The following is a 68,126-nucleotide window of genomic DNA, read 5'->3' on the forward strand; positions in this document are numbered from 1 at the left end:
CTTTCCATTTTTTTAAAAAGATTTATTTATTATCTTCAGACACACCAGAAGAGGGCATCGGATCCCATTCCAGATGGCTGTGAGCCACCATGTGGTTGCTGGGATTTGAACTCAGGACCTCTGGAAGAGCAGTCAGTGCTCTTAACCACTGAGCCAACTCTCCAGCCCCTCTTTCCATCTTTATATGGGTTCTGGGGATCAAACACAGGCATCCAAGTCTACATAGTAAGTGTCATGCCAGCCAAGTCTTTAACATAGGTGTGGCTCTCCCCTGACTCCCTGGAACTTCACACAGAATGTGTTCCCATTGTGAGGACGAATGAAGAGAGAAGACAGGAGAGGAGAGGACGAGAGAACCTAGAAATACCCCGGAGGACACAGAAGGTGGGTTGTTCTGTAAGTATGGAGTCGAGGTGATGCTTACATTATTATCATAGGCATTTATTGAATTATTAATTTAAATGTTTAATAACAAAATAGAAGGGACATTTATTTAAAAGACCTGGCAGGAACTGTGTTGGTAGAGTACTGGCTTGTCAGGACTACATAAAACTGGAATGGTGGTGCACACCTCTAAGCCCAGCACTCTGGAGGTGGAGTACCAAGACCAGAAGTTCGAGGCCATCCTCAGCCACATAGCAAATTTGAAATAGCCTGTGCTACATGAGATTCTGCCCCAAAGCCAAAATTCCTAAATAAGTTGGCAAATTACTAGCCCATCCAAATTGCACATATTTTTTTTTAGTCTTGTCTTCCTAATTTCCTCTCTTCTTCCATCACCAAAGAAAGGAATTACCTTTCTTCCTGTGGGTTGCCAGTCTCTCCCTAGGGCCCTGTGGGTGTTCTTTGAAGTCAGGTTGATTTCATCAGCACGGGTGTGGCTTTGAGGTGAGAGCCAAGGACAGGAGAGGAAGGACATCCTTGGTACTCTCACTGGTCACAGACCAATCATGGCGTCAATAGTCAGACCAGCTTTAGGAAAGTCCACAGGCAGGCTCAGAGCTTCCTGTGTCCATAGAGACACAAACCTGGGACGCCACAACCTCGTCATCACAATACATTGTCTCTATCCTGGACAGAATGCCCAGAGGGCAGAAGTGGAACAGCTTGTCTTAGAAGACCCCAGGGTCCACCTGCCATGTGGATCAACTTTTCCCGGAGTCTTACAAAAACACATTTCATCCAACTTCCTCAGGCTAAATTTGAAGTAAAGAACTCACTTTGTCTGCAGCTGCTACTGTGGTTAGTGTGCCTTCCCTGTACACGAATCATTAAAGTCTCTCAGGCTTAATTTCCTCATCTGAAAAATGGGCATAATACCAGGCTTCCTGAATTCCAAGCCGCCCTCTGCAGTATTTCTGAACTCAGCCTATAGGTTTGAGCACGTATTCATCTTGTTGTTGTTTCTTTTATCCAAGAAGGCTGTGGAAAGACCACTGATATTTTTTAATACTGTTAGTAATAGTCACAGCTTCGGTCATGTGATTAAAATAATTTGCCAATTTAACTACCACAGTTCAATGGTTTTTAATAGACTCCCAGAACTGCACATCCATCACTACAGACATTTTCCTAATAGCCCATTAGCTGTCACTTTTGTCTTCCTTCAATTTGCCTGTCCTGTGTATTTCATACCAACGGAACATCATATGCCTTGCCTGGGATTTCCTCCTTTCACTTAGTGTCGTGTCTTCAAGGCCCATCCGTGCCAGACCTGGCACCAGCGTTTCGTTTCTTCCTTGGCCTGGTTGATATCCAGCTGTATGAATGTGTATCTTTGTATCTATTCGTTCATTCACTGACAGTTGTTCTTACTTTTGTGGTTGTGTAGTTATTTCCTGTGATTTAAGCATTCCCTCCTCAAGACTTAGGAAGTAAATGAAATTTATAAGACTCAGGAAGCAAACAAAACGTGCAGTCTCTGAGAGCTCCAGAAATTTAAAGGATTCACAAAGCCTATCTCCCTGAGGTTATCTAGGCAGAAACAAATGCTGGGAGAGGAGATACTCTGACCAGTGGAGTTGCTCTGACCAGGACAGCCGCACACAAGTCATGTGGAGAGCTCTCATGAGTCATTGTCCACTGTGGTGTGGGTTTCCTGGTAATACAGCTGATTTTGGGTTACCCAGGTCCCCACTGGTAACCCATCACCTTTATTCCTGAAATCAACCACAATGAACCCAAGCTACACTTGGCCGTAATTTTTCCTTTGGTCTGTCACCCATACCCCAATCTGGAATGAGAGGACATTTGTTTATATCTCCTCAGGAAAAGCCACCCGATCCTTTCGTTTCTTATATCAATAAAACTGCTCTGAGCAGTGCCTGGGAGTTGGCATTTTCTTTCTGTTGGCTGTGTAGCCAGAGGTAGAACTACCGGCTCATGTGTTAATTTGGAAGTTGCATTTATAGCACTTTTCAGAATCTCAGGAGTATTTTATAGAGTAGCTGTCTATAGCCAGATCACCCTGAACACCTCCAGTCCCATCTAAAGTAAGAACACCATCTTACAATGCGATCGTTAGCATATGCTGACTCTAATTTCTTCATGTCCTTGTCAATGGCTTTTCTATTAGAGCCATCCTACCAAGAGTGTCTTTCTGTGCCGTAGCTACCACTTCCCCGATGTCAGTAATGGTGACCACCTTTGCCTCTTGGTGATGGTTATATCTTACTTGGGAAGATGCCTTATTCAAATCTTTTGCCATTTAAAGTTGGAATATCACTGTTTATTGTTTAATTGTAAGAGTTCAATTTATAGTCTAGGTTGAAGTGCCTTCGTGACCTGGACTAGCAGGTCATTCTTCAACAACAGGTTCCTGAGAAAGAGAGGACCAGGGAGCAGGAAGATAAGGAGACAAGTTTGAGATCGGGAGGTCTTGCATAAGCCGCATCTTATGCCAAGCTAGCTAATTAAGAAGCAAGCATCTTATACAGTTTTTAGGGGAGAAGTGGGACTGTGTCAGCAGAAAGCTATCATACAAAGGGACAAAGTCAGCAGGAAGCTAATCGAGTCATGTTGCATGAAAGGAACACAGAGTATTCTAAGTGCAGCACAGACAGCACACAGCAGTCTTGGGAGTGATAACCATAGGCCCTTAAGGGTGGGCAGAGTTAGCGTCTCAGGAACCAAAAATCAGAGCTGTGACTCCCCCAAGGCCCTGGCCCCGGGCCATTACTGGCTCTGCCAAGTATATTCCTTGTATTAGAGAAGAAATTGTGTTCCTTTTCTATACACCAGGTCCTCAGGGAAAAAGTCCCAGGGCCCTGGCCCCAGGCTATTACTGGCTCTGCCAAGCTTGTTCCTGGTTTAGAGAAGGAACTATATTCTCCATAGACCAGAGCCTCGGGGAAAGTTTTGCCCTCACCATCTTACTGGATAAATGATTTACAAATATTTTCTCCCGTTACATGGACTGTCTCTTCATTTTCTTAATGGGATCCTTTGACTCACAAATGGTAATTCTGATGGCGTTCAACTCACCTTCATTTTCTATTCATTGATTTTTTCACTGTAATGTTATAATGGAGAAAGAATTTTCTAACGCAGCATCATGACGATTTCCTTTTACTCTAAGACTCCTAGAGCTTTTATTCTGACGTTTAGGTTGGTGACCACTTCAAGTTAGTATTTCTATATAGTGTGAGGTAGGAGCCCAGCATCATTGTTCTCAGTGGCTATGAAATTGTTGCAGGTGAACTCTTGGAACTCTTCTTGACAACTAGTTGACTACATGTGGGATTATTTTTCTATGGACTCTCTATTCTCTTCCCTTCTTTAGGCTTCTCTTCACGTAGAAAGTGCTGCACAATTCAATTGCATCTAAAATCAGAAAATAGAAGTCTTTCAACTTTGGTTTTCTTTCTTGAAATCATTGGGCTTGCTTTTCCATTGGAATTTGGGATCTGTTTCCCAACATCTGCAAAAGAAACTGAGAGATTCAGTAGAGTGTACATTGAATCTATACATCAACTGAGGAAGGGTCATCATCTTAACAACATTAAGTCCTTCAGCACAAGGCACAGTTCCCATTTAATTATATTTTTTTCAGAAATTACTCATAGATTGTATCCTTATTAAGTTTATACTTGTCAATTTGTTCCTATTTTGTGCTGTTGTAAAGAAGATGGTTTTCTTAGTTTTATCTTCAAAGTCCAGTCCTGGTCTACAGAAATGAAATTGCTTTTCATTCATGGCTGGTCTACAAATGAAACTCTGCTACATTTGGACATGGGTAGGGTTTGTTGTTATTTTAACGTTCTTTTGTAGGTTGTTTAGGATTTTCTCTCCCAAGATCATGCTGCATGCATTTTCTTCCTCAATCAAAATTATTAATCCTTCCTCCTCTGACTTACATGCCCCATGAAAGGATACTGTAGAGGATTTTGTCAAATTGTTACAGTAAACTTAGTTACACCATTTCTTAGCTCTCATTGTTCCTCTTAGGGAGAAAATCCATGGACCACTCTATTCACTGCTCACAGGAAGGACACTCCTCCCTTCTCTGCTGCAGAGAGACATGCTTGGAGGGAGAGTAGCTCATTTGGGTTACCAGCACAAGGGAAGCACCTGATGTGCTTTGGCCTTTGCAAGGACTCCTGATCAGAACTTGCCTTGATGAAGGAATTCCTTCGTATGTCCCACATATGCCCTTCAGTGCAAAGAGCAGAGCACTTGAATGTATAACAGCACCCTTTGTGCAAAATGGCTCACAGCTGTCTGAGCTATTCCCGTAAGACAAAAACATGAAGTCCCACCCACTTTATGGAAGAAACTCAACCAAAGGATTGTCTGACTTGAGATCTTAGGACACTGGACACTCCATCAACAATAACAACACCAGAAGAAGAGTAAACATGTTTGGCACAGAACTTGGGCAGTCTACCCACCATGTGGGTTCCAGGAATTGAACTCAGGTTATCAATGCGAACCAGAATTCCTGAAACAACTGATTGATTAGAACTGTAGTGATTTGGAGAAATTGGAGTGTTGTAAATCCAGGGCCTAATTACTCTTTATCTTTAATTTCGAAGCTAGCCTTTGCCCCCTAAATGGCCATTCCATGCTGACCTCTGTTTGACCTAACATCCTGTGGTTAATGGATTTCCATTCACGGAAAAGTTAAGAGCATCATCAGATGGCAGAGGAGACCCATCTTTCTGTACCTTCTGATGTTTCCAACAATCAATTGTTTAAATATCTTGACTTATTCTTTGTTCTGTTACTACAAAACTCCACAATTAAAGCATTATGCTCCACACTGAAACATTATATTGAGGGTAATCTAAATGGTTTCTGGGCCGTGGACACTCATGATGTTTCCTGTAGATATACTGTGTTTCTTATTCCTTTGAGAGAAGAGTTGTTTCTTTTGATGACACAGTGCTTAGGTGCAGTTACTCTTATCTACAGAGCCATCTCCCCTGCCTGCATGTGGCCTCTCTGAGACAACGGTTGACTATTGGACCCTACTGGGGAGAGGTATATAGCATTGTCATTGAATGGTGTACTTTGCCAATATCCCCTTTCATGTTGCATCAGAGAGATCCTGTGTGCAGCAGTCTCCATTGTGACATGAGAAGGCTCTGGGATCAAGCCAGCTGTTCTTAGGAAGTTCTGGAAGAGTGTTGGCATGGCAGCGGCCCTTCTCTTTCAACAGCACATTTGATTAACTTAAACCCTGCCTGCCACACTGGATAGCTGAAACCTGGTATCCCAGTGACCTAAGACGGGTAAGATAATTTCTTGTCTTACCTGAGTATTGGAATCATCCTCTCTTGCTATTCAGTGTCCTTCAAACACTTAGGAATGTAGCCATGGACAGCCCAAGTCCCCCATGTGACAATTTTGCTCAAAGGTAGGTCAAGTGAATATGGTGAGCCTGGGTTATAGGGTTACCATGTTATTTGGTTTTCTAAATGGCTCAAGAGAAATTAAAAACTTCATGTCAAAGAGCTAAGTCCTCAACTGAATGGGTAGGATTATGACAAAATCTTATAAAATTATTATTAGAACTGTATAAATTATTAAACTTATGAAAAAGCCTCACAAAACATTGGAGACTATTCCTAATGTTCAGGTTAAAATGTCTGAGAGTAGAAGGAAGAGAAAAACAATATTCAAGATGATTTCTATTCTAGCACCACCCATCCCCAAAGGGGAAAGAAAGAAGGCCATTAGGTTGTCATGAAACTGGACTCTTGGGTTGCAAGGCCCTGACCAGGCATAGTAACAGAAGTCAGCCTTGAGCCTTTTAACCACTGGAGGATGGTTCAGTGGGGTCTCAAGTAGGAGCTCTGCTGGAGTTGATGGCGTGAAGGAAAAGGATTACCCATCTCTTTTTGGATTTTCCAAAGTCAGTACTATGTATTTGCTTGAGATCAGGGAAGTGGTCCAAGGATATTTCTCCCTAAGGGAAACAATGAGGGAGCTCTAACAAATGGTGTCGTTAAGTTTACTGCAAAGCATTTGACAAAATTCGGCATTCTTTCAATGAATGAATGATTAATCATTTTGATTAAGGAAGAATATGCATGCAGCATGAGTCCCAGGATGTGGACTGGTCTCCTGGGAGTGCCAGCAGAAAAGCTTCCCACTGTAGTAGATCGAGAAGAGTGAACAATTCACCAGGAGAGGAGAGAACCACTGTTGGGGTCTGTTTCTTTACCTGTAACATGAACAACTTTCTCGTTATGTTAGGCTAAGGGTATAGTCCTAACAAGTTTGGTTCAGCCTTGCTCTGCAGTGGAAGTTTTTTTTTTTTTGGGGGGGGGGCGAATAATAGAAGTTGTAGTGTTAAAATAATAGCAAATAGCTTTTAATCCAACGTTCGTTTTTAAAAAACTGTCTTTGAAATGGCAGTCACAGCAGAACCCACTTGTGAGAGAAGTACTTTTAGTGATGCTCGACAGGTTCCCTGAACTCAGCCCAAGGCAGAGGATTATTCTTTTGCCTGAAGAGAGTGGGAACAAAAAGAGACAAGGGGATGATTTGCAAATCTAAATCTCTGTGACCCATCTTCCAGGGAGAGGCACGAGTGTAAGCACAGAAGGGATCTGAAGGAATTCTGGGTTCTTCCCTCTTTGACATTGTGTCTGGGATTAAACCCCATACCCTAATGCATGTTGGGCTGGGGCTCAAGAGTGTGGTAGGATGGGATGGTGTGTGATGGGAGGGGACGGACATTTGACTTGAGTGATGGGTCCTTCAATCCCAAAGGCCTTGATTTTAATTATCAGCATATGTAGGCACACACATGGAGCACAGAAATTCATGAAAGCCATAGTGACTGGGACCTGAGATTTTGGGTGGAAAGTTTTACATTCAAAACATTCAAAACCAGACATGGTGGCAGATATCTTTAATCCCAGGATTTGGGAGGCAGAGGCAAGGGGATTTCTGTGAGTCTGAAGCCAGCCTGATTTACAGAGTAAGTTCCAGGACAACCAGGGCTATGTAGAGAGATCCTGTCTCAAAAAAGAAGAAAAAAAAAAAAAAGAAATAAAGTAGCAAAAAAAGAATACATAGCAGATACAATGAGTATTTTTAAAAATTAAATAGCAATGTTCATATAAGCCTCACACTCTAATCTAATAGACATTCAACACTGTAGGCTTTGCTTTGAATCTTAAGTTTGGGGTGTTTCCTTTCTTCTCTTTCCTTCTTTCTCTCTCTCTCTTTCTTTCTTTCTTTCTTTCATCTTTCTGTCTTTCTTACTTTTTTCCTGTCTGTCTGTCTGTCTTTTCTTTCGTTCTTCTTTCTAATAGGATGTTACCAATGGTGCTGAAGCTTCAGACCCCCACCCTGACATCAGTGTCACCTCCCCGGAGATTGTTCACTTTGACAACACTCAATCTCACAAACAAAAGCTGGGTTTTGGGGTGTGGGGTTCAAGAGAACACTGAGACAGATCTCTGGGGAATAAGTTTACTAGAAAACTTATTAACACCATGGACAGACAGACACAGAGACAGCATGGCATGGTCTCTGGAGAGAGGAATCAGACCACACAGGCAGAAGCAGGCTCTCGTTTTAATGCCTTTCCTGAGGATGGAGGATTTTCACACAAATGTGTAGCCAGGATAAAGGGAGCAGGGAACAAGATGTGTGGTACCAATCCACAAACCCCTTCCATTGATGTTAGCTCATTTCCCAAATGAGAGATCCTGGCCCAGGGTGTTGGCCAACTGGGGACTCATAGACAAGGTCTCAGGAGGCTACCCAGGAGGGTATCTATGTCTGTGAGTGGAAGCTGCTGGAGATATTCTGTCCTAAGCAGAGGCCGGATACTCAAGGCTTCTGGCCCTTGAGGGACTGGTCGCTCAGTTCAAATATCCCTCCTTTCCCATCACACACCACTCCCTCTTATCACTCCATTCTTAAACGAGCGTCCTTAGAATCAGGAAGCTGACATTGCACTGTGTGGTTTTACACCACACACGATTTGCTAGTGTTTTCAAAGCATACCGCCATTGTCGGAGATTTGCCCCCTTGAGACTGAGACTTGGGTCTCGTGAGTCTGCCTCAAAGCTCTCCCTGGGGAAATTTTTTTTTGTATGCCTAAGAGTGGATTTGCCTAAACTTCACTGAAGAGAGAAGATAACAAAAGTGTTCACAGCCATCACACCACCCAAACTTAGTGCCTTAACCCATTGGTAATAAATGGTTGAGCTCCTGAATTTTCAATGTGGGCAGAGCACAACTCTGTCCCCAACAGCATTAGCTGAAGGGGCTCAGAAGCTAGCCTCCCCACAAGTATTCTGTAGTGACTAAGGACCCCTTTCCACCTAAGATAATTCTACACAGGCTACGTGTGTAACAATATAGGACAGGTATATAGATCAAACATTGACTGACAATAAACCACAGAGAGGTTCATTTTAAGACAATTCTTTGAGAGATACGTATGTGCAGCCTTACCACATATTAAATAGGAAAGCAATTTCGCACACCACCGAGATGAATACGCTTGGCTATTTTTATATAAAGAGTGAAATCTTGCTAGTGCAGGATGTAGAGTTCGTCAAAGCGTTTCAGAGTTGACTGATGCTTTGATTTTAGGATTATTGATGCTGCGACCACTGCTTCACATAAATACATAGTGCACACGACATAAGGGTGTGTAGGGACATTTCAGAGTAAAAATGGCATTTGGAAGTCCTGCGCTATCCCAAACCAAGATTCGCTTAATGGTTTTTAATGAACTCATCAGCAATTCGAAGTTCAAGTTTTAAAATCGAGCACTGGACGGGCAGTGGTGGAACACAGTTTTAATACCTGGAAGGCAGAGGCAGGCAGATCTGAGTTTGAGGCCAGCCTGGTCTACAGAGATAGTTCCAGGATAGCCAGAGCTACACAGACAAACCCTAAAAAGAAATAAAAAACAAAACCAAGCACTGTGACACAAGGGAACCTAAAGATATAGTAATTTAATACTTACCTCTTGAAGAAAATGCCGGAACATGTTAAGTGCCTTTGTTTTCTGTAATTAGACCAGTGTGTTTCTATAGAAGAATGAAGCTATTTCTGTACAGTAAGAACAACAACAAACGCTAAAGGACTGCAGCTCATATGACACATCTGGAATATGAGGCCCGTGCTCCAGCTGCGTTCACTGGCACTGCACGGTGGGAGAGCATGCAAGGTGTGGTGAGCACAACGCTCTCTCACACTGTGACTTCAGAACCAAGGCCGCAGTGAGCTCTCTCAGTGCCCCGCAGGTGAGCAGTGTGCATAGCGCTCTGTATTCATTATGCATCCAGACTGATCTGGGGTCGCTATTTGTTCCAAAACCCTTTATTGTTGCCAAAATCGTTTGTGACTTCTATTCAGTTATAGTTTAAGAAGTTGGAGGCCGGGGCACTTAGACCTGTTTTGTTCCCCTGCAACCAATGACTACCTCAAAACACGGCTGCAAATGTCCCGAGAGAGCAGATGGACAGGGAGTTTTTATGATCTGTCTCAGAAGTTATGCACACTAGTGATGTCCCAATCTACCAACTGAGGCTGGCACAAATGTCACCCGGGTGTGGGAGTGGGGGAGACAGAGAGAAAGCATCCTAAGTTCACTTAGGAATTTGCAAAGGGAGGATCTCAGTTACGTAAGGGTAAGATGGTATGCATTTGGGACAGCTGCTTTTAGAAATACAATCCGCCACTCCACTATCCAAAGTATAGGCTGCACAGACAGACAGACAGACAGACAGACAGACAGACAGACAGACACGCACACCTCTCAAGACAAAACAAAACAAAAAATAAAAAGAAAGCTGGGCAGTGGGGCACATTATTTTAATCCCAGCACTCAGGAGGCAGAGGCAGGCAGATCTCTGAGTTCAAGGCCAGCCTGATCCATGGAGCAAGTTCCAAGATAGTCAGGACTACTCTGAGGGACCCTGTCTCTAAACACGAAAACATGTTGTATTACTGTTATTGTCATTGTGAAAAAGCTGTAAAAGGCAAGTATCCTTTCTCCACAGAGAATGAGGATGTTGTCTCTAAGAGGTTACCACAGGGTTCACGTGGGTCTCTGTGTGTGATGAGATGATATTTCTCCCAGATGCAGAGAACACCTTCCTCCCACACAGAACGATGAGGGACAAGCACACGAGAAGATCTTAACATCTTTCTCTCTCATAGAGAAAGGAAAAGCAAACCTGGTCCTACCCAGGACTTTAACTGCAAACTTGTTGGGGGCACAGGTTTGTCCTCTCCAGGCTCCCGAGCTCACGGGTGCTCTCGGATCTTCTCTTCAGAGCAGCATGGTGGCTGAAGGAGCACCTGGACTTGAGAAGGCTGGGTGTTCTCTGAGTGACCTTTGTTGAAATACTTCACTGGGCTTCAGTTTCCTTCCATGAACAACGATGCTAATCACAAGGCTTGCAATATTTGCAAACAGCAAACGTGTTGATTCATGGAGCTCCCTTACACTTGGCAGGTGCTTTAAAACCGTTAGCTGCCCCTCATTACAAAGTAGAATGGATTCGGAAAGCTGGAAGTGATGAGCCAGGTCCAGATCTATTTGTGAACACCCCCAGGAATACCTAACTACCAGGGGCAGATCCTTAAGACTGGACTGTCTCTTCTTTTGCTATTACAGGCATGTACTGATAGCGCTTTTGATCCTATTCTGCAAACAAGACAGGGAGGAAGCTGGGAACGGCTTGAGTAAGGAGAATTGGAAAGATCAAAGATCTCTGGATTCCAATTCTCTTCCCAAATCCCCATCTTTCCTGGGTCTTTCTCAGGCTCTTCACTCTGAAGATGTCTGTGAACGGAGAAGCCATGGAATGGAGGCTTCATCTTCTCCTAATGGAGAATGTTAACTGGCTGATCTTGACCAGTTCCTTGCATCCTCTACCGATATAAGTTAAAGGTCCCTATAGCTCTTTTAGTGCGGGAGTTTAGCATTTGTCTACCTGCGGGGGTGGGGGATGGGGGGACGTTTCCATAGCAATAGAAGTGTGAGGTGTTAAGTCTCCCTTTCTAGTATCCAGAACACAGCCTACTAGGAACCTCCTGAATGTGGGGAGTATTTATGCTGGAGCAGAGCCCCCTGGGGCAATCCCTGGAATCATCAAGTTTGGAACAGGGTGCCACATTGGATGGCTAAAGACTCTGAAGGCAGATGGTTCTTGCTGCTGTGACCGTCCATGTCTGTCTGGGCACCCTCCTCAGGGGCTGTGAGTTATATTCATTTCTTCTCCGGACCCCGGGAAAACACATGAGCTGGCCGTGAGCTCTCCGGGGACTTTTGTTTGCTTTTTGTTATCCTCATTTTTTGAGACCAGAGCTCTCAAACCACCAAGGTACGCACGTTGACAGCTAGACTGCGGCCTCTGACAGTAACTGTCCCTCTGCATAAACCCTCTACACCTTGGGATAGAAACGGCTCCACCAGGGGGCAGTGCAAGAAAATCGATATGAGGACCAGAGGAGACGCTCTCCCTGGCAAGCATCTTAACTAGGCGCCTGGCTGAGCAGCGCGATACCCTCAGCGGGTGGAGCCCCAGCGCTTTGATGTCGCGCGGCCACACGGTGGCGCTGCCGCATCGCCCTCCAGTAGACGACACAGGGCTAGGCATGCCCCAGGCAGAGACAGGCCAGGGTGCAGATCATGCACCTCAACTCTCCCCTTGATGGCCAGTTGACCCAGTGTCCACCTTTATGCCTTACGACACATTCGCCGCCCTGCACTTGAGCCTCTTGGAGGTCGGGAAGCGGAGGCTGAAAGAATTAGGAATCCTGGGTTTAGCTTCAATGGCTAACCCTGTGGCAAGACATTTTCCTGAAGGGAAAAGAAGAAAGCTGTGAGAGAAAAGAGCCATACAACCTGCGAGATCAAAGTTAAACCGTTTTGTACGGAGCATGGACAGAGTCAGTATTGGTCCTAGCAGCAGTGACCAGAGCTGACGGCCAATGTCTGCAACCAGCTCTGTGGACGTCTCACGACAGAACGCTACTCCCAAGCTTTCAGTCGGAAAAGAAACCCCCTAATTCCTTCTTTCCCTCCTTAGAAGTAGGAAAGTGGAAATGCCTTTAACAGTTCCGATCTTAAAGACCAACAAGGGAAATCAATGACTTTGGAGGTGACAGTAGCAAGATGAAAGGAACAGAGATCTCCGAGTCAGTTCTCGGGGCAGGCTCTCTTACCTAAAGATGGTTGTCCGAGCAAAATGGATGGTCTTTAAGCCACTGCGCTTGGAGGTCCAGGGGTTTGGTGGTTTTTCTATTGCCCTAATGAATAAGAGAGATGGATCAATTTGTTTTTTAAAAACTCAAGTCTTTGTTTTGGCTCAAGCAAAGTTTTTGAGGTTTGTCTGTAGTTGGTTGGTTCTGTGGTGAGACAAAATCACGGTAGAAGCACACAGAATAGGAGGCCTGCTATTCTCAAGGTGTCTGGAAGAGCGGGCGGGGGCTATATTCCCAATACCTTCTTCAAGGGCAGGCCCTTAACAGCTTACTTCTTCCCACCAGGTCCCGACCTCCCAGTAGTGCATTGGGTGGGACCCAAGCCTTTAGCACACGGTCCTTTGGCAGACACCAACAGTATATAGCAAGGGAGATGGCCACCTGTTTGGTATGGCACCATACCACAATTGATGTAGGTTCATTGGAGGCAAACGCAACAATATCCTGGTGGCAGAATTACCTACTACTGCATCTGATCAGGTAATAGGATCCTTGGTTAAGTGGGTAAGATAGGGAGTGTCGATTGTCAACTTGAGAGGCTATAGAATCACCTAGGGGGCAGGCCTCCAAACACAACTGCAAGCGATTATCCTGATTAGGTTAACAGAGGGAGGACGGCCTGCCCTAAAGGTGGGTAGCACCACTCCTTGGCTTTAGGTCCTGGGCTGCACATAAAGGAGAAAGCTAGCTGAGCAGAATCACTCATACTCCTCTGCTTCCTGCCTGCTGGTGCACTGTGACCAGTTTCCTCAAGCCCTTGCCACCACAGCTTCCCTGCTGTGATGGGCTGTACCCTGGAACTGTGAGCCAAGACAAGTCTTTTCTCCATTAAGTTACTTGTGTCAGGATATTCTATCACAGTAATGGGGGAGTGACTACCACAGTAGGAGAAGGGAGGTTTCAGGGAAAGAGGAAAAGGACCCGAGTGCTCAACACAAAACAAGGCATTAGGCTCTGAAGTTGCTTTCTGCTAAGTGTGTGTGTGTGTGTGTGTGTGTGTGTGTGTGTGTGTATAAACACATGTGTATATACATGTATGCAAGTATACATAGAAATGTGCATATATATGTACACATATATACACACATATACATATGTATACATATGTGTTTGTAAACATAGATATGTACATATATACAAATATGTATATATGTGTGTGCATATATGCAGACATGTGCATATACACATCTACATACATATACACACAGATATTTGCATACACATATGTGTGCTTATATATGTGTATATATACATGTATACATAGACATGTGCATGTATACATATATATGCACACACATGCCATCTGCACACTATTAGCACTACCCTCTTTATCAAGAAAAATAAGCTTAAATAGTTCTTAGTAAATTGTCTGGGGAAGGTTTAGAAAGCAATTTTCAAAGCTCAGAATCTGTCATAAGTTTACTTTCTCTGGTTTGAACACCATTCAAAGCTAACACACACACACACACACACACACACACACACACACACACTATGGATAATATCTTACCACATATTTTCTCAGAGAACTGCTACAGTCTGCTCGACCATTTGCACCCCCTCTTCCTGAATCATGTCTTTATTGCATCAAAGAGGTCAGGCTAAAACTTCATTCCTAATCAATCTCCAATAGTCCCTTGAGGGGACCTCTTGTACCCTTGTCACCACAGGCCCTTGTTGCTCACTGCTGACTTCTTCAGTTCCACTCTGGGGCTGAGTTTACAGCCACGCCCCTTCTGGGTTTGATCTGACTCTGCGGTGCTTTCTGACTACTTATACCTTTCCTCTTGAGTATCCCTGTTCACTCCAGGACGCTGCCCAAGGCTGTGTCTGCCTTAGTGAGGCTCTCTCACCTCCTGGCCGACTTCTCTCAGCCTCTGCTTCTGCACATCTTATGGTTTCCCTCCAGCATCCTCACGTCCGCCTGCTGCCTGGTTTTCCCTCCACCAAGTGGCCCCAAGTTGTAACCAATGTCCACACCCCACTGCTCTCCTCTTGCTCTGTGTTTTGCTCCAGGGCACTGGTTCTCAACCTGTGGGTCACAACCCCCGATTACGATTCACAAGAGTAGCAGAATTACAGTTATGAAGTAGTAAGAAAACAGTTTTATGGTTGGGGGTCACCGCCACAGGAGGGACTGTATGAAAGGGTGGCAGCATTAGGAAGGTTAAGAACCACTGCTCTAGAGATTTTTATGGTTTTCAACCTCCCTATTTTTCCCCCAGAGAATTATGACTAACATAGGCATAAGTCTCTCTCTGTCTGGCCAACTCATTAAAAAAGAGGAAAGAAAAAAAAAAAAGAAGAAGCTCCTTCCTCTTCTCCAGCCACACACAATCCTGATCCGAGTATCCCTTTGCTGAAATCTCTGAGCATCTTTTTACCAGCCTGTGCACATCTCTGTTGCCATGGTTACCGGGCTCCTGGGGACCTGCGTCTGCGCCCTCCATCTCCTATGAATCTACCACTTGCCCACAACACCTCCACCCCAGCTATTCATCCCCAGCCACTTGGTGTTCACGGAATGGGCCCAGCTCAGCCCTTCGTCTGGGCTGCTCCTTCACAGCTCTGTCCTCATGGAGACCTCCAGCCTCTCTCTTCACTCTGCCCAGTGGCTGCTGGCTCTCCAGGCTTGGAGCTACCTCTTGCTTCTTCTGGGGCCTGTCCTGGTCAGGGGCTCCTAGAACACTTGGTGGTACTCCTTTGGGGGGCAAGCATGCAGGCAGCATGCAGTTGTGTTACTGGGTGAGCATGCGGGAGGCAGGCTCAGTGAATTTTGTGAAGTGGTCAGCCATCGCTCATTAAACAGGGCAGACCCTGAGGAGCAGTTTGGTGGCCGAGGGAGTAACAGTGGTAGACTGCGTAGGCAGTATGAGGCCGTGTTCAATCCCACACCAACACTACAAGAAACAAATAAGCAGCGGTTCATGTGCAGCCAAGACAGCCGTTGGCGTGTCTATCTGTCCAGCAGCCAACGAGGGTACTTGTGCTGAGGATAAAAACCATGTAGCTTTCAAGCGCTTTGACGACACTTAGCTGTGTCCCCTGTGATTGCCCCTGCTAGTCGACTGAATGGCTCTGATTACTATGGCAGCCCAAGTGGATGAGCAGACAGTCCTTCAGAGGAAGCTCTTAGGGACAGACTGAAAGACGGAATGCTGTGGTCTAAGACTCACTTCATGGCTACTCACAGCTAATTGGCTGCAACTGGCCATATGGTTCCCTCCCCCCCAAATACAAGGGGACTGGGAAGTACAATCCTGGCAGAAGGTGGGAACTTAGAAACCCTAGGCATGGCACTTAGGACCAATTGATTGGAGACCAAAAGGAAGTCTGCCATGAGGGGGAAAGGGAGGCTTTCTGAGAATGAGGCAACTGACTGCTCTTCAAACACAATGGGTCTGACTTTTGGCTGGCCTTCAATAGAGCAAGCCACCGGCTTCAGTCACTTGTCTCATTGCTGTGACAAAATAGCAGATAAAAAGTGGCTTAGAGAAAGAAGGGTTTCAGGGGCTGGCAGTTCGAGGGCACCATCTGTCATGGTGAGGAAACCACGGCTGGAGGAGCTCGGGGTCACACTGCATCCACGGTCAGGAAGCAGAGCGTTAAATACTTGGTGTTTGGGTTGCTTCCTCCTCTTTGTATTTTAAAATGATGTGCATGTGTGTGTGTGGTGTGTGCATGCACGTGGGTTTGTGTGGTTACATGAATGTGGGCCCCTGCACATGTGTAGGTGCTCGAGCATCTGTGTGAACACACATGCAAGTCAGGCTGCCATTGCGTTTGTTCCTTAACCATCCTCTCATCTGAACTTACAGTTGGCTAGTCTAACTAGACAGCTCGCTCCTCCTAAACAGGGAATACGGGGAGCCACCATGTTTGCCCAGCATCTACATGGGTGCAGGGGATGGGGATCAGAACTCTATTCCCCACACTTACAAGACAAGTACTTCACCTGCGGGGCCATCTTCCCGGCACTCCTCCCCTTCCTTTTTTATTCCGTCCAGTGCTTAGAATGATCTTCCTCTTCTCGCTTGGACTGGCCTAGGTAATCCCTCACACATGCCCAGAGGTTGGTCTCCTAGGTGACTGAATCCTGTCACTCAACAACCAATATTAACCATCACAGCCCCCGAGGAGTGCTCTGCTATTCTCTAAGCATTTAGTCTCCGTGGCTACCAAACCCCACCCAGCCTTACTACTCCATAAAATCCACCCATGGGATGTATGACCAGCGGGGACATGGAGTCATGTTTTCCATAACACAAAACTCTATGCTTTCGGATGGCCTCCCGCCATGTTGTGTTGATGTAACCCCTCCTCCCTGGTGCCCAATCCTTTGGGTTCACAGCCAACCTAAACCCTTTCCCTGCGTTCTCATCACATGGACTCAGCATTCACTTAGTGTTTACTGGATCTTCCCAAGGTACTCCACACCTGGAATACACACACACACACACACACACACACACACACACACACACACACACACACAGAGAGAGAGAGAGAGAGAGAGAGAGAGAGAGAGAGAGAGAGAGAGAGAGAATGCAAAAGGAGGTAGAAGCATAAGAAAGGCGCAGTCCTGTTTTGAGCCTATCAAGGCATCCAGTAAATGCTTACTTTGAATCAAATCATCCTGCAAACTCCTTCCAATGTCTGTGAGATGAGTTCAGGGGGTGGGTGGGGGGAGAAGGGTTTGTCAATGGCCAAAGAAAAGAGGGGGACTTCACTCACATTGGTTCTCGACTCTAGGCGGGGACGGCTGGGATTGCAGACGTCGAGTAAGAATAAGGTAAGGTGGGGCTGATGAAAGGGGAGAACATTTTTGAGAGAGAGAGAGAGAGAGAGAGAGAGAGAGAGAGAGAGAGAGAGAGAGTGTCTTGGTCAGGTTAGCCTTCTATTATAGTTTGGTACAAAACATCTCCCCAGTTATTAGCATGTGCACCCACAGATCAGAGCAGGCAGAACCCAAAGACGCAGAGAGCAAAGGTATAACACAGCAGGAAGAGCAAGACGCCCAGCCTTTCCACCTCATTCCCGCTATGCAGAAGATACATTGTAGACACATGGGAGGACTGGGTGCTTTCAGCACGAGTAAGCTTCAAGCACCTGAAAAGTGAGCCAGGCAGCATCATGGTTCTCCCGAATACACCATAGGCATTATCTACAGCAGAACTAGAGGGACACTAGTCATGTGTTGCCCAGTGAGTGGTCAATATTGATGACTTTAAGTTGCGGTTCTTAACCTTCCTAAAGCTGCAATCCTTAAATACAGTTCGTGTTGTGCTGACCCCAAATCATAAAATCATTTCGTTGCTACTTCACTACTCTAATTTTGCTACTGCTATGAATCATAATGTGAATATCTGATGTATGACCTCTCCTCCCAAAGAGGCTGAGACTCACAGGTTGAGAACCCATTGTTTTATGTGAACTGAGAGCAAGCGGTGTTGCAGGGTTGATTTGGGGGTCTTTTCAGCAGTGCTGGGACACATGAAAGAACATCTGTATCTGTTTGATAAGTACGTCATCATCTCTGGTTAAGTCACAGCTCCACAGACGTGACTCTGCCCTATGTCTCTCTACCGTGCAGTACAGAAGCCTGTAGTAAGCCGTTACCCCCAGTATGTGACACACAGCTATGGGGACCAAACACCTGAACGCTATTCTATTTTAGACACTGTCTTGCTTTACAGTCCAAGCTGACCTGGAACTTGTGATCCTCCTGCCTCAGCCTCTCTCAGCTGGAGTTATAGACATGCGCACTGCACGGACTTAACGACTGGATTTGTAATTAAACTGAATCATGCTATAAATGCAAAACACGCATCGGATTTCCAAGGCAGGAGAAAGAGAAAACAATGTAAAATGTCTTGTTAACATCTTTCTATTGGCCAGCATTCTATCGACTAGCATCGATCAATGTCTCTAATATATTGTATTAAGTGATGTTCATTCTTTATGATAATTCTACCAAACCTTCTGACTTTTAAGAAATGCGGTTACTAGGGGAAAAAAAACCTAAGCTAACCTATGGATTACAGCAGATTCTTATGCAGGACTCTAGAAGCCTAGGGTGGATTTGGGTAAGATTAGCGGTCTCACATTTCACTGACAAAGCTGCAAATTATAGCATTTGACCAAATCCTACCCGGGGAAAATTCTCACAAAGTTGGCATTTGAAGTCAGGCATGTTTAATTTTTGTTTCTCCATATTTGCTTTTTATGCTTTTCCTCCTAACTTACGACTACAAACAAAATGAAAAGCGGCTTTTAAAAAAAATGTTGTGTGTGCGCTGGGGATTGAACTCGGAAGCTTCAAGCATGCTAATCACGTGTCCCAACACCGAGAAACACTCCCAGCCCCCATAAACTGATCTCCGAACCTAAATTACATCACACTTGCGGCTCTGTATTTTACACACACACACACACACACACACACACACACACACACACACACACACACTCCTCTACAGGGACCAGCATTCTCCCATGTGTAAAGAGACATGCCTGATTGCTAGATTAAGCAACAGAAATTAATTATTACAGTAATTACTCGGCCACTAAATGTTTGAATGCTAGACCCGACATAGCTGTCCTGGGAGCCACCTTCAGCTTTTGAATATATTAGCTTTGACAAGGCAGCTAGAGCAATGTATTTTTAAGCTGCTTTCTGGGGCTGCACTGTGCCAGGGAGAGCCAGGTGCATCTGCTGTGGTTGGAGGAGGGGCCTCAAGACCCAGGGAGAGAAATACACCGACTTCCAGCATCCAGGTCTCTGGGCCTGAAATCAATGTCTGAAAGTAAAAACCTTCAGCCTTCAGGGTGGCCACTTAGCGGAGGGTGGACAGGTGCCCAGCCTGGTGATGGTTGAGACTGGAAAATAGCTGGTATGAAGGGCTCAAATACTTGTTTTGAAGCAAGGCAGCTGTCAATCGAAAATCTCAATCATACTAAGGGAGCCAGGAGCTGTCCTGTCTGAGCGATTAAGCCAACACCTTTGGATTTCTTTCATCAGATCTTGGGCCTCTGGGTCCCCAGGGGCCAACTCTGCTTTTTTTTTCCTTCCCCTTAGGACAGCCCCTATTCACGGTGAAGACAGTCCTCCTTCAGGGACACTGTCACCTCAGGACTTAAGAGTTCAAAAGGTGATTATGCCACCGTGGGCCTTGTCTCCTGTGTGAAGACACTGCCTTTACTGAAACTGGCCCAGATGGTTGCAGGAGCAAAACTGCGACGTGAAAACCTTTACCAAGTCTTTCATTGCACCTCGAGGTGCAGTTTGAGCTCAAACCATGGGGGTTCCAGCAGAACGTTTTATGCTTGTGTTTCATAAATCCACCCAGATAAACCAGATAGCAACGTCTGGGGTCATCAGTTAATCCCCCTGGTCACAAACCTTCTGGTCTTGCTTTAGAACCCATCAGTTCTGCCCAGGAAAAGTCTAGAAACTATGAGCCCAGGTGTCTAAAAGGAGGAGGTGTTCCCTCTGAAGCTTCCTCACTTTGGGCCAAGGTAAAGAGTCCTTCTCTTGCTCCAGTCAGTGAGGCTTCCACACAAGCCTAGAATCATTTACCCCAGCTGAGTCCTGTTTCCCTTAAAGTGTATCATTGTCTATTAATACAGAGCAATTATTAATAATGGACACTGCATCAGAATCTCTGAGGCTCTGGGTTGAACATCCTAGGCTGTTATTTTATTTAACCCTTACCTAGTCGTTTCAAATCTATTTCTTGAGTGACTGTGAACTTGACAGATCCGTCAGGAGGCTCCCACTCCATTCTACGACCAGGGAGGTTGTATCGGGAAGCACATAGGACCTAGGCACCTTTACTGGCTGTGACCGTGGCTACGGCAGGGCTGGAAAACACCCTTCTCTCATGTCTTCTGGCTAGGAGGGCCCTTTCTACCAGTAGGGAAGTTTGTCTTGAAGGATGGAGACAGCTAGGGACGAGTTATTGGCCTTTAAGGTTCACACAGATAATTCTGAACTGTGGGCCACACCGTCCCTCCGAGATGCGCCATTGGGAGTGTCTTGACAGCCTCTCTGCGGGGTGGGGAGGATTGTTCTTTCTTTGTGTGAATCTCACCTTCCCCTCCTACTTCCTTGACCATGATGACCCAACCCTACACCACCTACCACCTTCCTTTACCACCCTACACCGTTGCCCACGAATCACACCCTCACCTCACGAGGGCTCTTTCTCCACCTGACGCCAAACTTCATTGCGACCACATCTTACCCACGCAAGTGTCAGCAAGTTGCCTGGAAACATCTCAGTCCTGTGTGGCAGAGCCAGGTCCCCTATCCGTTTGTTTGACCCCAGAGCACTTAGTGGAGTAGGGACCTGTAGGGTGCTGTGGGAATGTGGTGTGGGCACCTCTCCCCGAGAGCTGTCTCTCTTCTGTGGTAGCTGAGAATAGCCTCACCCGTGTCCATAGTACCGTCCTTGGCTACAGAAAGTATTTCCTGAAGTCTCGTGTTCTCCATATCCATCTGTCCAGGGTTAGATGGGTCTCACTGACAGAATATGGAGTCAAAGAAGAAACCCACGCAGATGTTTTTCTCCTGGAGGAAAGTGACTTAGAGTGGGGCTTTAGGGAAATGATGCCTGCAGCCCCTGCCCCTCGGCGTGTGCACGCATGTACAGGTCGGGGCTAAGGAACCCCAGGGGTTTGCCAGTCTCCACCTCCCTGGGGCTGAGACTATATAGATGCACATCATCTCATCCTTCAAGGGAACACACTCAGATCTTCAAACTTCTAAGGCAAGCACACTTTCATTTGGGCCATTTCTCCAGCCCCATGACCGAGTCCTAAAGTTGTGAGACTAACCCCAGGGCTTTCCATACTTCACGGTCATTCCAGCACCACTTCCTAACCATACCTCCACCAAAGTAACCAGTAGCCCAGGCCTCAGATCCCTAAACAGGCGTCAGGGAGCCCGAACCCAACATTATTCCCCTGGTGTCGCAACTGACTCACGAGGTAGCAATTTCCATGGCCAATTAGTGGGTAGAAGTCTTCGGAGTCTGCCTTGTAGACAGAAATAAACTTTGGGAAACTGTTCAACACATCAACCTTCTTAGATTTCAGATGGCCCCGTGGCAGAAAGCAGTATGCCGTTTGGCAGTTAGGTTACTGTAGTTGGCAAGAATGGCTCACAGTTGCCACAAAAGTACAGGAATGTGGCCTTTTTAAAAAAAAATATGGTTTTCCCAGCATCATGAATGGAGGATTGAAGTTCAACTTCCTCCCCTCTGAGCTCGTCAGTTTTTGGTTAGATTGCTTTTCTTCTTTTTAAATTACATTTTGGGAAATAGAATTCTGGGCATGTATTTCTGGTTGTCTTGGAAATGCAAGCCTGAGATCCCTAGGAAAGAAAGCTATGATCCCGGGGCACCCCTCCGCCCCTCTGCTGTGGTCCGTCTGGCCTTCTTGATCCTCTCCCTTGCTGGGTAAGACCAGATCTAAGACTCTAGATCTTTCCCTGGGGTTGGCAAAGAGAGAAAGCAATCTTTTTTTTTTTTTTTGGAGCTGGGGACCGAACCCAGGGCCTTGTGCTTGCTAGGCAAGCGCTCTACCACTGAGCTAAATCCCCAACCCCAGCAATCTTTAATTTCTGAAAGTTTCTTTCACTCATCTATTCCTCCATCCATTCATCCCACCACCCCCCAACACCCAACTCATTAATTTGTTGAGTATCTACTCTGTGCTAGGAAGTCCTTTAGGTGGTCCCTAGGACGCGGTGACAAATAACGTTCAGGACTTCTCTCGAGCCTTCCAGGCTAGCAGAGAATAACTGATGTGCAAATCGTTTTACAGATACTTAGTTCAGATGGTGAAAGGCGCCTTAAGGACAGCCTGAGGTGCTATGTGAGTTCCCTAAAGATGTGGCAACCACACAGAGAGAGGACATCAACCAAATAGAACGGGGAAGGAGATACATCACTTCTGCTCTCTTCCACAGGAGGCTGTGTAACAGTCTGCGGGGTCAGAGGGAGTTGAGCACTGTACCCTGGAGCCACCTCTTCCACGTCTTGTGTTTATGATGTGCAGGCAGTGACCTTGTTCTCCAGTGAGCTCTTCTGGACTGAGTAACTCACAAGGGTGTCTGTAAACTACTTAGGAGCTTTTGGACGGTCCCGCCCTTTCTCCACATGCTCAAAGCACTTGCTAGCTCTCTGCGCCTGCAGTCACATTCGGTTAATCCCTCCGTGGTGTCATAACTCTGTATCTTAGGAGAGGAGAAACTCAGACATATTCTCACCGCCATTCTGTTTTTCTCCCACGTCAGCCTTCCGGTTGGTCAGTCATGGGGTTTTGCAGAGTAAGGAGGGGAATGGTGAGAATAAGTTCTCTAGACCCAAGAAAACTTAGGAATCAATTTAATCCCACTTATAATGAAAATAATGAATACTATGGCATATCTTCTGTACAAAACACACACGCCCCTACTTCCTTGCATGTTCACCATGTATGCCAGGACTCATATGTTCTATGCTCACAGCAGACATTATTAATCAATCACGATACTTTTTATCAAACTGAACCTTCAGGAACACTCTCAATTCAACATTTTAGGCTTCATACTTCACTAAGGTTGGTGCAGGATATGAAATGCATTTGCCAGCCCGCGCTTGACTTCAATCAAGTGAGTCAACCTGGGAAGAGTGTCCAAGTAACTTACTCAGGTTGCGGATCCAAGCTTTCTGGAGGCAAATTTCCTCTTTACCCTGAGAAGATGGTTTTCAGTTTTTCCTAGTGTCCTCATGGTTCCTGGTACCCTCCTCAGGTCTCAGTGCCCCTACCTCAGATTCTGACCAGATTGTGTATTTTCTTGGACTCTCTCCTATCTTCCTTTGGTGACAGAAGACGTACAAGATGATCAGGTTCCAAGAAACTCGCTGTTCAATTCAGAGTTTCTCCTTCTGTTAGGGAATCATCACCCCAAAGGGTCTGAGAGACACGGATGGCACAACTTAACGACTGTAGCAAAACAACTGGACTTTGACTCGATAGTGTCTGTTTCCGGCCACACTGTCCGCCACTAGCAAAGATTCCCTTGTCTCCCATGAGCTTGGCGCGTTTCGAGTACTTGATTTAGATTACAAGCGGAAGGCTCAAGAAGAGCACAACTGGGTGAGGGTGGGGTGGAGGACAAGACTTAAGTATGGTTTCTGGTCCCCGCCCTAGACCTCAAGACACGGGGCTGCCCCAATCTCTTGGAGGCGGCAAGCTCTTGGTACTCAATTTGCAATGCTTTGATTCGCATGTACACTAGGGGGCGCAAGTAGGCTTGTTTTCCACCACGGCTCTAAGAAATCCAATGCAACTCTAGGGGATGGGGTATAGGAGGGCAGTCAGGAGCCACACTGTCTCTGAAAAGTGCTGAGGGTAAACAGACGTCTGAGGATGGGGTCTAAAAAGGAGGGTAACACGCTCATGAATTGCTCGAAGCTGTTTTCTGTATTTGTTTTCCCCGATCAGCCTTGGAACTTTGAGCTAGGGCTAAAAGGGCAAGTTATGTAAGGGCCTGGGCTGCTGCCATATTAGGCTGCCAGGCTCTCAGCCTCAGGGTGAGTCAACACCTGGGAGCTGGTGGCCTAGAGCGGCGCTTTCAAGTTGGCTGAGACTGAACCACTACAGTAAAGCCAGTGTTTGACCCATTCCTGAGCCAGGCAGGCGGGCAGGAGACTCAGGTCTATGGAAAGAAAGGCCCTACATACCTTTGCTCTGGAAAGACGGGTCGTGCTTTGGGCCCCAAATTGCAAGAACTCTTTTACCAAACAGACCTGTGCGCCACTGACCTACTTTTTCCGTAGAGTAGACAGAAGCCAGCCCAGGAGTACACAGCCTTCTTTTCCACCCGATTCCTCCAATGCCTCCAACAGTGGCCTTGCTGTCCCAGGCCAGGGAACTACGGGTGTGGACCGTACTTTCCTGGCCCACCGAAGGGAAATGAGCGGAGGAAATCCGCACAAGGGTTTTTACTGCCAAATATTTCTTTCCCTAGGAAGACAGTACATTCAAACCACTGAGTGGAGACTGGAGTTAGGCCAGCCATAAACTATCCTAATGAAGACTAATCGGGAACTACAATTACTGTTGACTTCAGAATGCAAACATGAACTTTAGACAGCGATCCCTATCAGCCGGTGAGGCCGGGCACAGATGCCGATCACTGTTTTCTGCCGTTGCTTAGCAATGGAAAATGAACTGTTCCTGCCTCTTATCACGGGGGGTGGAGGTAGGACAATGAGCTTTATTGGACTGAATAGATATAAAATTAGTTTATTTTTTTCTCACTTGGAGAAGGCAATTGGTAATAAAGAGAATGTCTTGGAAGAGGGCACCCACAGAAGTTGGGGGAGGAGGGTCGCCTCCCTTTTCTCTACCTCCACGGATCCTAACCAGCCTTGGGTTTTCCTCCACAGATAAAAGTTTGAATTTTGCCCGGGAGGGACCCTCCAGAATTATCATTAAAGAAAATATACGCAAAGGTAAACCACAGACCAGCGTGAAAATGAGATGAAGAATGAAGTCTTAGTAACAAGGAGGTTAAGGGTGCCCCAAAACCCACTGACCAGGATAAATAACTGAATGTAATGTTGAATATAGACATCTTAGGGTCTCTGTGCTTGGCACTGTATTAGATCATATGTTAGATGATATGTGTTGATTTGTGGGTAAAAGAAATATTGTAGAAAATCAAAATTGGTACCCTCCCCCCAATTCACAGTGAAGAAGATACACAAGTGTAAAGCCATTTCTCCCCTTTAGTCTCAAGCTCCTGTGTGGTATGTGATTTTTCTCCTGTCTCTCTCACACATTATAGAACAGAAGGGTCCCATGCTGCCCTCTCCACAACAGAGTGTGGTGATATCCACTGGAAGGTCTTGTTGTCTCACAGAGGAACTTCCTCCTTCTGTAGGGAGGGTCTCCTTCTACAGTCCTTGTGCTGACCTCACCTGAACCTATAGCGAGGTAAGTGGCTTTGGTGCGAGAAACCCACGGATGCTTCCTGGGAAGGACCTTAGCCTCCACTAACATACATGGTCGGCTAGAAATTGCCAGATACACTGTTCCCGAAACAACAGGCTGAGCACAGGGCTGGCAGCTGATGGCAAAACCACCCCCTTCCTATGCTTTCTGAACAAGGACTCAACTGTGTAGCTGGTCAGACTCTGACTCACAGTCATCCTGAACCAACCTTCTCAATGCTGGGATTATAGGTGTGGGCCACCACTCCTGACCATCCCTTTTATCACCAGCATTCATGGTAATTGTGCCCATTGAGAAGTTTTGGATAAAATCACATGGACTTGTCAATAGCAAATCTTTTTTTATTATTTATTTAAAATCAATACATAGGGTTTGACTCAATGCACATTAGGGTAAATATCGAAGCCTAAAGATGTCCACTTCATTCCTAGAACCCATCACTATGACCTCATACCACAGAAAGATTTTGCAGATGGAATTGGATTAAGGATTTTTGAGATATAAATCCTGGGCTCTTCTTTTTGGTGACAAAGGTTCTTATGGAGAAGAAAGGCCAAGTTTCAACGGTAACGGGGAAAGATCTAAAGACACTAGGCTTCTGGAGTTAACAAGAGAGCAAGAGGCCATGAGCCCCAAAACCCAGAAGAGTCAGAAACACACTCTCTCCAAGTGCTTCCCCAAGAAACACATCTCCTTCCCATCTTGACTTTAGCCAGGGGAAGGAAACAGTAGAATTCTGACCTCTGGCACCACAAGAGAATCCTATGATGATATTCTAAGGCACGGAATTTGTGCTGATTTGTTCCAACAGGAATAAGAATTGGGACAGATAAACTAGTATTATATCTCCAGAGAAGTATATTAAAAACCCACCCTCCGCCTTCTAAAAGACTTAAGTGCATGATCTCTCTGTTTTTCAGCTTTAACTTCTGCTTGGTGGCCTTTCCCCCATGTATACATGTTCTCACGTTTGTAATACGTTAATGAGTCAAAACAACTTTGTCATAACATCCACTTATGATTAAAAAAATTTTGGTAATCTCGGGATCCAAAGAAATTTCTTTAACCCAAGATGAGCTATCTCCCTAAAGTGCATAATAAACATTATATTTAAAGGCTCAAATGCTGTTTAAGAAGCCTTGCTTTCATTCACTGCTGCCAAGCAAGTGCTACCCATGCAATAAAATGGGAAACTAGACAGAAAAGAAGCGAGGATTGGGAGCTGCATGGCAAATGCAGTCTAAAGGGCAGAGTTCACTTGAGCTCACTTCAAGGGTAAACTCCCCTGTAGTGGACATGCCTCAGTGGCAGGAGCTTGAGGTGACTACTCACACTGTATCTGCTGTCAGAAAGCAGACGGTGAACGCCAGTACCCAATGCTTTCCTCTTTCTCTTCTGCTTTCCCAAGCCGGGGAAGAGATACTGCTAGGAACTCTGGGTCTCCCGTCTCAGTTAACCCACTCAAGATAATCCCTCAACGGGTCCCAGAGACCTGTCTCCCAGGTGAGGCAGCAGAGCCAGTCAAGTCGGTGAACAACACTAACCATTGCGAAATCAAAGAAGCAAGGTAGACATGAACTAATACTCTCAGAAAAACATTCATAGCTCTACGGATAGGTTATAAGAATTAACAAGTGTGGTTAGTAAGAGTAAGGATAAAAGAATGATATAAAAGTGAGTAATTATATATTGGCAGAAAGTTACAAAACATAGTTTAAAAGCACACAGTTTTCAACAGTAATTCTATCAAATAGTGGGAGGGAGACTGTGATGGAAAGGACTAAAAATAAATATAACAATTAATAAGAATTTTTGTAGAAAACGTATGACGCTTATTAAAACCTAATAATAAGTGGTCTGTAAACATGGTTCTGGTCAACATGCCAATAAGTTTATTCGTGGGGCTTGCTGAGTGGTTCTTTAAGCTGCTCAGTATGTGTTCAGGGTCTGTTCTCCTGACTGTGGAGGTAGGCCTCTACCACAGACCTGCTCTGCCAGGTCCTCTGGCAGGCCAAGAAGCATCCCAGCTTGATTCCTTCCTCTCATCACAGTTACTGGAACAGAAGTTCCTGCAGCAGCACTGTACGTAATGTGCCTAGCATTGCTCAATCCAGATGTTAGCTGGGGCAGGAAGAGTAACTCCGAGCTTGGAACGAGTTCTACTCTGAATGTGGACTGCTGCAAACTAAAGAGAGAAGGCCCCGACCTCTAAACCACAAGCTTCACCATAGCGCCGCTGTGACCAAGGTATTTCAGAAGCCATCGGCACAGTTCTCCACTTAAGCAGGAAGAAATGCTTCTCCTCTGCGTGCACGAAATCATGTTGATTTGGGGAAATTTGCTACACTGATCGATACATCTCTGAGACTTGGGGGGTGGGGAGCTAAGGGGAGACTGAGCTCTTAAATAGTGTCTCGTCTCACAGTCATGGTAATTAAGAAAACATGTTGTTTATGCAGGTCAATAACCAGAGCCATAGAATATAAAATGGAGCCTAGGAATATATGGACCCATTATATAGAAGTCTAATTAGTTGAAATGCTGATAGAACAAATCAAAGGAGGAGATGTCTAAAAAATATCTGATAATACAAAGGCACAATGTGAAGGGCACCTGCATGTCCCCCTACTGGGAATACATACTGGTTTTGTTTGTTTTGGGTTAGTTGGTTGGTTGGTTTTGTGTGTGTGTGTGTGTGTGTGTGTGTGTGTGTGTGTGTGTGTAATGATGGTGTTTTTTTAAATAACAAAACCAGGCGTTATGAAGATACACATACTCTGAACTCAGCTGTTCTTCCCTAGATAAATGGCATCAGAAAGAATCATTGCATTTTTGCATCAGCAGTCTTTGTCCAACTCATGCTTCTATCAGTAGAGAATGGAAAATCTGGGGTAGAGTCTCAAAGGATAATATTATGAAAAAAATAGAGGCGCCTATGCCTACATCCATTTGCAGGTGTTATCTACAGAAATCGAATGCCAAAGAAAGCATTCGATGTCCTCCTATTAGTATTTGTATGAAATTCAAACACCAGTAAGTGGAAAGGACCTCCATATTGACACTTGAACCTTCCAATAATACACCGATGTGATGGCAAGAAAACAAAAGCTGGAAACATTGTTCACAATTGTCTCTGTATCTTAGTTCTGTAGTAGAAGTAGAGGCCCAGTGCAAACTGCTATGCCCCACAGCACAGAGATTTACAGCAGGTCAGAGAACTTCTTCTATAGGAACCCAGTGTTGGCCTTCACACAGGAAAATTCATAGCAAAATAAAAGAAAAAGAAACAGTTTGAAGAAATGAAACAAAAGCCGGACCTGGTTAGGGTATTGGTGCTATTGGAAACAATTTAAATAACCACGATCAATAGCTTAATATCAAGAATGGGTAGCTAGACATTTAAAAACCAGTTGGATACAGGAGCAGAAGGATGGAAATCCTAAGAGGAGAAAAGAACCACCAAAGTACAGAGCAAAACCACTGTACCATAAACAAAGAGTGTCGTAGGCACCCTAACCCCACTAGAGAGGGTTTAAAGCACACAGTTGAGTCAACTTGTTATATTCAGTTGTGAGCATCTGTAGATGCTGCTATCCATAAGAAGACCTGGAACCAAAATTATTCCCTAACTCACAATTTTGAAATTAATTATCTGGCAATTGAGCAAGACGCTGCTGGAGAACACAGGGTTCTAAGAAGAGAAGTGAAAATAAGCAAAGATATTTTTAAGGTGATGAAAATGGAAGCCAGCTTTACCAGAAACTGTGCATAGTGAAAGCAGTGCCTATGTGGAAAGTTCTAGCACTTAGTGGATATATTAGAGGAGAAGAAATATCTAAAATCAATAACCTATTCTTCCACCTCCTGAAACTAGAAGAAGGAGAACGAATGAAATCTGAAGTAAGCAGAAGAAAAGAAAAAAAAAAAGAAATTACAGCAGAAATCAAGAAATCAATAGAGAAAATAAATGACTCCAAATGCTAGTTCCCTGAAAAAAATCCATAGTGTCAGCCTCCAGCCAAGAGGAGAGAGAGAGAGAGAGAGAGAGAGAGAGAGAGAGAGAACAATACTAATATCAGAAATGAAAAAAGACATCACTACAGATCCCACAGATATTGAAAGAACAGCAGCACAATGTAAGTAATTCCAAACCATAATATAGGTTAAATGGACCAACTCCTTAAATAATACAGTCTGTGGTCAAAATCAAGAAACATTTAACAGGGTCTATTCAATAAGTTGAATCAACCACATTTCCAAACAGAATGAGCCAGCCCCAAATGACTCATTTGTGAATTCTGCAAAACACTTGAGGAAGAAATTATGCCATTTTTACTATAGATTTCAATATAGAAGCAAAGAAACTACCTCATAACTCATTTTGTAATATTAGCAACACCTTAATACCAAAACAAGGATGAGACATTACCAACATCCCAAAAAGAATGTACCAATAGTGCTCACGAATACAGACTCAAAATCTTCAAGCAAATATTAACAAGTCCAGTCTAGTACCACATTGAAAGAGTGACATGCCACAGCCAAGTGGGTCTTAGATCCTGAGTCTGCAAGCCTGGTTCAAAATGAAGTGAATTACTGTAGTCCGTCACATTAAGATGTCAAAGAAGATACACCACACGATAACATTGATAGATTCAGGAAAAGCAAAGGCTGGAGAGATGGTTCAACACTGAAGATCATTTCTCCACTTTCGGAGAACCAGAGCTTGGTTACAGCACCCACACCCACACCCACACCCACACCCACACCCACACCCACACCCACACCCACACCCACACCCACACCCACACCCACACCCACACCCACACCCACACCCACACTGGGCAGCTCACAACTGCCTGTAACTGCGGCCCCATGGGATCCAATGCCTTCTAGCCTCCGCAGGCACTTACACACACGTCTCTCACACATACTTTTTTAAGTAAGCATTTGACAAAATCCAATACTACTTATAGTGAAAACTGTCAGCAAATTAGAAATAGAGTGCTTTCTCTCTCTTTAAGATTATTTATTTTATCTATATGATTACGCTATTGCTGTCTTCAGATATAGCAGAAAAGGGCATTGGGCCCCATTACAGATGGTTGTGAGCCATCATCATGTGGTTGCTGGGAATTGAACTCAGGACCCTTGGAAGAGCAGTCAGTGCTCCTAACTACTGAGCCGTCTCTCCAGCCCTAGAGTGCTTTCTTTACTTGGTTATAATAGCTGCGGTATTAATGACATCATATTCAATGGGGAAGAACCAGAAGTTTCTCACTAAGATCAAGGGTGCTCCCTCTCATTGCTCTTTCTAAAAAATGTTCTAGAGGTCCTGGCAGATACAGCAAGACTAGGAGAGAAGGTGAAGAGATGGGGAAGGAAGACAAGCACGTCTTTGGTCATTTATGGCTTCATTCTCTATGTGGAAAATTCAAAGGGATTAGAAAGCAAAAAATAAAACCCTTCCTGGAACTAATGAGTAATTACGGTAGGTCAAGGGACAGAAAGTCAATAGACAAGAATCAATTGCTTACCTACATACCAGCACAGACCAAGTACAGTTAGAACTTCAGAATGTAGGGGCTGGGGATTTAGCTCAGTGGTAGAGTGCTTGCCTAGCAAGCACAAGGCCCTGGGTTTGGTCCCCAGCTCCGAAAAAAAAAAGAATTTCAAAATGTGATGCCAGGTCAGCTCTCACCACACACGTACAAGAGATAGACCTGGGTACAAATCTAACAAAATGGGTATAAGGTCTTACAACGAGGTCTGCAAAGTTCCAATGAGTGAAAATATAAAAGCACGGGGAGTACTAGTGTTAATGGATAGGAACACTCAGTCTCACCACAATGCCACCTCTTCCCAACTCAAACTAAATCCCCAGCAAGCCATTGGTAGCCATCAACAAATTATTCTAAAATTTTACACAGAGGGACAAAGGACCCAGAATAGTCACTAACACAGGACTGAAGATTGAAAACAACAAAGTCCAATGATTGACAGCCCCTTGTTTCGAGACTTAGAGAGTTATTAGTAGTTAGAGCTGTGCCAGTGCCCACATCAGGAAACAGAAAAAAAACTTTAGGTGTCTTGATCTCAGCTCACCGGTCCATGCCTGTTCTTAGAAGTACTTCCTTTCCATGATAGACTAAGCTATTCCCATTCCTAAAATATGAAATAAATACATAGACAAATAGATAAACAAATCAAGAGCACAGACTAGGACTCCCAGAAACTGATTCACTTTGATATAATTAGCCAGTCTTTGACAAAGGAGGAAGAACAACTCACTGGAGAGAGGACACTCTTTACAAAATGGTCCTTGAGTCACTGGGCATCAGAAGGTAAACAGAGCCTAAACACAGACCTTCCTCTTTCCTTCATGGAAATTAATGCAAAATGGGCCACAGATTTAAACACAAAAATGAAAAAATATAAACTCACAATGCACTCACTAGTTTTATGTCAACTTGAAACAAGTTATGGTCATCTGAGAGGGAAAAAAAAACAACTGAGAAAATGCCTCAGAATGACTGTAAGCAGACAAACCTGTAGGACATTTTCTTTTCTTCTTTTTGTCCACGTGGAGAGGTTTAATGAGAGAAGAAGAGGAGAGGAGAGGAAAGGAGGCTGGCCATGAGCAGGTGGAGGGAGGGGGGATAGAGAGAAGGGACAGGGAACGGGGCAGGAGCAGAGAAGCAAAGAACAAAGAGAACAAGCAGGACATTTTCTTAATTAGTGATTGACAGAGGATGGCCCAGCCCATTGTGGGTAGGGACACCCCTGGGCTGGTGGTTCTGGACCCTATGAGAAAGCAGGCTGAGCAAGCCACGAGGATCAAGCCATTAAGCAGCACTCCTTTGAGGCCTCTGCATCAGCTCCTGCCTCCCGGTTCCTGCCTGGTTTGAGCCCTCCCTTGGTTTCTCTCAATGGACTGTGACTCAGGATATGTAAGCCAAAGAAGCCCTTTCCTCCCCAGGTTGCTTCGGTCATGGTGCTCCACGACAGTAATAGAAACCCTAAGACACCTCAAAAGCCTTAATAAATAAATGCACAATCTTGGGTTTGCCGGTAAGTTTTTAGAAACAAATCAAAGACATCCATGAAAGAAAGAATTGGTACACGGGACTTCATTAAAACTAGAACTTTTTCTATGAGAGTTACTGTCAGGGGAATGATAACACAAGTCACAAATGAAAAGAAAACATTTGCAAGAGACACGTCTGATAAAGGCCTGTCACACAACTTGCAGAGAGAATGTATAATTCAAGTAGAAGAATGCAAAGGACCCAATTAAAAATGGCCCCTAAAACCAAAACAGCTCATCAAAGGAGATATTTAGATGGCAAACCAGCGTACAAGATGCCACACATCAGATCTCATCAGGGAAACACAAGTGTGAGGGGGAGACATCACTATCCAGCGCAGAGCGCTCTTCCCCCAAATGTTGCAGGATGTGGATGTGGAGGTATTGGAGTCTCTCTGGGTAATGGTAGCATTGCTCTGGTTCCAGAGGGATAAGAGTTCATCCTGGCAGCAAGTAGCAGGCATGGTGAGAGGAACAGAAGCTGGGGCTCCCATCTTCAAATACAAACACAAAGCAGAGAGAGAGAGAGAGAGAGAGAGAGAGAGAGAGAGAGAGAGAGAGAGAGAGAGAGAGAGGAGTTGGAATCTTTAAACTCTCAAAGCCTGTCATTGGAGGAGCGGGAAAGAAGTTTGAAGGAAGAGGAGACTAGGAGAAAGGAGACAGGAGGGAGAGAGGGGCAGAGAAGCCATGGCAGGACAAGATGGCAGGTAATGTTAAGATTCTGCTCTGTGTATTTACAGGTTGTTATTAATGTTCTCAAGGGATGGATAGTACCAGGCTTTGTATGTTTAAGTGGGCAATTATGTCTTATCAATTGGGTCAAAGATTATTGTGTTGTGTGTTCTTTTATGTGAGGGTCTGAGTGTAGGAAAACGTGTGACTGGGATGTGTTTCCACCAAGATATCTAGCAGATATCTTGGGGCACCGCAGTGTGGACCTAGCGGGGTAAAAGACAACTTTACTTTTTTATTTTTATTTTTATATTTTTACAACAACACTATATCTCCCCAGACAGTGTCACAGGTAGAGCCTGTGAGGGATATTTCTCACTCAAACCACTACACATGTGACTTGCTTTTTTCTTCCACTTGTTGCTTATAATAGACTCCCCGGCAGACACTCTATGTTCTTGGCATCCTCGGCATCCCGAGGTCCCCCCATTGTGGTTTGGGTTTCACCATCACAGCTCCAAGCATTGTCCTCGTAAAGGCTACCTGCAGCAATTCAATCCTGTCACACATGACCTCGCTTCAAGGACTCTTCCTTCAGTGTCCTTGTAGGTACCTCCATGACCTTGTAACTCTCACACGCTGCATGTCCGCAAAGCCAGAACCATCCAGTGGATAACACCAAGTTCTGTTGCCAGGTTGAGCACTAGCCAGGGCTCTGTGGACCATGGTCACGGCAGCAGCCTTTGTCTGGGCAGTTAAATCTGGAGAAACAAGCCCTTACAATGGCTCTTCCAGGAGCCGGTTACCGGGGAGTAGCTCTCTTATTCAAAGGAAAATGATTTAAATGAGTTTGACATTTTACACCTTGGAATCTGTGCAGGATGAGACGTTGCCAAATACCTAACATGCCCTTGTGGCGCCTTTCTGTTCTGCTCCGTACCCCCAGTTTTCATGGCAAACCTGGCACATGGCAAACACAGGCACTGATAAGCATCCCATAGGCTGAATGGTAGGCTGTCTTGAAAGTTCCTGTGCCAAAGCAGAGTCCATTTTACTTCTGCTTTCAGTTTCACTCGACAGTTTAGGACACAGGCAAACTATGGCCAAGTGCTTTAAGTTAAGTAGAACATAACACAAGTAGCCTGCAGTTCAATGACCAATGGGTCCTTGTTCCCATCTGAAACCTCACGGGAGGTCTTTACTGTCCGCATGTCTTCCTGCATAGTGATGTCCGAGCTCCCACAAGAACTGCTTATTCAGCTCTGCTCACAGAGTTTCGGAGCTTTCCAACTCTGAATCTCCAAACTTCCAAACTCCTCTCATAGATCAGCTCGAAAGACTTAGGACCTCCCCCCACCCCCCATGGTCAGCATTAATCACAGACATGACCCTGATTCTCAGAGCCAACTTTACATAGAAGTAAATTTGAATTACTTTGATCCTCCAAAGCCTGGCGGATACAAAATAGGAAAGGGAAATTTTATTTGGGCTCTGGATTTTAAGAGTTCAGCCAGTGACTTCTTAGCCTCATGCACTTGAGCATCATGGAGGGAGGAGCACGTGTCAGAGAAGAACTGTTTACATCACAGCTGATATGAAGCAGAGAGCGACAGATGTAGCCAACAACAATACATCCCTAAGGCCCAGCTCCCAGAGAACTACGTCCTCCTTCTAGGTCCAACCTCCCCAGATTTCCAGGCTCTCCCAAAATAGCAGCATCAGTCGGAGCATCCAAACCTGGACCTGTGAGAGGCAATTGAGATTCAAACCCTGCTGGTCATGATGGTGCGTGCCTTTAACCCCAGTACTCAGGAAGCAGAGACAACTTGGTCTATAGTGTGAATTCTGGGCCACCCAGGGCTGCATAGTCAGACCCTGACTCAAACAAAACAAATGGACAAGGTTTCTAATCATGATACTGTTCCCTTGAGGTAGTAGAGACCCACAATAGGTGCCGGAAGAAATCCTTCATTTCTTTTTCTTTTCTCGTTCATCAATGAAATACTACCATACTATGAGCCTGCAACTATTTCATTTGCCAAAAGAACAATAACAGAAGAGTGTGACAAACAGGCAATGATCAGAAAAGAGTCTCTCTGAGAATGTCTGAATTCAAGGTAAGTCCTGCTCTGCTTTTACAGAGAAAAATAACCATCGTAGACACCAATTGTTCAATAATTTGCATATTAATATTTAAAGTAACGAACGTTGGCTCATTGGCATCCTTTCAATCCTTAGAGAATCTTCTCCTGTGTCAGATAGAAAGAGTTGTCTGGACTCCTCTCATCTTTTTCTTCCCTGTACTAACTCCGGTTTGTAATTTACTCATCTAAATCCAGTCTCTTCACCAGACTGTGCTGCACTTGTGGGCAAGGGTATGTGAGCTGGTTCAACCCATGTGCTCAAAACACACCAAGCAAATTATGTTGCTTAATAAATATTCATCCAAGCTCCCAAACAACGGAGGTGAGCGATCACCTTCTCTCTATTTGCATATGAGTAACCCAGAGCTCAGGGAAGCTTTCAGACTGGTGATCCAGTAGAAGATGGTGGACGGACTGCTGAGCAGACATTCTTGGCAGTAATGGCCTTCCATTTCTAAATTCCATGGAGAAGCTATCTCCCAAAGGAACCTTCAGAACTCTGTAGCAACATCTGCTGGCCAGGAGGGGTCAGGAGACAAACTCCCCAAGTTCCTTCACATTACCTATGTGGTCTCCATGCTTCTCAGAATCAAGGAGTATCCATCGGGTTACCATCGTGAGCCTGGGGGGTAGGGTTAACATATGAACCATCTCCTCTGCTCTTTGTAGTGACTTCATGAGCAACAGTAAGCCTCAGGATTGTGTGCTGCAATGGGGGAGCTTCAGGCCATCTTTGTTTAGCACTGCTCACAATCCCACATATGAATGGTGGCTCACCGTCGGTGGACAGGTGTTTAACAGGAAATTGGGAAACATTACCTAGAGCCTTAGAGTCTATCTTTTAAAGATTAATAATAATCATGTGTTATGTATTATATATTTATGGTAACATTAATTATCATAATTTCTGTGATTAATAACAATTAACAATTGCTATTATAATTTTAAATTATATGAATGTGTGTGTGTCTATGCACACGATGGTAGACGTCCTTGGAGGCCAGTGGTATCAGATCTCCGTGAAGCTGGAGTTGTAGGTGGTTATAAGCTGTGAGTAGGAATTGAACTCAGACCCAGTGCAAGAGCTGTGCACACTCTTAACTGTTAAACTCTCTCTCCAGCCCCCATATATGAGGTATTAAAAAGAACAAAATCCAGCTGAGCACCATTTACTAGCTCAGCTCATTGAGTGCCTTTACATCAATCAGCCTAAGAGCCCATCTGTAATCCCAGGAAACCTTTCAGACTTAGGCAAACTCCACTGTTGCTCATCTTAATGTATAAGATGCCACCACTGTCTTACTCTTCTGTTGCTGTAACAAAACACCCAGAGCTGGATAATTTATAAAAAGGCAACTGTTTATTAAATACCCAATGCTGGGACTATAGGAGTGTGCCGCTGGTATCTACCTGGCTTCTGCTGATGGCCTCAGGAGGAACAGACAAGGAAGTGGGGAATGAGAATGTCAACAGGGATCTCACAGCAAGGGACACTGGAGGGACTCAGCTGAGTTTGCAAAAGCGGTTCTCGCTACAACTAACTCACCATCTTTCATGGTGGTGGAGTCCCCGTGAGTCACTTATCTCCTAAAAATGCCACCACTTTTTAACTCTGTCACATTGAGGATCAAACCCTAACCTACATTTCGGTGGGTCCGTACCATAGCATGCACCTCCTTTCTCAGGAGATTTGGGGAAGACCACAGCATTCTTTGTGCACGAAAGGATGGACTGGAATAGTATGTATGTATGTATATGTGTGTGTGTGTGTGTGTGTGTGTGTGTGTGTTGAATGAAGGTTGGGTCCTCAGGCTGTGGTGCTGTTGGGAGATACCAGAACACTTAGAGAGCGGGACTCAGTGAAAGAAAGTTAAGTCACTGGACCTGGCATTGAGGTGCGAGCCTCTTCCTTTCTCTGTCTTTTTGTTCTTGTTTTCACTTCCCAACCACCATGAGGTGACAGCGTCCTCTGTGTGCTCACATCATATTGCACTAGGCCAACTTACCATGGAGGGAGACCTCCAAGACTAGAGGCCACTGTAAACTTTCCTCTTTCTAAGGTTGATTTCCTCGAGCATTTTGTCATAGCCACAGAAGGCTGGCTGGAAGGCATGTGCCCTTCTCTCTTCAGTTCTTCCTCTTTGCCTGTGACTCTGTCTGTGTCTCAGTATCTACATCGCTTCCTTTCTCATAAGACACAAGCCATCGGATGGATATGGCTCACCTTAATCCAGTGTGGCCTCATCTTAACTAAGAGCATCCCAAAAGCCCTCTTTCCAATAGGGTCACAGTCTGGGTGAGGTTCTGGGTAGACATGAATTTTGGGCTACGTTTCACCCCACCACAGCACTAAGGTGGGAAGAACGGTTCTCTCAAGATCACAGAGTGAGGGGAGGGGTGGGACGCAAGCTCAGGCCTGTTCTGTTCCAGTGTGGGCTATTACCTCCCCTCACTGCCTCACAGTTGTCTCCATTTGTACAATTGAATCAGAGTTTTATTACCTTCAAATTGCTGGGCACAAGCATTCTAACAGCGTTTCAGGGGCCAGGGCTTTGAAATCTCATTTCTGCTGGCCCAGGCCCCCCAGGGAACAACAGTTTTCACACTCTTCTCTGGATGGCTGGGACTGGCTGTCTTAGCCGACCCATGGCTAAGTAGTACCCAACCCATGGCTAAGTAGTACCCAACGCATTATTTCTGAGTCCTTCTCTAGGAATTTGAGGGAACCCTCACACTCCAAAATGTGAGCAGTGTCATATTATCAGCATATGAATGTTTAACAGGCGAGTCAGAGGCTCTGTTACAACTAAAATCCACCTCCCCCAAATCCAACATATCCATCCACCTAACCCTAGCCTGTCTCTTGTATCAAGTCCTGTATTGATCTCTGAATTGTGCTTATCTGTTTTGTTTCTGTGAGAACATGTGTGTGCATATGTTCATGTGTATCTGTGTGTGTGTTCCTTCCCCAAGAACAATTCCGTAAGACTTAGGATAACAGCCTGAGACCGATGTATGTGCCCACTGGCACACTTCAATTCCCGGAGCAGCCTCCTCTGTTGACTGCTAATCCCTTGACCAGTTAAACTAAGCCAGTTCACCACTTGCTCCTCTCCAGACAGCGACTTGCATCTCACCAAGTTTTTATATCCCTTTGCTTCTGCCTGAAACTCTCTTGTCCTGTAGACGTTGAAAGGTTTGTTTTTTTCTTCCTTCTGATCTCTGCTCATCTTAGCAGAGCATCTCTGACCATTCCACCAATCACATGGCCCAAAGCTGACCACCAGCCTCATCCCCTTATGCTCCCCATCAATGCCGCCTGAATTGCCATAAACTGATTTGACTTCTTTCAACCCCCTTTGGTAGAATACATGCTCCGAGAGATATGGAATCAGGGGTCCAGTTTGTTCCCATAGTCTCCAAGTAGATTGAGTAGTAGCTGGTATATACCAAGCACCCAGCAAATGCTTTTAGTTTTAGTTTGTCTCTAAAACTTAGCCCGTAAGGTTCAATATTCAAACCACAATCTCTGTCTGTGCTTCCAAGAGAGCAAAGGATGAACTTTTGCTTCATGCCATTCTGTCTTACCTTGAAGCTTTATGCAGAGGAATCACTTGGCCCTAGGAAGAAACTTTCAGTATTAACATTTACAAGGATTCACAATTTTTGTAGTGCATGCCTCTCTGCCCAACATGGTTCAGAGTCTCAAATTTCATTGGGAAAATATGCATGTTTAAAACTTTACCTATGCTTGAGGGAGGGACAATGAATGTTCCTTCTTTTTGCCTCTCTGGTTCCAACGCAGTAGCTTTATAGTAAATGTTTGTTGTATGAATGAATGACATAAGTCATTATTTCTCAGCCATGTGACAAATGCATTCATTTTTCTTAAGACTGCTATGGCAAATTGCCACAGAGTTGGTGGCTTAAAATATGGAGACTCATCCTTTGACAATTCTGCAAGACAGATGTCCAAACCCAGGCCTCTGGGCTGAAATCACAGTGTCAGCAGAGACGAGTCCTCCTTGGAGATGCTGAGAGAACATCCATGACTTCTCTTTTAGCCACCAGAGTTGCCTGCCCTTCCTGGCCACATCACTCTTAGTACTTTCTTGCCTTCACCGGGTCATAGCAAGAAGAGACATAGGTTTATAAGAGAAACATGGTCGGGGAGAAGGCTCAGTGAATACCATGCTTGTCAGTTAAGGAATTCAGGAGCCCTAGAACCAACATAAAAACCACAAGAGCTGTCGGCCTGCCTGCAATCCCAGTAGTCAGGAGGCAGAGTCAAAAGAACCCCGGGTCTAGTTGGCTAGCTAGCCTTGCTGGAGTCATGAGTTCTGGGCTCAGGGAGAGACCCTGCCTCAGTAAGTAAAGCGGAGAGTGGTCAAGTAAGAAACACAATACCTCAGACCTCCAGAATGCATATACATGCAACCACATACATTAAACATAGATACATACCTATATCACACATATGTATACACACGAAAGACATCTAAGCATACTTTAAAAATTATATAATTGTAGTTTAAGAAGGTACAAAAGCTTTCAGGATGAAGAATTCAGGACAGGGTTCAACGCACAGGACATGTTTAGGTTAGAAAAAAAAAGGGGCCACACAGTGGACAAATGGTAAAAATTTGAAAAGGGAAGCCCAGAAGGTCCTGTCTATTCTGATTCTTTTGTCTTCTCTCTGACAGGGCTTCTTCCTTCTCAATGAGGCACAAGCCCTCCGGAATGAGATTCCTTAACTGTCTTAGTTAGAGTTTCAACCATGACCAAAAGCAACTTCAAAAAGAGAGGGTTTGTTTCGGCGTACAGTTCCACATTGCAATCCATTGTGGAAGGAAGTTGGGGCAGGAACACAAGTCAGGAACCTGGAGGTAGAAACAGAAACAGATGCCATAGAGAAATCCTTCTGGCTTTCTCAGCCTGATTTCTTATGCACATCAGAACCCTCTGCCCAGGGATGGCATCACCCACAGGGGTATGGCCCTCCCACACCAATCATTAATCAAGAAAATGGCCTACAGACTTACCTTTAGGCCAATCTTATGGAGGCATTTTCTCATTTAAGCTTCTCTCTTCCCAGATATATCTTCACTTGCTTCTAGTTGATAAAAATCAACCAGCACAATGACTTACCACTACAGACCAGAATCTCTTTATGGCTAGACAGAAAGGCACTGGGAAAGAAAAGGGTTAGAAAAGATGTTTGTCTCTGTTGGGGTTGTTTACAAGGGTGGGAGTGGGCACAGGGAGATGGGTAGGGTGGGATGCAAAATATGAAATCACAAAGAACCAATTAAAAGTTAAATAGAAAAGGAAAGAAAAGAAAACTCATTCTAGTTGGGCTAACTTTGGGGGAAATCTGTTCTGGTTTCTATGACCCATCTTGGGTGAGAGAAATTCCAATGTCTATGACTCGCTGTGGAGGGAGGATGAGGGGGCATGGGGTGCAAGAGTAGGAAGGTCAGGAAGGCTTTTGTTCTGAGACTGATTCCAAGGCCTTCTGATGTCTTCCAGCTCAAAGTACTTCCACACCGAAGATCCACCTTTGGGTTCCCCGTTTTGACCTGAAGCATCCCAAGCTCTGCCTCGTGGTCATGCTGCCTTCTCTCAGATGGCTAGCATGCTCCGATGCCTCCCTCTAACAGCAGTAACCATGACGTTTAGAGTTCTCCTTGAAGATCTGCTTGGCAATCTCCTCATCTCCAAGATGGTAATATACATATACATACAAACACACATATACATACATACACATACATATACACATATACATACACACAAACATACATACACATACATATACACACATATACATACACACAAACATACATACACATACATATACACACATATACATATACATACATACACATATACATATATACATATACGTATATCTACATATACATACACACATATACACACATTCACATATACATACACACATACATTACACACATATACATACATATACATACACATATATATACATACACATATACATACATATGCACATATACATACACACATATACATGCACGCATATACATGCACACATGTGTGTACACAGATATGCACATATATGCATATATACATACATATACATATACACATACACACATATACATACATGCACACATATACATACATACATATATATGGTACACACATACATGATAGATATATGTACATTTGCATGTATCTATGCAGGTACATGCATGTGCTAGAGGCCAGAAATCAACATCAGGTATCTTCCTCTATCTCTCTGCACCTTATTCTGTGAGACAGGTGAGATCCCAGAGTTCACTTCTTCATCTAGAGCGGCAGGCCAGGGAGCTCCAGGTATCCACCCGTCTCAGCAGCAACAGCTTTTCACACAGGTGCTCGAGATCTGAACTCAGGTCCTCATGCTTGCATAGCAATCATTGAGCAACTGAGTCATTTCTCCCAGCCCCTGACTCATTTATATAACTTTTCATAGTAGTCTCTGTTATTTGTTGAACATTTTCCCTGCTCCTGCCCAGTTTCTCCTGACCCTCCTTTTTCCCACCCTTCCAGTCTCCGGTTTGTCTCCCTTGCTCCCCGACACGGCTTTACTTCTTCCTTTTGACATACGCATGCATTATTTTATAGGACTATATAAATCTCACCGGCCATCAGAGAAATTCGAGTAACCTTGCTGAGATTCTAATATATTCCTTTCTTATATATTCTTTTAAAGTCATATGAAGACGACACACTCAGCTTCCAGGGACTGGTGTTTGATATCCTGGTCATCCTTCCAAACCAACTGAAGAGAAAGAGTGACGTAAGTGCAAACATGCCCTTCACCCTCTCCCACAGGGCTTCCATTAGAAGCTGCGGATTGCCAGAGAGCCAGACATGGAGGTTTGAATGACTGTAACCCCAGTAAGTAGACAGGAGGGTGACAGGAAGCTGCCTTAGGACACGGATGCTCAATCCCATGGAGGGTCGGCTGAATATGGTTTTGCTGACCCCCCCCTTGTACCCCACGACAGCAGCGATAGGCATCTACCTGTCTCCAACACCACTGCTACTGAGGGAGAAAAACAGGGTATAAAGCCATTACCCCACGGCAGCTCATCTGTGAGCATGCCTGCCGCCAGCTGCTCTTGGCTTGGCAGCACCCCTTCTGCTAAAGGTGGCTGGAATTCCACTGCGTGCTCTCCCACACTTGGCTGTTAATTGAAGCGCAAAGATAACATCATCAATCCAAAAGGGTCATGAGTCCTTTTTGCCCTCTTGGCAAGTTAATGTGGCCTAATATTTGTTTAAAGCCCACCTATTCTTTTAAAAGACACTTTGTCCAGCGGAGTTTTGATAAGTGCCTACCCCCCTCGCTCCTTTAAGCAATAAAGTCAGATTTTTTCCCCTTTTCTGTCCTGTGAGCAGCCAGCTTTTCTGAAGGAAGATTGGCTTTATAAATGAGAAACAGATCCTGCCCCATAAAAGATCTAAGACATGGCTATTGGGCCCAGACCTCTGCTGGGTGTGCTTTTAACTGCTAAGCCATCTCTCCAGCCTAGTTTAAAAAAATAATTTCTGTCTAAATCGTATTTTTATTATTACAAATAAGGGAGGGGATCCAAAGGGATCCACCACCACGCCCAACCCAAAACCCCTCCGCAAATCTGAACAGAAGTGGTCAAAATGACCCCATTCCAAGACCCGTAGTCTGCAAAGAAAACCACACATTTGAAGCATTGAAGAGATTTGTAAAGGTACAGACGCTGAACCCCAGCTCCGGAGATCCTGATTTAGCTGTTGTGAAGCAGATCGGAGAGCAGTATTTTTAAGAACACATCCCCAGACAATTCTAATGGGCAGCTGGAGTTGGAAAGCACCAGACCATTGAAATAAATTGCCACACAGCACATCATTCATAAATGTCTCTTAAAAACACAATGCCGCCGAGTGATCGGTACTTTAGAGCCACCGTGTCCCCACGCTGCCAGCCCAGTAGGTTCTCTCTAATTTTTATTGAAGTATCACCGCCAGAAAGAGACACGTGCTCACTGCATTCTCTGCAGCACTGCTGCTGATAGCAAGAGAATTTACATTTTCAATATCTGTCAACGGGAGGGATGGAGGCATTGAACACGCTCCTGCAACGACCTGTCATGCGGCAGCTAAAATGAATGAACTAGATATGCAACAGTCGAAGCCAGTGTCACCGGATTCAGCGGTGAGCGAAAAGAATCCATTTCAGGGGGGGAAAAAATTCTAGCGTGATACTATTTGTGCTGGAAGTGTTAAAAAAGGAAAGCTCTGAATGGCTGGAGTGTGGTAGGAGGCAGACACCGAGGTGAACAGAAATGAGAACACTGTGTAATAAACCCCACGGCATACAGTCAAAGCAGAACCCAGTCGAAACTTCAGATATTCGGCAAACAACATGGTGGGGAAGGCAAGATGGCTTCGCTTAGGGTAAGCTTAGCCCTTGTCAGTGGTAGCCTAAGTTCAGCTGGCCTGAGTTTAACTCTAGAGAAGGAGAAAACTGAGTCACCGCCTCTAACTTCCATAGGTGGTGCCAGGTCGTGTGCCCATCCCACATACCTAGTCCACAGGCACAAACCAATTAATGTAATTTAAAAATTGCAAGCAAATTAGTGAATCACTTGACACCAGAACTCAGAAACGAGAGCAGAGTGCACCTAAGGAAAGTTTAGGAAAGTAATTAATAGAGATAAAATTAGACTCTAAAAATTGAAGTTTAAAAGAGTAAAATTGGTTGAGAATCTAGTTCTTCAGATACATGTGGAAAAATAAAACCTAGGAAATCCAGTGCAGTCAACTGGAAACTCACAGATAATAATATCAGAAGTATGCAGGATTCAAGCCGAACCTAGCTCTCCTTTTTTCTAGCACTAATCGATGAGATGCCTATTAGCAACCATCAGATTGTTACAAAGTATTTTTAAATTCCTAATGGTAGCAAGTGAATATGTGTAAGGTTTTTTCCAAAGAAAATTATCACTTGCTCAGGAGGAGTGAACAAATGGAGCGTTATCTAAGTTCTGCTTATGGATTCAAATTTGTCACACTGTCCTGTTCCCTCCTACCAATCTATCAGTGTTCAAAACCAATGGTTATGGGATTTTTATAGCTGATCCTAAATTTCATCTGGCAAAATAAATGCACAGCATAATCCCCCTTTTAAAGAAGCCCTACGGGACACCTAAAGCTAGGGGAACTATGCACCAAGTGGACTATCGTTGAGAAGATGACAGTTCTAGAGGATGAGGTGGAGTCTCGAATTCAGAATAAGACAAGGACCGGGTTTAACATGAGTAGAGGAAGGCTGTCATGCACACATAGTGAGCAACTGCTTTCCTAGGCTCCTGGGAGAGCCAATGTTAATTGTCAACTTGACAAACTCGGGGATCACCTAGGAGACTATGGGGGGCGATGCAGATGTGGGGAGAGCCATCTTAGTTGTGGGTGGGACCATCCTTGGCTAGGGGATTCTGAACTGTGTAAAATGGAGACTCAAGCACGCATTGCCCTCTTTCTTTGGTAGCAGAGACAATGTAGCCAGCTGTTTCAAGCGGATGTTGCCTCAGCTTCCCAGACGGATGGATTATGTCTTGAACTGTGAGCTAAAATAAACCCTCCCTTCCTCAGGTTGCTTTGGTCAGAATACGATGTTATTAAAGCAACAGGAAAAGAAGCTAAGACCGATACATGTTTTTAAAACTTGGGAAATTGATTATCTGTTTGAGGAAAACATACATTATCCACCTTCCACACAAAGACCTAAGGCTTTAAAAAGAATCAAATAGAAACAAAAGAGTTACAGTAAACTAGTTGTTTGCTTCTTAATTAGCAGGGATGGCTTTTCTAAGCATAAAATTCAAGCACCATAAAGGTCAAAAAACTATCTACATAAAATGTAAAATGTGTGTGCTACAAAGGCTCCAAATAGTGCAAAAGAAAAGGTAGAAACAGATAAAATTGTAAATTTTGCAGTAGTTTGGAAATACATAAATCGGCAACTTTACTAAAGTCTGTAAGTCGGTAGAAAAACACATCCCAATGAACCACAAGTCACAAAAGAAAAAAATGCAAGTTCAGCCAAGAAACTCTAGTCCTGTAAGTGCTGAAGGAAAGATATACACACCACATACACAAGGGAGAGGGTGGAAGGGAGGAAGGGGGAAAGGGAGAAGGGGAGGGAAAGAGAGGAAGGAGATGGAGAGGGAGAGGGAGAGAAAGGGAGGAGGAAAAGGAGGGGGTCGCATACTGAACGAATGCTCTGACTCCTGTAGAAGTCAGGGCCATGGCCCACTTCTTGGCCACTGCTTGGCCCTAACAGCTGAGTAGTTTTCCAATGTGTAAATGAACCACCTTTTCTGTATCCATTCTTTCATCGTGAGGCATCTGGGTTGTTTCCAGCTTCTGGCTATCACGAATAAGACCTCTATGAACATAGTGGAACATGTGCCCCTGTAGCATAGTAGGGCATCTTTTGGGTAAACGTCCAAGAGTGGTATAGCTGGGTCTTCTGGTAGATCTATTTTCAATTTCCTGAAGAACCTCAAGATTGATTTCCAGAGTGGTTACCAGTTTGCAATCCCACCAGCAATGGAGGAATGTTTGCAGGCAAATAGATGGAACTAGAAAATGTCATCCTGAATGAGGTACCTCAGACCCAAAAGGACACGCATGGTATATACTCACTAATAAGTGGATATTAGCCAAAAAAAAAAAAAAAAGTACAGAATACCCAGGATACAGTCCACAAAACTTGAGAGGTTAACAAGCTGAAGGGCCCAAGTGAGGATGCCTCAGTCCCACTTGGGAGGGAGAAGAAAGCAATCACAGGAGGTGGGGGAGGGGAGGGACCTGGGTAGGAAAGGGAACAGGGAGGGGAGAGGGGGACATGATCAGGTATTGGTGGGGGGAATAGGACTGAAGCCCTGAGGGACAGCAGAAAGAGTGGGATGTGGGACAGTTGAGGGGTGGACCAGGAGGGTGATAACAAGATTAAAGTAATAATAAATAAATGATAAATAGATAAATGGAAGAATGAATGGAAGGAAGGAAGGAAGGGAGGGAGGGAGGGAGGGAGGGAGGAAGGAAGGCAGGCAAGCAAACATGCTTGGCCATTAAAACGCCAGATTACGCCACAAGGTCTAAATGATGGATGCCCCTTATGACTATGGCTTGTGGGGTTTGACATGGCTGTACAAATGCCAAACAAAAACCAGCAGGGAAGGAGGAATTAATCCCAAAAAGATCCCAAACAAACCTCCAAGCCTCCCTTGTTCTTAGCAGACTTTAGAAAATCAATTTGGGAGGACATATGGCTGAGCAGTACAATCTTAGCTTTCTACCGGCTTCCTAAAACAAACACCTCTGATGTGTGAGCTCTGATAACAGGTGTCTGGATTCCTTTGAAGATGGCTATCGGTACCAATAAAGATTCACCGTGAGAGCCCACAGCTACTGCCGGAACACTGAAGGGGAGGAAAAGGCTCGGCTTCTCTAGTTTCATACTTCATACTCTAGCTTCTTTCTCCGCCTTTGGATCACTCTGTTCATCGCTGTGTGTAGACACGTTGGCCATTTTAAGTATCTTGTTCAGGTTGGGGGACAGCTCAGCTGGTTAAGCTTGTCGTGGAGCACGAGGACCTACCTTCAGTTCTCCGGGGCCCACGGTAAAGCCAGGTGTTACGCATGCACCTGCCATTTTTAATTCCAGGAAGCCTGCGGCAGGAAGATTTCTAGAGCTTGCTGGACAGCAGTCTTGACAAATGGGTAAGCTCTAGGTTTTGGGGACAGACACTGTCCCAAAAAATTAGGTGGAGAGCAACTGAAGACATCTGATCTCTACCACTGGCCTGCACACACATATATACATGTATGCACATGCGCGCGCACACACACCAAAACAATAAAAAAAGACAATTTTATCCAAGACTATAATAACCACACCCGTGACTAATGGCCAATTACCAAATACTAGCCCATCCCAGCAATCAATAAAAGCCTGCTACTCCCTTTGCTAAGCCAGCTGGGATCCCGGGCATGTCACCACACCCTGTTGTATGCAGTCTCTGGCATCGAATACAAGACTTTGTGCAGGCGGGGCAAGCCGTCCACCAACCGAGCTACCTCCTGACCCACATAAGCTTTCTGTGCTCTTAAGAAAAAAACAGGTTATCTATTTCTATTTTGTGCGCCTGAATGTTTTGACCGTGTGTGTTTAAGTGAAGGGTGTAGGTACGTGGTAACCATGGAGACCAGAAGACGGCTCATGATGCCCTGGACCTGGAGTTACAGACGATTGTAAGCCACCAGATGATGCTGGGAACGGAGCCTGGGACTCCAGACAAGAGCATCAAGTCACCTTAAAGCCTCAGCCATCTCTCCGGTTCCTACTTTTAATCCACAGACCAACACGAACTATGCCCAAGGGAAACAAACATATATTAATTAGTCAGTGACTTTAGAATCACAATAAAGGAGTGGAGAAGATGACTAAATGGTTGCTGCTCTTGAAGAAGACCCAGGTTCGATTCCCAGCAACCACATAACCGCTCACAACTATCTGTATGTCCAATCCCAGAGCATCCACATCTGCACCTTCTGCTGACCTCCACAGGTACCAGACACACATGTTGGTGCATAGACAGACATATGCATAAAATACAAAGGCAGAAAACGGAAGACTTTTTTAAAATAATGTTTACATTTTTTAAGGATTTATTTATTTATTACATATGAGTGCACCGTAGCTGTCTTCAGACACACCAGAAGAGGGCGTCAGATCTCATTACAGATGGTTGTGAGCCACCATGTGGTTGCTGGGAATTGAACTCAGGACCTCTGGAAGAGCAGTCAGTGCTCTTAACCACTGAGCCATACCTCCAGCCCCCGGAAGACTTTTTAATAACAGTAAAAATGTTACAAGTCCAAACCAACTGGCCTTTGGTCTTTTTTGGCTGTACAGTATAATTTTACATAGAGAGAGAGAGACCAGCAAAGTAGCCTAAGTTAATTTTTCCCATTACATAGAAGTTGTAAAGTTAATCCTGTCCCCATCTGTTTCCCCCAAAGCCTTTCTCCTGGCTCCTGACATAAGTCAGGTCTGAACTACGTTAGTCCACCACTGCATTGATCCTGAGAGGAGAGAGTCTCAAGCCACACAAGGAAACCATTTCTTGAGAAAATGTACTGAGGATACTATAGGGGAGCAGGGCAAGTGAGAGAGATGTTTGGTGTGTTCTGAGAAGGAATTATCTCTTAGTTCCCACAAACGTATTCATTGTTAAGAGACGCAGAACAGAAAAGCTGGTCTGTGTTTCTCCAGTTGGCTCAGACAATACCCAGTGACCGCTGGGATGCCACGGGAGGCAGGATCGCTCCCAGGGGAAAGTAGGGGAAGGGTTGAGGGACAGAATCCGCACTGCTCTGCAGAGGTTGGTAGATTAGGAGCTTTAAGGCCAGGGACCTTGAAGAAGTTGTCCGTTCTCTTGAAGACGGAGTGACGTGGAGCCCCTCTGGCTGCAGACTGGGTGACTAGAATGAAGGCAGGACTGCAAGCAAGACTTGCCAAGGAAGACTCACTACCAGGGTAGAGATGGTGTATTCCAGCACCCCACAACTCTACTCGCTAATGTGGTAGGTGATTAGTGTTCTAGCCACCAAGTCAGAGAGCCCCAGGAAGCTTTGGGAACCCCACATTTATACCCCCACTTCCTCTTTTCGCTTCATTGATGTTACTGTGATAAACTATCTGACAAAAAGGAATGTCGGTGAGAACAGGTTTATTCTGTGTACAGCTTCAGACCACAGTCCATCAGTGAGGGCAAGACAGGTCAGGGACTCAGGCAGCTAGTCACATCTTATCCACAGTCAAGAGCACAGAGAAACAAAGGCACCAGTCTGCTCCCTTTGTTCTCAGATAGCCTTCTCTACTCTTGCATAGTCCAGGACCCAAAACTAGGGAATGGTACTGCCTACGGTGGGCTTGTTCTCCCTGTATCAATTAATAGCCAAGATAACCCTCCACAGACAGGCCCAATAGGTCAATCTGATCCAGACAGTTTTTCAACCGAAACTTTCTTCCCAGGTGATTCTAGGCTGTGTCAAGTTGACGTTCAAAACTGAACCAGAGTAACTACTTCCTTAGGCTTTTTCATCTGGAACGCCTCAAAATAAAACCGCACTCGATGGTCTCTATTCACAGCAGCTGATTATCTACAAGAGACCCTCAACAAAGACCATTGTGTTGATGTTCCCTTATAGAAAGAGTAGAGAAAGTGGTAGATCTTGCCTGAGATTCTAGCCACGCCCTCCTGCTCTCTCCTAGCTACATAGAACCCTGCTCCAGTTGTACATGATCTCCAGAGATCGAAAGTTGACTGAAGAGCAGTGGATTCCATTTATGCATCCATGAGACATTTTTATGATACTGCTGTATGAGGACCAACCACAGTCCTGCAAGTAACCCTCACCCATGCCCCTTTAAGGAGGCCTGGTAACTCATCAGTTCACCAAGATAGACTTGAGGGGAATCATTCCTCTGGTTTGTCATTCACAACTTCAACTCCCCCAGGAAAAGTGGATGTTACAGGGGTCAAGGGTCTCGGCTGTGGCTTTGAGACCTCCTGGCTCAGCTCCACAGAGCCAGGAGTTAAGAAGAGGGAGAACTCGGTCTTGTCTCCTGGGGGAAGAGGCAGCTGCTGGGCCATGTCTCGTCTGCCTTGCTTATTCTGCATTTTTGGGTGAGCTGTTTTTGTTTAATGTAAGCAGAGCAAATCCATCCATAGCAAAATCAGAGAAAATAACTTGTTGATGTGTAAACCAGGATGTCACAAATAACCCTGTTTGTTTAATTATAGCAGGCTGAGTGCTGTGAGCAGAGAAGGGGGTGGCAGCCGCGGTGGCGCTGCTAGGGGAATTCAGGATACCGCTGCAGGCGACTTAGAGGCCTTCGGAGGAGACCTGGAAGGAAACGCGTGTGTCTGGAGCCACGTGGATAAACTGGGGCACATATGGTGCATGAGTCAGGCTCAACTGAGCGGGTAGACAGCTCTCAGTGCTAATGGGAGCCGGCTGTAGAGTGCCAGACAGATAGATTAAAACACAGGTGAAAGAATGAAACGGATAGGTGGAAATGACGAGGCTGTGGACACAGCGAAGTGGCTTTCTGAGCAGCTGCATCATGAAAACGTTGTTCTTCCCATGAAACGCATTGGTGCTGTAGCGGTCAGAGGTCATAGAACAGTGGGTGTCACACAAGGTCTCCATCTCACGCTGTCAGATGTTGCCATTCTCCTGTCTTGGTTCATCTTGTGCTTCTTTTTTTCCTTCTTTCCCTCCTTCCATTTTTGTTGTTGTTGTTGTTGTTGGGAGGGGGTGTGGTGGTTCAAGACAAGCTTCCTCTGTGTAGCCCTGGCTGTCCAGGAACTCAGGCTTCTGCTAAGACTAAAAGTGTGTGCCACCACATGAAGTTCACTTCCTCTTCCTCCTTTCTCTTCCTCCTCCTCTTCCTCCTTGTCATCATTGTCTTCCTCCTCTTCTTCCTCTTCTTCTTTAAAAGTAGTTAACTATTTTGATCTGGAACTGATTATGTAGACCAGGCTGGCCTTGAATTCTAGAAGCTCCACCTGCCTCAGCCTCCAATGTGCTGGGATTAAAAGTGAGTGTCACCATGCCCCCCCATTTAGCTTCTCTAACAAAATAGCCAACGTTGGGTAGCCTCTAACACAGAGACATTTGCTTGACTCGTGCTTCTGGTGACTGGAGGGTCCAGTTGCATGACATCACCATCCTTGTGAGAAAGAAAAATGACTTCACACAGAAGAGGACAGGCGTGTGTCCTTACCTATGTTATAATACTTATGACAACTTGCATTCATGATCCAATTCTTACGACAGCATTAATTTATTAAGAACGATCAAACCCCTAACACCTTCTACTAGGTCCCACTTCTTAAAGGTCCTGCAGTCTCGTATGCATCCCAGTTAACATGTCTGCAGCATCCTGGACCAGCACGTCCGTGATGGCTCCACGTGACCCTCCTTGGTTTGGGTTGTTTTGTCGTTTGTTTGTCTATTTGTTTGCTTTTCTGCATAGATTCCCAGCACACTGCAAACTCACAACACCACAAGAATACTATGTGGAGCCTTACAGTTGGACCCTGGCTCCAGGGAAATGCCTGGCTCTTTGGTATCAGCTGGAGTTCCTTTGTCCTAACCTATGTATGCCTCTTGTGGGCGAGCAAGATGGCTCAGCTGGTAAAGATTCTTGCCGCCATGACTGATGACCTGAGTTCAATTTCTAGGACCCACATAGTAGGAGGAGAAAGTCAACTCACAAAATGCACTCTGACCTCCATACATGTACCATGCCATACAAGTACACACACACACATTTACACACACATGCACACACAAACATTTGAAAAATATTTTTAAAGTGTCTCTTATTGTGACCCAAAAGTATAGAGACCCGTCTGTTCTTGCTGGTGCCAGAACCATATTTCTGTCATTCGGCTTCCTAGAAATGGCACTCTGAGTGACTCTGGATCTGTCTGTTTCTCTGACACCTCACAGCACCCTGGTTCTTATGTACCAGGACTGAGTTGTTCTGAATACCTGACAACACGGTCCACATTGGAGATTAAGAGTCTACCACATGAACCTTGAAAGATAGACTACACCCAGGCCATATCATGGTGCCTTTCAGGAAGAGCACAGAAGCAGAGACTGTAGGGCTAGAAGCAATGCAGCATTAAGGTCATGGGGTTTGGAATTGGGCAGACATTGAGTCAAGTCTGGGTACTGATTTAATCCACATTGGAAGGTGGTGGATTAAACAAACAGGCCCTAAGAAGGGCACTGGCTTGCTGAATGGCAAGCCACTCACTTTGTGTGGTGTGGTGTGAGGTCCATACCAGTGGGGACAGTTGTGAGGGCTCCCAGCTATTACAGCTCGACACTGATCATGCATTGTGCTGTGCTTTATAGATCCTGCCTGAACTTCTGCTTTGGGGTACCCCACTCCAACCATCACTCTGCAGCTAGAAGGGTCTTTCTTCTTTATTTTAAAACTACTTTTTAAAAACAAGATTTATTTATGTATGTATGTGAGCACATTGTTGCTGTCTTCAGACACACCGGAAGAGGGCATCAGATCTCATTACAGATGGTTGTGAGCCACCATGTGGTTGCTGGGAATTGAACTCAGGGCCTCTGGAAGAGCAGTCAGTGTTCTAAACCACCGAATCATCTCTCCAATGCCCACACAAGGGTCTTTCTAATGGCCAAACAGTTCAAATCGATCCTTTAGGTAATTATCAACATTCCCCAAATAAGTCTCAAGTCCTTAACATGGCTCTGGCCCATGAAGTGCCAGCCCTTTCTCCCTCTGCAGTGCCCGCCTCTGCTACATCATCCCACCCACTGTCCACCTCATTCTCAAGGTCCCCACTATCAGGACTATTGAGTTTTTCAGTGTGCCATTTGCACAACCTAGTCCCACTACCTTGAACTCTCTTCCCCTTCTATCCTTTCCCTTTAAGCCTCAACTTTGCTGGGTTCCTTTCCTCCCTTGGCAGTTCCTAGCGCTCTGTGCCCTAAATGTCTAAATGTCATCTCTCTGACAGATGGACCATGAGGACCAGGACATATCAGTTTTGTACACTTTCCTCAGGCTAGCACTTGTCTACATGCCTGGAACGGCACAGGCATTCCACAAATGCTAGATGGATGGATGGATGGATGGATGGATGGATAGATGGATGGATGAATAGATGGTGGATGGATGGGTGGGTGGGTGGGTGGGTGGATGGATGGATGGTGGATGGGTGGGTGGGTGGGTGGATGGATGGATGGATGGATGGATGGAGTGGGTAGATGGTGGATGGGTGGGTGGGTGGGTGGATGGAAGGACAGACTCTGTTCTGTTTAGGGTCTCTTTCATAGTGTCTTGTGTCTTGCCACCATCTGGTTTGGAAGCAGAAACATGCTGTAGCCCGAGATTGAAAAACAACCCAAACATTCAGAATGAGTCAATCAATAAATCAACTCAAGCACAGTCACACAATAAAGACAATAAAGGAGACTGAAGGTGCCAGGGAATTTCACCTCATAGCACAGTGGCGCGCTGGGCTAATTGTCTTAAATTAAAGATCCTTGGAGGTCATTATATGCTTTCTTCTGGTGTTCCTTGATCTTCACAAAGAGCTCAAAACTGTCTCCATCTCAGACTGCTATCTCATCACTATGCACAGAAAAGCGGACGGGGAGCTGTAAGCAGACTCCGATGGACTTCGTCACAAGAAAACGTCTGCTCTTCCAGCTCATTCGGATTCTGGAGAAATCGTTTTCAGGCTAATTTCCATCCGTGCCCATTCATTCCCCTAATAATCCTTTACGACCACTCAAAATGGACACTTTCCCCCTCACCCCCAGGAAGGAGGCTCAGCGTCTGGACCTCACTGGGCTATGGAATAAGACACTCCCACAATATTCTCTCTCTCTCTCTCTCTCTCTCTCTCTCTCTCTCTCTCTCTCTCTTTCTCTCATTCCACACACTCACACACACACCCACACACACAAACACACACACATACATACATACATACACACACACACACACACACTAATAAATCTATATGTCTTTTTTCCCTGTTAATCTGATGGTTGTCAGCCTTTTCTAATGGACCTCGCCTTTGCCCTGTAAAATAAAATGTCTGTAATTAAACCCAAAAGGTGTGTTCATCTCTCAAAAAACACTTAAAGGGTGCTGTAGAGGAAGGATTATTTTAAAGGACTCTACTTACTAAGAAGAGCAGGTGAAGCGATGTATGCAGCCCACAGTCAGTGGAGTGCGCTCTCTACCTTGTTGGGGAAGGCAGTGACAGGAAGCAGTTTCTGGGGTTCTGGGTTGTTTGCCTTCTCTGCTCCTGTGTCTGGTACTGACGGCTCAGGCCGACTTAGCTGTGAGAATTACTTTGGGGACTATACATCTATATGAGGGGTGCATTTTTGTGTATATATTATAGTTCAATTAAAAAGTAAAACGAAGCCAGGCATGGTGGCTCATACCTTTACTGCCAACACTCCTGAAGTAGACAGAGGCAGGCAGATCTATTATTACAAGGCAACCTAGTTTACACAGCCTGAGTTCCAGGCTATACTGTAAGAACGTGTCTTTTTTTTTTTTTTTCTCTCTATCTTTATTAACTTGGGTATTTCTTATTTACATTTCAATTGTTATTCCCTTTCCTAGTTTCCAGGCCAACATCCCCCTAACCCCTCCCCCTCCCCTTCTATATGGGTGTTCCCCTCCCCATCCTCCCCCCATTACCTCTCTCCCCCTAACAATCACATTCACTGGGGGTTCAGTCTTGGCAGGACCAAGGGCTTCCCCTTCCACTGGTGCTCTTACTAGGCTATTCATTGCTACCTATGCAGTTGGAGCCCAGGGTCAGTCCATGTATAGTCTTTGGGTAGTGGCTTAGTCCCTGGAAGCTCTGGTTGGTTGGTGTTGTTGTTCATATGGGGTCTCAAGCCCCTTCAAGCTCTTTCAGACCTTTCTCTGATTCCTTTAACGGGGGTCCCATTCTCAGTTCAGTGGTTTGCTGCTGGCATTCGCCTCTGTATTTGCTGTATTCTGGCTGTGTCTCTCAGGAGAGATCTACATCCGGTTCCTGTCAGCCTGTACTTCTTTGCTTCATCCATCTTATCTAATTGGGTGGCTGTATATGTATGGGCCACATGTGGGGCAGGCTCTGAATGGGTGTTCCTTCTGCCTCTGTTCTAAACTTTGCCTCCCTATTCCCTGCCAAGGGTATTCTTGTTCTCCTTTTAAAGAAGGAGTGAAGCATTCGCATTTTCGTCATCCTTTTTGAGTTTCATGTGAAGAACGTGTCTTCAAAAAAAAAAAAAGCTAGAAGCCAGTATAACACCGGGCAGAACTGGGTCCATGCAGGCTCCTTTGGTTCACATCCATTCTCCTGCAATCCTACTACAGTGGCTTCTCAACCTTCCCTTAATACAGTTCCTCATGTTATGGCAATCCCCAACTGTAAAATGATTTCATTGCTACTTCATAACATTCTGCTACTGCTATTGTGAGTGTGAAGGAGCCACAGGTTGAGAACGACTGCTCTTTCTCCTGCCTTTGAAGGCCCCACCTCAGGCAGCAGAAACCTGTGGTTGGCACACACTGAAGATTCCACTCACCTCCACTGAGACGGGAGCTAAGAGAGAGGACCCTGCAGCAGAATGTGAGGAGAGGTGGAGGAGAGAGGAGTTATCCTGAAAACAGCAGGGTAAGGCTGGGTGTGGCGACACATCCTGTGCTCCCGGCGCTTAGGAAACTGAGACAGGAGGCAGAGGAGTTCAAAGGCAGTCTAAGGTACTCAATAAAACCCTGCAAAAACAAGCAAAGTAAGTAAGCGTGAAGAATTTGGGATGGGCAAACACAATGAGAGACGTACAGCCGGGGCACCCTGTAGAAGCTCTTCCTGTGTCAGGATGATCAGGAGAACGTGATAGAAACATTAAATATTAACTTGTCACAGTTATCCCCCTTTGCATCTCCATTCCAACGAAGCCACTAGTAAAGTCTTCCACATGTGCACGTATGACTTGCCTGAAAGGCTTTTCCATTTGGGAATCCAGTAGGAGTCTGGGCTTCAAGTCTCGGCCCCTGTGGTGGCAAGCAAGGCTGGTGAAATGGCCTGAGGCTGGGACTCTGAATTCTCACAATCTTACAAATGGTTCTTGTCTTCGATACCTTTGTTGCTGATACAAAGTATCAGACAAGAAAAGGACCGCACCAAAAACTTTCAGGTCACATTGTATCCATAGTCAGGAAACCCAGAGCAAACACAAAGTAGGGCGGGCTATAAAATACCAAGGCCTGCCCGTTAGTGACCCACTTCCTCTAGCAGGGTTGCACTTCCTAAAGGTTCCTTAACCTTCCCAAACAGCACTCCGAGCTGGAGACCAACTGTTCAAATACATGAACCTGCGGGACACATTAGCAATGAAACCCCACCTGTCTGGACTTTCATGGACCATGACCTAGAGCTTGAAACAAATCTTATTTAGATGTTAAGTGAGAAGATTTCAATCGAAGTAAGGAGACCACAGCTGACCCCTGGTGAGTTAGTGCAGTTCTGTGTCTGTTAAGGGGCGCTCCTTGACACTCAGTTATAAATCCTTCGAAGGCAGAAGGTGAGAGTTCACCTTAGTGCAGTTCCTTCTAGAACATACTATGGTCCTCAGCTTTAAGGGGACAGTTTAATCCTTGCCTAAGTGACCAGCACAAGACAACCAACTTCTCAGACATTGGGTTTCTTTACCTTTAAAATTAGAGATAAGTGTGAAGAAGAAACAGGACGCTGAGGGAAGGCCCTTGAAAGTAGTGGCCTTGGACAGAGCAACTTAATACTGAGTCTTTCCCTTGTGAGCCATCAGCAGAGCTGGCTCAAAGTTCCAACCTTCCTTCATTGACCCATCCTGTCCTCCCTCCATTTCTCCCTCTTGCTCACTCCATTTGACAAAGTGATTAAGCCCAAACCTAAGGGTCGAATCTATTCTCTAAGAGGAAGTTTGCTGTTGAAGTCAACTTAGGGGCATTGCTTTTGGGCTCCTGAAACTGATGCCCTGGTGACCTGCAGAGCTGGGCCGTGCCATGAAGATAAAGGATGTGACAGCTGTGCGGACAGTGACCGAATTTCAAGCACCTCTCAGGATGTTTGCCACAGCTCGGTGTGGATAACTGTCTTCTCTATCCTCTCCTCTCCCCTTCTTGTCAGCTTCGATTCACAGGCTGTGTAATTCAAGTCATTAATTTTTTTTCCCATTCAGTGCCCTGCCAATTTCTTCTTGTTTTGTTCCTGGAAATCTCTTGTGTGCATCTTCTAAATTTAAAATAAACACACTGTACATAATTGGATGCTAACCAGACAACACTGGGCAATCAGATTTTTTTTTCTTTTTCATTGATTCTGTGGATATATTAGCCTCCATGAGCAGGAAAGGTCCCTTCATGTTCTGGAGTAAATGTTAAGTAGAACACATTGCCATGATGTTCCTCGGAATCAGTGCTGGCCTTTAGAACATTCTCCACTAGAATATTACTAGAAAAAGAACGAAGAAAGGTTCTTAACACCAGAAATAGACCGCCCCCAATTATCTGGGTTGCTGCCATTGTGTGCTCACAAGATAGAGTAGAGAGAGGCTCCGGACTGGGTGGCCTGGTGAGACCTCACATGAGGAAGCAGGCACGCAATAGTATTGAAGTACTCACACAGCTGACTTCAGGATTCTCGGCTATGCGATTAAGAACTCTTTAAAAATGATTGACAGATTGGTAAGTTCTTAACAAATATTTGTGAAATACTTGTCAAGTCATGTGATTTTAGACTTAAATTTGTCTCAGATAACAGGCTGCAGGAGGCTGAGCTTGTGTTAGGCTCCTTAAATGGGCAATGTGTGAAACCCAACTGAAAATTATTGTTGGGAGGAAAATAACAAGATCCGGGCAGGGTGGGGGTGGGGTTGGGGGTGGTGGATTCCAGTCTGGTCTTTAATTCCAGCCCTTGGGAGGTAGAACAAGTGGATCTCTGGATTTGAGGCTAGCCTGATCTGCATAGTGAGTTCCAGGCCAGTCAGAGCTATGAAAGAGACAGAGAGACAGAAACAGACACACAGAGATAGACACAGATAGATACATAGGTAGTTGATAAGTAAATAGATAGGTGATAGATAAACAGCTAATATCTACTTGTTCCCCTAAATCCTGTAATGCATATTTGAGATCTACTCAAGATTTTAAGAGTACTATGACATTAAATATCATTGGATGACACGGAAGAGATAAGCACTCCCCCAAAGAATCCATTTTCCCATTACCTAACTCTCATTATAGTTGGTGACAAATGTCTAGTTCTGCCTATGGAAAGGAGATGATGTGTGGTGTCACTTTGAGTTTAAAACGGTGAGAAATTCAACTCATCAGCGGGCTTGGGACAGCAAGCCTCTTTACCCGCAGAGCTGTCTTATCAGCCCCTCCCCTGTCTTCAAAGGCTCTTTCTCTGCCTCCTAATTTTTTTTAAAGATTTATTTATTATATATGAGTACACTGTAGCTGTCTTCAGACACACAAGAAGAGGGCATCAGATCTCATTACAGATGGTTGTGAGCCACCATGTGGTTGCTGGGAATTGAACTCAGGACCTCTGGAGGAGCAGGCAGTGCTCTTAACCACTGAGTCATCTCCCCAGCCCTGGTTTTGTTTTTTGTTTTTTGTAACAACGCCAGCCTGATTAGATCAGGACCCACACTAATGACCTCACTGAATTTAACCACTTCTTTAAAGGTCTTACACGTGAATTCAGTCACATTCTGAGGCACAGGGGGAAGGTTAGGACCTCAATGTATGAACTTTGAGGAGACTCAATTAGGTTCTCAATACTCAGTCGGAGTTTTATGACATTCCTTGATTTGAAGTTGTTTTTAGAGGGGTAACTGTCACTTTCCACTTATTGCAACCCTTGGCGGATTGGGTTATGGTTGTAATGTGAATTTTTCACAGACAATCAACATATGAATGCAGTAGAAAGACACACTTGTAGAACAACATGAAAATTAATAGTATATTAAAAATTGTGACAGGGGCACAGATACCTGAATTCAGGAGACATGGCTAGGTTGTCTTTAAAGCTTACCTGAATTCCCACAGTTTTTTTTTTAAAGCTTGTTTTTGTTTTAATTTTGTGTGTGCACCCATTTCATTGAGGGACCATGAAGGGTTTCAAATGGAGATTTTGGAGTCAAGTGAACTGGGCAGTCAGAACAGAGAAAGGGAGCCAGTCTAGGAGGCAAGCAGAGGTTTCCCAGTTCATTTAGCTCACAGTCCTGGAGGTCTAAGAATGTGGCACCTGGCCGGCTCTTCTGAGGGTCTTCTGGCTGGGTCACCACATGGCAAATTACCTTATTACAAGAATGTTTGCAAGAGAAAAAGATCAGATAGTGGTCTGGGAAGCAAGAGAGAGCCCAAACTGCTGAACCGTCTCCATAGCAACCATGATCTTGAGAAGTAACACACTCCCCAAGACTAAACTTAGTCTCTTCCAAAGCCTCGTCATTCAATTACCGACCATCCGCTAGGCCCTGTGTTAGTGTCTCCATAGCCATGTGAATAGCTGGAACAGTTTAAAATAAGTTAAGATCTATGTGACTCACATTTTCTGAGATTTTCATCCATACCGTGGGCCCAAGGGGACGCTGAAGATCCCAAGGGGAGCATATGGTTCAGCAAAGCTGTTCCCTTTAGGTTGGACAGGAGGCAGAGAGGATAACAGGAGACCAGAGACAGGGCAGACCCACAATGACCCACTTCCCCCAACTAGGCCCCACCTTGCAGAGTTCCACCACTTTCTAATCATTTATTCATGTTTTGAATCTACTCGTGGCCAAATCACTGATGAAGGAATAGACGCCCTCCAGCCAACAGTTTCCCAGAGATCTGAACATTGGCTACAGTGGGGGCAAACCTTCAATTCATGACTCTTTAGGCTCAAAGGATGACTCACACTCAGCCATACTCTTATCTACGTCTTGAAGGTTCCCCTTCCAAGTTGAAGGTGAGATCTGAGGTGAATCTCTGAGGAGTGGCTGGACAGGTAAGTTTGAAGGCTAGAAAGCAGGCCTGTGTGGGTAGAGCGGTGGCAGAGGAGGGCATGATGGGTAAAGGCAGAGCTAAAGGCCAGGCCAGAGCACACACAGGGCCTTGTAGCAAGGGTAAGCAGTGGGCTTGCAGCAAGCCTGAGGAAAAACTCTGGAGTTCTGAGAGTGGAAAAATGATGCCATCTTGTTGATATTGTTTAGCCTGTGTGAGTTAAAGAGTGCTTCTGCCTGGTTCCAAAGTTTAGTAACCCCATCAGAAGAGAGGGTTTACACCATCATCTCTCCAAGTTCAGTTTCTGCACCTTCAAGCCAAAGTCACCTCATTGGGTGAATCCCAGAGCTGTATGATACTTCTACAGGAGGAGCCAGCAGGCTTTTGTTCTATGAAGGAGCATCACTGGGTCCACTATAACCCTTCTAGTATCATACGCTGGAGTCTTAACCCCACTACCTTAGAATGCAATTTGGAAACAGTCATTTTAGACATCCTTAGAAGGTGCATTGCCCTAGGGTAGGATGGGCCTGTACTCTGGCAGCACAAGAGCTCTGAGAAAGGGAGAAATCTGGATGGAGACATGGACACAGAGCAAACAGTGCGTGAGGATGAAGGCAGAGGTTTAAATATTAAGTCAAGTAAGAGTATGTGAGCCCTTATTTTGGCTTCTGACCAAGGGCAGGCTCTTGCCTCAGAGTCTCTTGGTGTCAAACCTCAGAGATACAATACTTTTAAAGGCAAAGTCCACAGTTACATCAATGGTAGATGAGGGTCAGAGGAATCTTATAACGCTTGTTTTGGTAGAACATAGTTATTTCAGACACAACGTGACAATTGATTTTGATTTAAACACTAATCATTTTGTTTGGTGCAGATGGACCGTGGTCAGGGATTGGGACACCACAAATGGATTCCCAAGACAGATTTGGCTGTTGTGGGGAGTAGAGGGCTGAGAAGTTCCACAGAGGTCGCACGTCAGACATCCTGCATATCAGATATTTACATTATGATTTATAAACAATAGCAGAATTACTGTTGTGAAGTAGCAAGGAAATAATTTTACAGTTGGGGTCACCACAGCATGAGGGACTGTATTAAAGGGTCACAGCATGAGGAAGGTTGAGAACCACTGGTCTAAGTGGAAAACAAAATGGAGTCAGGACAAAAAAAGTGTCACTCGAACTGAGGGATTGTCAGCAAGCTACCCAAAGCTGGGAGAGAGACCTGGACAGAGTCTCCCTCAGAGCCTTAGGCAAAGTCAGCACAGAGTTCAGCCTTCCAGACTTTAGACACAATACATTTCTGTTGTGTATGCCTTGTGTCCATGGCACTTTCCTGTAGCCACATTAACAAACTATCACTGTGTTCTAAACAGATATTAAGCTGGGTGTGGTGGTGTGCACATTTGATCCCGGCACTCTGACACCTGAGGCAGGAAGATCTGGTTGAGTCAAGGCCAACCTGGTCTACATAGTGAGCTCCAGGGCAACCAGGAACTTCCTAGAAAGACCCCGTCTCAAACAAGAGAGGGGTTATTTTAGATTCCATAGCCAAGAGAACTGAGAGTTGAACTTCATCTCAACTCCAACAGTGCCACACAGAAGCAGGTGTCCGCAATACAGCACCAAATCCCTGTGAGTGGGTTCCAAAGAGGCTGTTCAAAAGTGAAAGCAGGCAGGCGAGCCTGGCTTGCTGTCACAGTTTTCTAAGATCTGTCCACTAACCAAGGCGGTGCCTCATCTTGCACTCCCCCAGCTGGGCTGTTTAGAAACTCTACATGAAGAACTTTGCTTTGTTGGTAACTTGGGGCTAAAGAGAAGAACTCGTATTTACAAGTGTGTACCAGGCATTGTGCTGATTAATCACTGGAGGAGAATTCTCTTCCTTAGTCCCCCAAACCCAATGAGATAGGGAATCACTGTTTCTACCCCCATGGTACAGAAGAGGAAATGGAATCAAGCCAGTGAACCAAGTGTCCCCAAAGTCACACACAGTCAGCTCTCTGCAGAGCCAGGCCCAACCCCCACAGTCTGTGACTCTAGCAAAACACTCAGGGAAGGGACTTTCCAATGCTCCCAAAGGACACTGTCACACTCCCTTCCTCTCTCGATAGTCTCTGCGCCTTTGACCCTCCCCATCACAGTCCATCATAGAAGCGTATTTAAATAAATTTCCCTTCCAACTAAGGAATGCAGTCCCTTCCTCCCTGCGCTGGGATCAAGTACTGAAACTTATTTTGGAGAGAGTTGTTCATTTGTCTCTTTTCTAATCATAGGAGCACCTTTATTCAAGCCATACCTTTAATAATCCTGTCGATATTATTGTCACTGGGACAATGGAGCCAGCTGAGGAAATTCCCTGGCCTTGGTTGGAGCGGTGGATGAGCGGTAGATCATAGTCAATCGGTACTGTTCCATTTCTTCAGTCTCCAGTATTCACCTGTTTCCATTCCCGCTGGCCCCATCAAGGCTGGTCCTCTTTATTTCATGGCTGGGTTCTTGCAACAGTTGGTCCCCGTGCCTCTGAGCTATTTTATCTCTCGTTTCTTCTGTGTGCTGCTCTCCGATCTGTCTTCTCCCCCCACCCCCCACCCCCGGGGCTGGGGACCGAACTCAGGACCTTGCGCTTCCTAGGCAAGCGCTCTACCATTGAGCCAAATCCCCAACCTCCCGATCTGTCTTCTTAATGCTGTTCCTCAGCCATAATTGTTCCACAGCTGGAGACCAGCCAAACAGTTCCCCATCGCCCCCAAATCAGGCTCCTCAATCTGGCCTCGCCAAAATGGTGGGGTTTTTTTCTAATTAAAAAAAAACATTTAATTGGGACTGGGGCTGTCTTACAGATCAGAGGTTTAGTCCACTTATCATTATGACATTTGAAATCTCAAAGCCTACCCCTAGTGATACATTTCCTCATAAGAGTGCTACTCGATGTAAATCTATGGAAACCATTTTAATTCAAACCACCACAATGAGAAACACCAGTGTCTCTGATATTTACAAGTTTGACATCTTGGGTGTTGCTAATTTCTGTGTGAACTTTGTCTTTTAAAAAAAAATTACATTAAAGGCTACTTATGGTCTGGTGAAAGATTTAGCGGCGAAAGACTTGCTAAACCAGCTGACGGCTGGAGGTTGGGATCCCCAGCACCACATAAATGCCGGATGATCAAGACAACATCTTGAACAAAATGGCTGTATAGCTGAGCTAAATACATTCTGGGTTTGGTGGAGAAACCCTGCTTTCCTTTCTGTAGAAGAGTTAATACTATTACGGGATGCTGTAGTTTTGGTATGCAGTGGACTGCAACAGAACAGACTAAAAACCAAATTAGTCACCCATATTCAAATTTCACATGACCAACCCTAAACTAAGCTCTTTATTTGACCTTTAAAATCGAAGACTGGATATGGTAGTATATGTCTTTAATCTCAGCACTGGGGAGGCAGAGGCAGACAGATCTCTATGAGTGAGTTCAAGGCCATCCTGGTCTATGTAGTGAGTTCTAGGGCAGCCAGGGATACATAATTAGACCCTGTCTCCAAACAAATAAGCAAACAAACAAACCAAAGCTAAAATAAATATAGGAAAGTCCCACAAAAGCCAAAACAACAAAACAGAACCATAGAAAAGAGAGATGACAGCCACATTTTCAAACAGATTGGTCTCAGTAGAACGAAGTTCCTTTGGTCCTGAGAGCTTGCTTAGAGGCTCTAGACAGGGAAAGCAGATACCCATATTCTGAGTCCTTCAGTCAGAATGGCCTTTTAGATTCACTTGAATAAACTGGGTATTTTTTCAAGGCAAATGTGTTTCAAGTTCCAGCAGAGAACCTCTGATTTGTGTACAAAATGTCTCCTGCCAGCACCCATAAGATCCCATATAAGTGGAGAAGCAAATAGAAAAACAGCTAATGGTATATGGTAAAGAGTTCACCAAAACTCACCAATCAGGAGGGGCACACAACAAAGGTCCTTTCCTTCTGCATGGGGCTAAAGGAAAACTGAACCCAAAGGTCAGTCCATGCAAATGAAATATTAAACCACATTAAAATGTTTCCAGTGCATGTGTGAGCTGGAAATCGGTGGATTTGCTTCTTAAATATATGTTCTATTAAAACCAGAACAATATAAAGGAACTTTGGGGTAGAGAGGAGAGCTAGAAGAGGAACTAACATATAGATATGATATGAAGGGGTCAAGGGGAACGTGAAGGATTGTCTTAATTGGGGAAGGAGGGGCAGTCAGTACTGAAGAGGGAGGGATGAATAACAGTAAGGACGTGTGAAAGCAAGAAGGGATCACGTTATTTTGTGTTTACTTAAAATACATATATGTATATGTGTATTTGTGTATACAGTTTAAGAGAAGTTATGTTACTGGGGGTGATAATGTTCCCCCCGAGAGTCATGGACTATCTCAAAAACAAAAAACAAACCCATAATATTGGGCATAAGAAGCCCCCTTTCCAGTTGTTGGTCAAGGGAGTTCAAAAGATTCCCAAAACAATATAGGCTATTAGTGTTGCCCTGATTGCCTCCCAGAAATTGAAGGTGAGTACATTCCTATACACTGAAGACACTACACATTTCAGATACAGGAATTAGAGAGAGAGAGAGAGAGAGAGAGGAGAGAGGAGAAAGGCAGGATCCTCCTCTCTGAAGACTCACCTTCATGGAAACACACACACACACACACACACACACACACACACACACACACACACACCCCTGTTGAGTCCATCTAGTGTTGCTTATAAGTATGAGTCTTCAGAGCTGACCGTTTGATACTGGATAACCAGTTAGGGGTGCATCCCTGGGAAAGACTAATTCTCCCTCTTCATCAGTTGCCTGTGGTTCTGTCTCTAGGGGTGGGGCCCAGTGACATTTCCCTCTTACACAGTATGTCTATTGGTGGTGTCGTTGTTCACATCTTGTTTCGGCAGCCATGTTGTTGAGATTTCATAGCTGCACCTTCCCTGTCATTTCTAAGAAACATAATCTCACAGCGGACCTCCTGGTCCTAAGGCTCTCGAGAATCTCTTCACCTCCTCACAGCCTTAGATGTGGGTGTTGGATTGTAGAAGTGACATCTGGGACTAGGCAGCATACAACCAGTTGTTTTCTGCATTTTGACCAGTTGTGGCTTTCTATAATAGTCTTTATGCCAAGAGAAGCTTCTTTGATAAGAGGGGAGAGCCACCCTTCGCTGTGGGGTAGGAGGATAAGTAACTAGAATGCAGTTGGGAATGCTACTGGTTTAGGAATTGACAGTAGCCTTTCTCCTCGAGGATCCATGACCTCAGTAGCTACAGGAAGTTGGCTCCCACAGTCCACTCCCAGGCACAGCTTCTCACCTGTTGAGTGAGTCTTCAGTCCACCACAAGGAGAATCCATTGTTGCCAGGTTTATGAGCTGACAGAAAGAGAAGTTGTTGGTGTGGAGGTGGCCTACCTGTTGTTGTTGTTGCTGCTGCTGCTGCTGCTGCTGCTGCTGCTGCTGCTGCTGCTGCTGCTGCTGTTGTAAGACAGGGTTTCTCTGTGTAGCCTTGGATGTCCTGAAACTCACTCTGTACACCAGACTGGCCTTAATCTCAGAGATCCCTCTGCCTCTACCTCCCCAGTGCTGGGATTAAAGGCATGTGCCATTACCATCCACTGGTATACTTGTTTCTTAGTGAACCTGGACAAGAAATAATACCCACCATTCAGGATCAACCACACAGGCAAAAATAGCACTTTGCCAACCCAAAAGGTTGTCTGAGTTTCTTTCCTAGTGGCTGTGATAAAATACTCTTACAAAGGCAAATTAAGAATGGATTTGTTTCAAATCACGGTTCAAGGTATAGTTCATCGTAGCAGGGAAAGTGGGAGTTTAAAGGAACTGGCCCCATTGTGTCTACAGACAAAAAGCAGGGGGCAATGAATGCTTGTGTATCACTGCTTGGCCCCTCATCACTTACACAATTCAGCATCTCTTGGCCAGGGATCACAATTAAAATGAATCCTACTACATCAGTTTATTCAATCAAGATAATCTCTCGCAAGTGTGCCCGATGGCCCATATCCCAGGCGATTCTTGATTCTGTCAGGTTGACTACTAACACACTCTCAGGAACCTAAGAAATGAGTCTCTGCTTACGTAGCCATTTCTCTGAAAAGGAAGTAAGGAATGCAATGGGCAGCTCAGTTGTCCTTATATATGGACAGTCAATATCAAGTGCTGGTAACTTTGCTCTCTGGCTAAACATCTGTTCACGTATGGCAGTCAGGTAGAGAATTCAAAAAATAGGAGAACAGGAGGCTAGAGAGATAGTCCAAAGGCTGTAAGTGATGGTTGCTCATCCTGACACCCATAACAGGGAGCTCACAAGTGCCTTTAATTCCAGGTTCAGGGGATTCCATACCCTCTTTTGGCCTTTTAGTGAACCTGCACATACATGTGCATGTGTACATAGAGACAAACACACACAGATGCACAGAGAAGGAGGGGAGGGAGAGGGAGAGGGACAGAGAGACAGGAACAGAAAGGTTTAAAAATATCCTAAGTGTCTATCCACGCACTCTGCCTGGGCAGCTCACCCATCACTCTCTCAGGTCTTAGCTCACTGCTCTGTCTCTTTCCTGACATTTCGGTTCACTCAGTACACACGTCTAGCCCCACACATCTCCTGTGTGTAACACAGTTACACTCTCACCCATGTATGATGATTACACAAACATCCAACTCTCCCGTTGATCTCTAAGTTCCGTAAGTGTAAGGACACCAGTTGTTTTTCTCATGACCTTATTCCCCGTATCTAGCACAGGGATAAATTTACAGTAGGGTCTCGATACACAAGCATTGGCTGAATAACCAAGGATGTTTGGTCACGGTGGGAAGAAAATAAAAATGCAGATCTAGAGAAAGAAAATGATCAGAGCGTGACAGCTCAAGTCTGCAATTCCAGCTCTCAGGTGGCTGAGGCAGGAAGACTGCAAAGTCTGGGGCCAGCCTGGGCTACCGAGTGAGTTTCGAGTCCAGCTTGGGCTACAGTCAGTCCACAGTCACTTCCTGACCTATACCTTCTATACCTTTTGCGTGGACCAATCTGAAAGATCTTCATGTTATTTTTAGCTAGACTCTAACGGTCCAGACAGAAGCAACTGGACAAACCCATCCTTATCATCATGGTAAGACCTCTAGCACTCATGTCCTCTTGGCCGATGTTGTATTAGACTGAGAGCAACTCTACCCTAGAAAGTCCTGGTGCGAATGTGAGAGGCTGCAGGAATGATTTATTTAAATTAAGTCCATCTATCACATCCTGACTTATCCTTCATTTGTTTAAATATATGTATATACATTTATTTATTTATTCATATCTGACCAATCATGCTGTCTGTGAAGTTAGAATGAGAGAGACTGTCTGTGATCTTGAAAGCATGCAGGACACTTTATTAATTGCTGTAAGGATTTATAAAAAGAATTGCCAGGGGGCTGGGGATTTAGCTCAGTGGTAGAGCGCTTACCTAGGAAGCGCAAGGCCCTGGGTTCGGTCCCCAGCTCCGAAAAAAAAGAACCAAAAAAAAAAAAAAAAAAGAATTGCCAGATCTTTCGATCTAAACGGTGTTGAAGCCAGGTCCCGGCTTTATTTATAGTGCCTCTCAAAAATAAATGAATTGCAACTCATTAGTAAGTGTAGCAGGAATAACAGAGCTGCAACTTCCTACCTTCAAGCAGTACCATGCTCAACCCATTCCAGAAAACACACTCATCCCCAGGAGTGTTGGTCCACAGTCAAGTGTGGGGCTGGTCCGTAACAAGTCCTGGAGATGAGAGGTCCTTTGATTTTCT

The 68,126-nt window shown here is 45.0% G+C and overlaps 1 long non-coding RNA gene across 5 annotated transcripts; it reads left to right on the forward strand.

The window, feature by feature from the left end:
• The first annotated feature begins 4,423 nt into the window (after positions 1-4,423).
• Positions 4,424-45,303, forward strand: LOC102550434 (uncharacterized). 5 transcript variants are annotated; one of them, XR_010052799.1, is made up of 11 exons: positions 4,424-5,732; positions 9,492-9,719; positions 12,976-13,170; positions 17,443-24,851; positions 25,131-25,196; positions 25,532-25,680; positions 32,678-35,574; positions 41,131-41,326; positions 42,338-42,424; positions 43,624-43,822; positions 45,158-45,303. It is a non-coding gene; the product is annotated as an uncharacterized LOC102550434 (long non-coding RNA). The 5 variants fall into 5 exon arrangements; XR_010052802.1 differs by lacking the exon at positions 12,976-13,170 and having other exon boundaries at positions 24,710-24,851; XR_010052800.1 differs by lacking the exons at positions 43,624-43,822; positions 45,158-45,303 and adding an exon at positions 43,277-43,537.
• The last annotated feature ends 22,823 nt before the right edge of the window (positions 45,304-68,126 follow it).

Source organism: Rattus norvegicus, chromosome 6 (genome assembly GCF_036323735.1).
Source record: "Rattus norvegicus strain BN/NHsdMcwi chromosome 6, GRCr8, whole genome shotgun sequence".
NCBI classification, from domain to species: Eukaryota; Metazoa; Chordata; class Mammalia; order Rodentia; family Muridae; genus Rattus; species Rattus norvegicus.